The sequence below is a fragment of the Lynx canadensis genome, chromosome B4 (genome assembly GCF_007474595.2).
Source record: "Lynx canadensis isolate LIC74 chromosome B4, mLynCan4.pri.v2, whole genome shotgun sequence".
Lineage (NCBI taxonomy): Eukaryota > Metazoa > Chordata > Mammalia > Carnivora > Felidae > Lynx > Lynx canadensis.
In genome coordinates, this window is record NC_044309.1 from 97,626,948 (window position 1) to 97,699,036 (window position 72,089).

The 72,089-nt window shown below is 33.9% G+C and overlaps 1 protein-coding gene across 1 annotated transcript; it reads right to left on the bottom strand.

Moving 5' to 3' along the window:
- Positions 1-31,833: 31,833 nt before the first annotated feature.
- LOC115518762 (40S ribosomal protein S17-like) lies at positions 31,834-54,956 on the bottom strand. Its single transcript, XM_030322295.1, is given in 3 exon segments — positions 31,834-32,118; positions 32,120-32,307; positions 54,833-54,956. Coding segments are annotated over 3 exon segments (597 nt in total).
- Between the last annotated feature and the right edge of the window lie 17,133 nt (positions 54,957-72,089).

The following is a 72,089-nucleotide window of genomic DNA, read 5'->3' on the forward strand; positions in this document are numbered from 1 at the left end:
GCCTTTTACACAGATGTTAGCTAGAAAATAGATGGATGGATGTGACTACAGCTTACTGGGTTCACAATAAGAAAGGACAAAGATTTAAATTTAAAATGTTGAAACTAATGCAGAAGATGATTCATGCTGAAGATATTTTTGTGTGTGATTTGTGAGACTTCTAAATGGGTAGATTTCAACTCAAAATACAAAATGGGGTGATGTTAGTAGCTACCCTAGTGTGATCTCCCAATCGTCTGAATTGGAATTTCCTATGGAACTTATTACAAAGCAGATTCCTAGACAACACCTTATGATTCTAATCAGTGATTATGAATGAAGCACAAGAATTAGTCATATAAAGCAATTCCCTAGGGAATCATTGTGCACAATAAAAAGAACTACCAGTGTATACTGACCTTGATATGTGACAGAGGCAACACAATTATGAAAAGAGAATTCAAAGGCACGTGTAGTTTTAAATTTTATCATTTTGGAGACACCTGGGTGGCTCAGGAGGTTGAGCATCTGACTCTTAATTTTGGCTCAGGTCATGATCTCTCGGTTCATGAGATTGGGCCCTGCGTTAGCCTCTGTGCTAAGAGCACAGAGCCTGCTGGTTCTCTCTCAATCTCTCTCTCTCTCTCTCTCTCTCTCTCTCTCTCTCTCTCTCTCTCTCTCTCTCCCCCTCTCCTGCTCATGCTCTCTGTCTCAAAATAAACAAATAAACATTTAAAAAATTATAATTTTTAACCAGTCCCAGTTAAATACACCCTAATGTGAGAAAAATTAGGAAATGAAAAATATATGATAAAGAACAATATGGATAAAGACAATTATCTGAGTAATTTTAGCTATAATTTGAATAGCACAAATTGATATTCCTTTCTACAGAGGGAATAATTGGGCCAAGAATTTGAAGATATTTCCTAATTGCTACTGACTTCTTCAAGTGTCTAAGAGCTAAATGGCAAACATATCCCCTGGAAAAGAAGGCTCAAGTGTCTTGCTGAAACAATGAGATAAAACTACTTGTTAGGGAATTCAACTAGTACATCACTTCAGTATACAAATGCAAATATACGGCAAATAAATGCCTCTCCTCCTTCTTGTATAAATGGTGTTGCTCTTTAACTATAGCAATCCCACTCCTGCCCCTATGCTCAACCCAAGTTCTGACTGTGCCTCAAAATCCATGTCAGCAAGGCTCTCCTAATCTCCAAATTACAGCCGATTAAAAAATTTATCTCATGGAAAACAATTTTCTTATAGTTTAGGAACATGCATTAGATTTAAAAAAACACTAGTTAATCTTCCAAAGAATTTTACAGAACATATAGACACACATTAATTAATAAAGCTTTATTGGTTCAGCTTTTAAAAGTCAGATATAGATAACATCTTACTCTATGTAACAGCAGAAATTACCCTGTTTTTTATTATGGTCTTGGAAATAGAAATTCCCAGTTTCATAAGCAATTTACTTATATAAAAGTATGCAATCAAGGAAGTAAAGATGCTATCCAAAATATCGCTACTGCTTCAATTAGTTCCTAAGGAACTAATTCACTGAAAAAATATTATTCAGCAAAACTGAGCATAAAATTTATAATCTAATCAGTTTAAGGAACAGTCTTTGAAATTCAATTAACCTAGCAAGAACAAAGAATACTATGCATGATTGGAATCTACCTTTAAAACATTCAGATGTCTGTTGCCTTAAAATCAAACATTATTGGTGAGTTTATCTCTACCTCTGCTACCAAAAGAAGAGTTTACACACCGAAATAAACAAACTGCAATGCTTATTCTGAACTTTCTGTATCAATGAACAAGAAAATGAAGTGCAGCCAACCAATTAGTAATCATCTTTTCTCTTTTGAGGGACATTTTATTGATATCTGGCTTTCCAAATATTAGCATGTCACCTGCTAAGTAGTAGTTTCACCACAGTGAAACTACTGTGGAAATGAAATGATAGGGGATGATTTTTACACCCTGTTTTTGTGTCTTGTTTAACTACTAGCATAATCTGTGCATCTCTAAAGGCATTAGAAACAGAAAACATGAAATCTAATGAAAAGGAGAAAGAGATTATTTTAAGTATTTTGACCCTTCAGTACATAAAATCTCTGAAAACAAAAAAAAAAACTGTACTTCATGATAATATGCTATATCCCAGATCACGTTTTTGCCCCTCATTATTTCATTCATAATCTTTCATCATTTACAATTACATTATGATTACTCATTCTCTAATACTAGTCTCTTAATTTCTTGGGAATATAGACCAAAATGTGGTCATTTGACATCCTCTGAAACTAAAGCATATTTTATATGTATCAGGAAATTACTAAAATTTTGAAGGAATAATAAAAATCATTTGGCAAGAGTTCTGAATATTAACATGACACATGGTATCTTTTGAAAACCAGAGATTATCTTCTCACAAAAATGTCTTCCCTCTCCAAGCTTTATAAACCAGAACAATATTCTGGGATTAGGAGTAGAGAGTTGTTAACTCATACTGCTTATGTTTCATACTGCTTATATTTCAACCAAAAGACAAGTAACCTTTATTCAAACTATACTCTACATAGATTGTATTGAATTTATTTAAATCTGGAACAGCTACACTTAATAACAGACTTTCAATTGCTTTCCATTCACTGTAGAACTGGAAGGAATTAAAGGATGAATCTTTTTAATTAAAAACAAATACTACTTAAGTAATGTAGCTTATTTACTTCATAAACATACTTTAAGGCTTAGTATTTGTCAATTACTAAGAATAGGAGACAAGAATTACACTAAAATAAAATAAATTTAGAAAAAATCTTGGATACATAATATATTTTTTACTATCCATGATGTAAACCACTGGTGTTATCTATGTGTCACAACAAGTACTTGTTATGAGCTCCAAAAGTAACCTTGAGTTCTTTGAACTAAAGATACAAACAACAGAAAAGAGAAAAATACATTTAAATTGATGGTAATTGATTTGAGCTTTGCAGTCTATCCTATGGTAGTTTGTAATGTGCACTGTTTTTTTTTTTTTCCATTCTATCACTATAAGCCTTTTATTAATATGTATAGCCAACAATTACTATACCTAAAAATAACTATGTCGGATTTTCTAATCTGAATTTCTTTTCACACCAGTTCATATTTATATCATTTAAAATGTTTACAATGCTTTTGTCTTTTGGAGGTATCTAGCCATTCTTCGGGCTAGTATTTGCCACCTTTCCAATCTTACCTGTCACACATTAAAATTACAGAAAAGAATAGAAACTATAGTGATAAAAGAAATCAGCCATGCATTTCCCAAGATAATCTAGAGCAGAAAAGATGTGTGCCTAAGGGAGAATATCTTATTTTAGAAAATTCACTTGTGATACAACACCACTTCCAGATACTCTTTTTCCTCTCATAGATTACGATCAAAGACTGAGAAACAGAAATAATTAAGTGTATGTACATGTATTCTACTGAAAGAATAATTCATAAAGAGACAGTTTACCTTCAAAGAGAAAAATGTATCAAGGTCTAAAATGACCACTTCATCATGAGAGAGTGAAAATAAATAATATGCCAAACTTGTCAAGATGAGAGACACACAAGTCTTTCATTTCTTTATTTGGGGATATACATTTATTTGGAGGGACTTTTTAAAATAGACATGCACAAACCTCTGCTGTATCTCTGTAATAGGTATAAAAAGGCAAGTGAAGGACTTGAAAGACTGAAAAGAGATCCTATTTTTGAAAAATGGAGAGAATATTTCTTAATTATACCATACTTTGAAGCAATAACTGTCACACATTATATAAAATCTAACTAAGTGTATCTCTTTATACAGAGAAACACCATCATATGAGGGACTTAAAAGTTATTATCTATTATTAAGTAATATAAATCTATAAAAAAGCAGCAAAAATTGCTAATAGAGTCAATGCAATGTACGATATCTTAACTAATATTGCCTTAGGGATCCCTGGGGCTTGCAAGGCTCTAAAAATTTATACTTTCTTTTTTGTTTTCATTTGCTCTCTGATTTTCAAAGAAATCTATAGTATATGAAGAATTCTAGAATTTGAAGCTAGCAAAGCTATCAAAGGCAAGGAGTATCAAAGTTATGAGGTGAGTGCGATTTTTACGAATGCCATGAGATTTGGGGATTGTGATATTACTAACATGATTAACACTAGATAGAATGTTGTCAGATCAATATATCAGTTATATTTTCTGATATTTGCTAGAATTTCATAAAACTTAAATTAGAAGTATACATATATATGTAGTATAAGTATACACAGGCATAAAATAATAAAGTATACACAGTGAGAACAAAGTATATATACATTACATGTGTATAATGCATGCATTGCATACCAAATTAGTATACTAAAATAATAGTTATTCTTTCTATAGTTACACTTTCTATATATTAAATGAACAGAACTCTGTTACATCTTGATTAATTTATTTGATCAACTGTATGTACTTGAAATTTTTAAGACTGGCATATAAAACATTTCAAACCTGTTTAGATATATATCAAATAGAAAGGTACCTAACCTGTAATATTGTTCTGAGACACATTTGTTAAATGATAATATTTATTAGCAAAATATCTTTGTGAAGGAAATAATAATAGAGGTTAAGTGCTACATGCATTTATACCTTCCTCTATTACACCTAACATAGTGGCTGGCACACAACCAATGTACAATATGTATTTGGAGAACAAATTAAAGAATATAAATAATAATTCTACTAAGATTTTAAAAGAAGGATTTTGGATTTCAGGTCTGGCATATTAGGAGCTTGTAAGTCCTCACTCCTTACTAACAAGTAAAAAACTGAGATATCAACAAATATTCCTGGATCTGACAAAGACGTGAATTCACTGGGCAAACAACTCCTCCCAAAATTGGAGAGACAGGTGAATACAGGGAATAATAATTTACGAGAGCATAAATTCATGACCAGAAACTTCTCTGGGAACCAGTGCTGGGGTAGGAAAACCTAAGATGTAACTGACAAATACCTGGAGGCTCAGTGTGGACAAGTCTGAGGGTTGAAAACACCAGGGGAAACTAGTCATAGAGTGGTTCCACAATTTTGTGTTTTGCCTGCAAGAGTTGGACTAAGTTCTTACAATGAATATCATACAAAAAAGCCATCACCATTCCAGAAGAAGGAGGGGAAATTAACTGTTTGGAAATATGCCAGAGCATTCTGTTCTTCTTAACAAGACCTAACTTAAGAGAAACTTTTTTTTAAGTGTAATTGACCTAGCAGAATGGAAATATCCAATTCCAGCTAGCTTTAGCATTTCATGTTGAAGAAGGCAAGGGCAAAGGCAAATACCCAAATCTGGCCATATCTAGCCATCCTGTCCTTCTGAAGTGAGGAAGAGCAGGGGAAAGAGAATCACTTGTGAAGTTCACAGTCCAGCAGCAGAGGCTCACTAGAGACTGAGACTGTATCATAACACTGTAGAACAATTCCCTTCCTCCACACCTTACCACATAACTAAGGCCTGATTTCCTACAGTTCCTTTGATGCGGTACCTCATGTCCAGCTATCAAGAAAAAAATCATAAGACATATCAAGTGGCAAAAACACAATTTAAAGAGACACAGCAAGTATCAGAGCCAGATATGGCAAGATGTCGGAATTATCAGACCAGGAATTTAAAACAACTCTGACTAATATGCTAAAGTCTCTCATGGTAAAATAAACACCTTGCCAGAATAGATGGACAAAGTAAGGAGAGAGAGGAAATTCTAAGAAAAAAATGAAACATAAATGCTAGAGATTAAAAAAAATTAACAGAAATTAAGAATGCCATTTGATGTGCTCAATAATACACTGTGTCCATTGAGGGAAAGATCTCTGAGCTTGAAGGATATGTCAATACAAACATTCAAAAAAACAAAAAATAAAGGAAAAAAACATGCAAAAAGACAATAAAAATGGCTCAGAATATCCAAGAACTCTAACACAATTACAAAAGGTATAACATATGTGTAATGGGAACATTAGAAGAAAGAGAGAAAAGAATAAAAGAACTATCTGAAACAAGAACAGCTGAAAATTTCCTCAAATTAGTGCCATAAGGCATATCACAGTTCCTTAACGCTCAGAAAACACCTACCAAATAAATGCCAAAACAATAATAGGCATTTTATATGCAAACTAGGCATATTATATTTAAACTGCAGAAAATCAAAGATAAAGAAAAAATCTTGAAAGACACCATAAAGAAAAAATAAAATAAAATAGAACCTTGACTATAGAGGAACAAAGATAAGAATTACATCTGACCTTTCCTCAGAAACCATGCAAGCATGAAGAGAATGGACTGAAATATCTGAAGTATTGAAGAAGACCAAAATCTGTTATTCCATACCCTGCCAAATTATCTTTCAAAAGTGACAAATATTTTCCCATAAAAACAAAAATTGAGGAAATTTATGGCTAATAAGCCTGCCTTCCAAGAAATGTTAAAAATTCTTCAGAAACAATAAAAAGGATATAGGTCAGAAACTCAGATCTTTAAGACAGTTAAGACTGTATTTCAAAATACTTGAAAACTTTCTAAATATTATATAACTTCATCAATAATTTATTAAGGAAACTAAATACCACTTAGAACTCAAGTAGCAGTTAAAATATTTATAATAATGGTTCTTTAAAAGTAATTCGTATTTATGTTTATGTAAGAAAAAATCAACAAAGATTGAATATAACTGAGCTAAGTGATCAACTCTAGAACATCAAAAAAAAAAAGCAGATAATCAATATCAACTGAATAGGAAAAAAAAAAAGGCAAAAGACCTCACTGGAAGTTTAATAAAAGATGAAATTTAAATTTCCAATAATAAATCAAAAGATGCTTCATCTCATTTACTTCAGCTAAATGCAAATGAAAACTCAAGAAGACATCCTGACACCCCAACAGACTAGCAAAAAGTTTTAAAAAGCTTGATAACCCAAAGACGGTTTGGGTGTAGGTATGGATTACTTTTATTCTATCCATGCTGAAACAGAGGCATTAAATTCTTACCTCAGTGACAAGTGTCAGGGAATACATGACGATGGGCTGGTTCCCAAACTCACACTCTTGACCTCTGTGTTTGATTGCTTCCCAAGAACAGACAAAACATTTCTGAAAAGGAAAACATTTCAGTTACTCTCCCTCTAGACTTCCTGGAACTCTTGTATCTTTTATATCATACAGGTTGGCTTTAAATTAATATTAAACTGAAGGGGCGCCTGGGTGGCTCAGTTGGTTAAGTGTCCAACTTCAGCTCAGGTCACGATCTCATGGTTTGTGAGTTCGAGCTCCACATTGGGCTCTGTGCTGACAGCTGGGAGCCTGAAGGCTGCTTTGGATTCTGTGTCTCCCTCTCTCTCTGCCCCTCCCCTGCTCATGCTCTGTCTTTCGCTGCCTCAAAAATAAATAAGCATTAAAAACATGATTTAATTAATATTAAACTGCAAAAACAAAAGATTTTGCTCAATTTACTTTACTTATAATGAAGCCTCAAGGTCACATGGTTATTGGTTTTACCCAGAATTAAAGAATTCTACTTAACGAGTATTCCTGGGAATATATATGTTATTCCCATTCAAAATACTACCATAAAATGAGATTAGTTTACCTATTCTCAGAAGACCTGCCCTCCCATTCAAACAACTTTCCCTCCTCCCTTTCTCATTCCTTTTCCTTATCTCTTTCCTTTCATGATTTTGTTCACAAGGTATACTGTGCTACCCCAGACATTGTGCTTAATGCTGGAAATACAAAGGTGAATAAAAAATCATCCCTTTTTGGGTGAAGTTCACACTCTAGTATAAAGATTTCTTGGGGGGAAATTATAGATATGTTCGTATCCATTAATGCACAACCACTTCATAAACAAACAACAACTTGGCTTTCCTCATAGAGGTTATTCTTGATATCTGCTCTGAGAGACTTCAATATCTTCATCTGGTATTCCTAACTAACCATATATATAAAAACCATTACTTCGAGAATAATCAGTAATTAATGAACTAAGCATATGCTTTCAGTTAACTATATTCTCCTTTCAGATCACAATAAAGACAATCAACCTATAGTTACAATCAAATACAGAATTGTGGGAGGTTGTCAGATTTGATCAACTTTTTTGAAAATTTGAAGTAATAATTGCAATGTTATTTGTAGGCTCATAGGATTGCCAGTAATACATGAATTACATCAATTATCTCTAATAGGGAAGGCAGAGGAAGAAGCATGGAGTGGCTCAGAAATAATTTATATTGCATGAATAAACTATTCCTTTGGCTCACAACAACAGGGTTTATGATTATATAACCAGTTACAAAATGAGTTGAAAATAGGAATTGTCACTTACAGGAAGACTCCTTTATGCAAAACTTTTAAATTTTTCACAAGTTTAAAACTTATTTTTGACTGAAAAATACTCCTGGATTACTTGGATTTTGACCATGCATAAAAAGAGTTATCCAAAATAAATGTGGTAATATAATTTATATTTTAAGTTGAACATTTATTATGTGCTTATGAAACAGGTAAATTAATTTCTTACTCCTTATTGAATGTAAACTCTTTAACATTCTTTTGCTCAAATATGAAGATCAATCCTATAATAGTGCTTTATGTTATGCTGAGCGACCTTGTGGTCAGAGAAACTTCCCAATTTCCTTACTAACATTTCACATTTTTCTCTTTTCCCTCCTTTTTGTCAGAATAGAAGGATATGAATTTTAAATGAAACACTACTCATTTTGCTCCTACAATGTTCCAGGATATATCTAGAACATCAGGACTACTGGAGGCAAGAAAAAAGATAAGCCCGGGTGGCCAGGAAATCCCATAAGTAAAACACTTTTCTATCTTGTCATAATTTTAGCCAAGGTGCTTCTCACGTCCCAGGGGATTTCACCATACACTATTATTTAACTTCACTTTTCTTATTCCTTACTTCAGGGAAATCTCCTGAAAAAAATTAGATCTCTACATCCTTTTTTGCATTGGAACAACGGTTTTATTTTGAGGTAACACTTTATATTTAGTTTTAAACTCCTTGATATAATTTTAAACTGCCAAAATGTACAAAAATAATACAAGAAACTCTCATAAATTCTTTACGCAGAACTTCCATTTGGATTTTTCCTCATTTTCTTTAATGCTGTATAAAATATTCCCTGTGGGTGTTGTTTTTCTTTCAACACTTTATTTTACTCCACTCTCTTCTTCCTTGTGTGGTTTCTGTCAAGTCCACAATCATTTTTATCTATCTTCCTTGTACTTAAATTTCCTCCCAAACCTGGCTTCATTCAAAATTTTCTCTGTCTTTGGTTTTCTTCTGTTTAAGATAAACCAAGATTTGGGGGTTGAAGAGAAGAGACAATATTTGCCCTGTTTGGTGTTCTCTGAGCATCCTAGATTTGTGGTTTGGTGTCTCTCAGTAATTTTGGAAAGTTCTTGACCACTATTAATTCAAGTTTTTTTTTTCTTCTGTTTTTTTTCTCTTTCTTTCCTTTACTGAAGAACATCATAACATCATAAACATCTTTTTTTTTGGTTATTTTTTATTGTTTTTTACTTCCAGTGTTTTATTTTGATGCTTCTTAAATTTGTCATCTGTTCTGACAGGTTTACTTTTTCCATTAAAACTGTTAGCAAATTAATCATAGTTATTTTAAATTCTCTAATAATTTCAAAATCTGTGCCATGTCTTATTTTGCTTCTGATGACTGTTTTGTTTTTTTTCAGACTGGGCTTTTTTATTTTTGTCTTGTGTTTCGGCCTACTTTGTCATTTTTTGTTGAAAGGCAAACATGTATCAGTTGATAGGAATGGAGGCAAAAATACCTGTTATGTGAAGATGTATGTTAATGTCATTAGGAGTGGGCTCCATTAATACTTGCTGCACCTATGGATAGATGCTAGAGGCTTAAAATTATTCTATTGTCCATGTTTATGTCTCTCCTCTTGATTTTGTGTTTCCCTAAGTACCTTCATCAGAGGCAGTCAATACCTTGCTACTTTTCTACCTGTAATCCACTATTTTGGATTACAAATGTTGTGTTGTGTTGGTGTTACAAATGTGTTTGTTGTGGTTGGTGGTAAGGGAATAGAGGACATTCTATAGCCTGCTGATTAAATCTCTATCTTTTACACAGTAAGTCTTATGGCTGAGAAGACTCTGGGTTTTATTTCAGTAATTACTCTTCCCCACCCCCTGCCACATTCAAAAGGGATTTTTTCCTGTAAATCAAATGAATGTGATGGGTCCTCCTTAAAACTCTAGCCTCCAGGAATTTCTTACCCTCATGTTCATCCACAATGAGCCTCCAGTAATTTACCAAAAATACCATTTCCTCTGAGATTCTACTGGTTTGTGGCTTCTGCTGCAATTAAGCAGATCTTGGCTATAGCTCCTTGGATTTGAATGTCTCTCCAGACAACTTTCAAACTGTCTACATGTCACAAATGAAACTAAAAGTATCATCAGCAAAATTTATCTATTACTTATAGAGCTACTGATAATTTTCTAACTCCTTTATCCCCTCTATAGAATTTTTGTGTTATTGTTTTGGGAGGAAATCATTTATCTTCTTTGCATTTATTCATTTACATAGTCATTGATTTTTATGTCAGTGTGATAACTGTTTTTCTCTTTCATTTAATAAAATATAACTCAGTAAATATTTACTTTGGCCTTCAAGTTGTTCCAGATTGGCCAGTGTGAACCCTGTCATGCTGATTCCTGAAACCTTCTGTCAAGTCTCCATGATTCTTGAGACTTCATTTTTTTTTTTTTTTTTTTTGGACACATGATGTCCGTAGCTCAGCTTTTATTCCCCTGTCCTAGTGTAGGAATCATCTGTTACTTCAAGGAACTATAGTTTCTTTTAGTGGAGACTGGTATTTAAAAACTAAGATCTGGACCCAAATTGCTCAATTTTGCTCCTCTCCAGGTCCATATTTATAACAGATGTTACCTTTTGGTACTGAAACAGTAGGATCTTATGGAACAGTCTGGTTTGATGGAAATATTATTAATTTTTACAGATATGTAAGCTATATGGGAGTAAAAATTTATAAAAATTCACAGAACTATATCTTTAATTTATATACATTTTATTACATGTGACTTATACCTAAAAGAATAAATCCTGCAAACAAATATTGACTCTAATTAGTGTATTTGTTGCAGAAATATGGGTTAAAAACGCTGAAAATTATTTATGTATATTCTATTATTTAACAAGTTGAATATATTGAAGATAATTCGAGCTAGGTATTTCACTACTGAGGAAAAACTATAATGGTAGTAGGACAACTGAAGAGTAAAATGCAAAAGAATGAGGTTGAGCCTCAACCTCATACTATATAAAAAATTAACTCAAAATGTATTAAAGACTGGGGCATCTGGGTGGCTTAGTCGGTTAAGCAGCCAACTCTTAATTTCGGCTCAGGTCATGCTCTCACAGTTCCTGAGATCAAGTTCTGCATCAGGCTCCGTGCTGACAAAGCACAGCCTACTTGGGATTCTCTCTTTCTCTCTCTCTCTCTTTCTCTCTCTGCCCCTCCCCCACTTGCATGTGAATGCTCTCTCTCTCTCAAAAAAAAAAAACAAAAACTTCAAAAAAAAATTTTCTCTCTCTGCCCCTCCCCCATTTGTATGTGCAGGTTCTCTCTCTCTGAAAAGAAAAATCTTTTTAAAGAAATGAATGTATTATAGACTTAAATAGCTGAAACTAGAAAAGTCTTAGAAGAAAAAAAATAGGCATAAATCTCTATGCCATTACATTAGGCAAAGTGTTCCTAGCTATATCGAAAAGCACAAACAAAAATAACAGAAGGATAAATCACACTCATCAAAAATTAAAATGTTTCTGCTTCAAAAAATAAAATAAAATGACAATAAAAAGAAAATTAAAGAAAAAAACAATAAAAATAGGAGAAAACATTTACAAACTATATAGCTGATAAGGGACTTGATTCCAGAATATATAAAAACATTCACGATTCAACTATAAAAAGGTAACTAATCAACTGAAAATATTGACAAAGTATTTCAATAGATATTTCTCTCTAAAGAGAGTATAAATATGGCCAATAAGTACACAAAAAGATTCTAAAATCATAAATCAATAGGGAAATGAAAATTTTAACCACAAAGAGATATTATTTCACATAACATTATGATGCTAAAATAAAAAGGACAGATAATATGTTCATGAGGAGGTGGAAAAATCTGAACTTCATTCACTGCTGGTAGGAATGTTAAATGGTACAGCCACAATGGAAAATAGACTGGCAGTTCCTCAAAATGTTAAATGTAGAGTTTCCATATAATCCAGCAATTCCAAACTCTAGATACATTTTGAAGAGAAATGAACATATATTTCCACAAAACTAATGCATGAATGATCACAGCACCGTTATTATTTATATCTGAAAAGCGGAGACACCTAAATATTCATCACCAGATAAATGGAAAAACAAAATGTGGTAAACCCATACATTTGGAAGTTTAGTGATGAAAAGTTTAGTGATGGAGCACTTACACATACTACAGCATGTGTGTACTTTTAAATGTTTGGCAAAGTGAAAGAGGACATTTACAAAGGACCACATATTGTATGACTGCACTTAACTGAAATATCCGGAAGAGGTATATCCAGAGACAGAAAGTAGATTATGTGTTGCCAGGTGCCTGTGGGTGAGAGGGTATGGCTGCTATTCGGTATGAAGTTTCCTTTCAGGGTGAAGATGTTCAAAATTACACTTTATGGGTAATTACCAACTCTAAGACTATAGTTGGAACCACAGAATTGTATACGTTAAAGGATGGTTTTATTGTATGTGAATTATATTTCAATAAAAACACAATAAAAAATTGCACTGAGTCTTAAATTGATTTGTTTAGAATTGACATCTTCACAATACCAAATCTTCCCATCCCTGAACATGTATAGCATGCTATTTATTTAGTCTTCATTAATATCTCACAACTCGTTCATTGTTTTTGGTGCAGAAGACATGCAATCTGTTGTAGTTTCTTCCTAAATGTTATTTTATCTTAGGTATTTTTAAGTGTTTTTTTTTATTTCTAATTTTCTTTGACTAGTATATAGAATTACAATTGATTGTTGTTTAATTGCTTATCATTCAACTATGCTAATTTGCATATAAGCTTTAGTAGTGGCTTTACTTTTCGTAGAACTTTCTACAAAAACAATTATGTCCAAAAAAAGAAAAAAAAACACAAATATGTACAAACTTAGGGACACTTTTGCTACTTATTTTCCAATCTTTAAGCTTTTTTTTCTTTCTTTTTGCCTCAATGCATACTCACATTAGTTACAAAGGCAGACAGACACAACAGACTTTAGATAAACAGGTGGGTAGGTAGATACACAGTAGATAGATAGAAAAACTTGATTTATGCAAGTCATGTTATTTTCTCTGGAAGGAAGTTAATTAATTTTCCCCACCCTTCCTGTTATTAGACCAAATTCTAGCTCATGTCTTTCTGATATCTTGGTTTATGATACCTTGATTTAAGTTATCCTCTACTAAATAACAATAAAGTTGAGCCAGTGAAATATGAAAAATAAAGAGATTAAATGTGATCAGTCCCATAGAAAGTATAATTGAGTTCCTCTTTCTTATTTCCCTAATTTAATATTATATATTCTCATTTACAAATAATTCAGCCAAAATTTTAGTAACTAAAATCCTGTTTAACTTCAACTATGAAGGGGAAGATTTAGAGTCTACAAAGCAGGCTGAGTGATTAAAACTTTATGGCCTACATTGCTTTAGAGTGGAAATTTGCAATCTACTTTTTGGTCAAGTCATTAAGTAATATGATTCACTTTTTTAAAAAACAGAAATATTCCAACCGGTGATGATATTATTCCAACTGGTAATAACTAAAACTCAGTTGCATACAGACCCCCAAAAAAATAGGCTGTCATATAATATGACTGTCTGAATATTTCAAATAATCAAAAACTTTGAGCATAGAACCTACCAAGAAAAGTGTTTCAAATACTACAATGTTTGATGTATGCACAGAAATTAATGAGATAAGAGTTCATACTATTAAAGATATTTTGGCACATTAGAAATCCACCTAAGATTCAAAAAAATATTAAAATCTGAGTACAATTATTTAAAATAAGCATATAACTTTGCTGTTCTCATACTGAATTTATCAATTTGTTTTGACATTGGGTTGACACAGCCTTGGGCTGTTTTCTTACTTTTTCTTGTAAAATAGACAATGCTGCAGTAGAGAATACAGCGGGTATTTTCATTTTACACACAAAGGTATAGTATTTTACATACTTCGATGCATTTCCCTCCTACAATTTATACATGCCTACAATCTACCCCAAGATAACTTTATTATAAACCAAGAGGTTAAAATGTAATTGGGTGCTGGGTGTTTACAGGATATGCCCACAGCAACTTTGATGACAATTTCATTTGTTAAGAATGACTTAGGATTTAGTAAATCTAAGATAAAGATATTTTGAATCTGTATCCTCTAACATCATTCCATATTTCAGCAAACCCTTACTGCTACAAATAAAATGCAACTAGCTATGAAATATAGAAACCTACTTAATCTTAGAAATCTGCTGTCTTTTCTTCATTTAGTCTTTCAGAATCCTTAACTAATTTTACATTATCGTCATTTATTTCTCGAAAAATAACCCATATTTATATCATAGTCTTTACCAGTAACTTGTTACTTTTCTACATAAAAAGGTTTCTTGACTGTCACCTCAAACTCACTGTATGCAAAATTTAACTCCTCCATATCATCCTCCAACATGCATTTGCTTTCCAGCTAACCCAATTCTGTCAATAAGGCTTTTCCAGATGACTTTCTAGATTTCCTGTCTAGAAAACTTGATCATACTTGATATATCCTTCTTTCATAAAAAGGATTTTTATGTTATTTGTGTCACTCAATCCTAATTTTTTCTTTAAAATAAGCTCGAAGTTGATCCTTCACCATGACTACCAAAGGTTCCAAGAACATAACCATCGTTGCCTTCTACATAAATAACTGCAAAACCTGAAGTTTAATTCCTTTCTTCTATTTTAGACATATTAACAAACTATTTCATCTACTATTCTACCAGCCTGTCTGGAAATTTATTTATTTATTTATTTATTTATTTATTTATTTATTTATTTATTTATTTAAGTTTGTTTATTTTAATGTTTTAAAATGTTCATTTTTTATTCTATTTTTTTTTTAAATTTACATCCAAGTTAGTTAGCATATAGTGCAACAATGATTTCAGAAGTAGACTGCTTAATTTCCCATACCCATTTAGCCCATCCCTCTTCCCACAACCCTTCCAGTAACCCTCTGTTTGTTCTCCATATTTAAGAGTCTCTTATGTTTTGTCCCCCTCCCTGTTTTTATATTATTTTTCCTTCCCTTCTCTGGAAAATAATTTTTAAAAAACTCTACAAAACGTTAAATAAGTATTGATTAAGTATTTCTTCTCTGGCACATTTTAGGAAGCCATCTAATATTTTTATTAAAACTTTAAGTAATTGCAAATTCTGTTTAATTCATTGTGAAGCCCTGTCTTAGAGCTCTATTTAAATTTATCCATGAAGTCAAAATACTATCACTATTTGATAAAACCTTACTCTATTAAAATATATAAATAACCTCTTCATTAATTATAGATACTTTTGCATCCTATATTCCTAAAGGAGAACTCATGGGGAAAAAGAAAATCGTCCTGAGTTTTTCATAATCCTAATAGTTACCTCTGACCAGTTTGAGTGAATATAAGACACTGGTTTAATTTTCCTTGCTCGAATATCATAAATATGTTATTGCACTATCTTATGGTGTTAAGTATCATACAAAAGTCTGATTACAAACTGATTTATTTTCCTTATATATTGTATAACCTGTCTGCCTAAGTGCCCAAATAAATTTTTCTTTCTCTTTCCACTCAAAGCCAATACTTCACTAGCATATACCAATCTGTGGGTCACCCTATGTTGACTTTCTCATATATGAACTGAAAATACTGTGTTTTTAGTTTTTGTTTTTCAATTTTTTTTAATTACATTTCTTGTTAAATTGTTTGGTTTCATGTATGGGGATTCCTATTTTAGCTATGTTAGCTTGCTCTAGCCTATCTTCTACATCTAATGCTTTTGTTCAAATTCATTTGATTTATTTCATTTATTTAAAAAGTGTAAATATCATTTTTCATATCTCATATGGCATTATTCATGCTTATTTCTGTATTGTGTGTTTCTTCCAATTCAGTCTTTATTTTTGAGATGACTTTTTAAAAATTTTCTAATTAATTCATGTTGCATATTTTTCATACATTTTCTCAACTTTATTTTTCATTTCTGATTTAGGATATTCTTTTAGACCTTCTATTATTTTTGGATTAATTTTAGCTCAGTTCAAAATATTAGGCTATCTTTCTAAGTTTTTGGGTGTGATTTTTTATTACACCTTTAGTTTTTCAGGGATGTAATTCTGCTTTATTCTTTTGTTTCTCTATACTAATTTCTATGGAATTCAACCACAATACTTTAGTGGTGGCTCATTTTTAAGACAGATTAGTGTTTTTGTATTTTTTAGAAGATAATTATAGGCCTTCGTATTATTGCTAACTCTTATTGCTCTAGAGCTGATTTTCTTGTTTTGTTCAGAAAGTGATGAAACCTACGTTTGCATGCATTCTGAGGTATCAGGCCCCTTTTTTCTGTCCTTTTTCTCAGTCCTGCTCCTTTTGATCATGCTCCCCACACTTTCTCCTCAATGTAGGGTCTTTTCTGTGATGTGAATGTTGGTGTTTTGATGTCATAGAGCTCAGACCGCATCAATCTTTTCTTTTTAGAATCTCCTCTCATTCTTGCATATAATTAGGTCTCAAATTCCCTCTCAGTTTTAAATGCTCTGCTCAGTTTGAACTGGGATACTGGACAGTGAATATCTTTGGCCACTAGGGGCTTTCTCAGGTCCAAGGGTGGTCAGAGCCAAGTTGCTTCCCCTCTGCCTTCCCTCTTGAAGTTTTTGATTCCACATGGGTCTTGGCAAGTTTGACTATACACTTATATTTTAGAGTCCATGAAACCATTATGTCATTTGATTTTATGTAATTTTCATGGAACTTTCGGTTTGGCTATCTAAACTTATCTGTTGTTTTGTTTTGTCTTGTTTAATTAGGAAACTGGAGGAGATTCACAAACTATCCAACCATTGTTCCATCTTTCCAGAATTCCAACCTGACCTATTTTTTATAGTAAATTCTCAGAGACAATGGACTATTTGTATGTTGCCATCTTTTTATTGCTTTTGGAAACAATAAACTTGAAATTTTATTTATAGTGTAGATGATAGTAATTAACTTAGGCTATTTTTATCACCTAATAATAATACAAATAGAATTTCAAGATTCTATGCATATAAAACTGCCAAAAATATTTAAAGGAGGAATTCTTTATGTTTTTAATTTTGACATTTAATGTGTGACTTCCTGCAAATCTAACTTAATTTCCAAAACCTATAATGTATACATGTATACAAAAATGCTCAGTTTAACTCTAAAATTAGCACAAATTATTATTAAAAATACATCATTCAGGATGCATAAAGTAGTGGCTAAGGCAAATGTTACTATTCAGAAATACCTTTAAGAGTCAAATGCATGCCTTCCTTCAAATGATATAATCTCCAAAAATCTTTTCATATATGATTATCTTAAGTTTGTACTAGTCTTAATTTGAACTAGTCTTCTTAATATACATTCATGCCACTACATATACATTCATATTCACACATTAAGTTAAAGCTACTCAATTCACTGCAAAGAAATATCTGGTTTCTTAAAGTATTATCATCCAACCCAAATAATTATTAGTTATTTAGTGGAACATTTCCCTGCCTCTACTCTACTCTGCCAATCTATATTCTATTCTCAAAACAGCAGCATTAAGAGATCTTTTTTTAAAAAATTGTAAGTCAAAACATGTCACTCCTTTTCTCAAAACCATTAAGTACCTTCCATTTTGCTCAAAGTAAAGCAAAAGTCACCTCTCTAGCCCAAATTGTAGTACAAGATCTGGTCTCTCTTCCTCTTTCTAATCTCATCTTTTATCACTCTGCCACCAGGGCCAGCTTCATGGATGTGCAACCTATGCTATCACATGAAGCCTTTTGCTAAAATGGACCCCATGTTTTGTTTAATTCTCCCTCATCATCATCTTTGAATTTCCAATAATATTTTTAAAATTTTACTGTATGTAAATTACATAGTTGGTCCTGCTGGCCACTTTGGCATTTCTTGAATATGCCAGTCATCCCCATCTTACAAACTGTGTTAGTTGTTCCTGTTTCCTGGAATATTAATCCCCCCAGAAATGATGACCTTTCTCATCTCTTCACAATTTTTGCTCAAATGTCAGACCTAATCTGAAGACCATTAAAAACTACAGCCACTCCACCAGCATCGACCACACTAAATTTCAGATTTCTTGTTACCATACTTTACACTTTCTAGTTTCTATAATTCCTACTGACTTACAATTTTCTTATTTATTGTGGGTTTGTTTTTATTTGTTTGTTTTTGCTTTGCTTTGTTTTGTTAATCTCTTCACTAGCTTGTCTGTATACTGCACAAAAGGAGGATCTTTTTTTTTTTTTTTAAATGACATAGCACAACCACCTAGGAGAGTGATTGGTGAGTACATGCTCAGTAAATCTTTGTCAACTAAATGAATTAATTCAGTCCTCTTAACTAGGATTTAGCCTTTGTGGTTTTCCTCATACATAACATATACCCACAAATACATCCTATATTATTGCAAAAATTTGTTACTGTTTGGGTCCCAATATCCCAAATGGTATTTTCTTGATCAAAAGAATGATACCTAGCTAGAAATTAAAGCATTATTTTTCTGAGAAAAACATTGATCTGATTTTTATTAAGAACTTTGCAATATGCTCATTAAGCTTTGTAATCTCTCATAAATTAAAATCAGAAGACAAGAGATCTAAAACAGACCCATTACATTAATGCTCATGTAACAATGTGAAAAAATCACCCTTTCATGAGGCCCTAATTTCCGTATTTGTGATGTGAGAATCAGTACAATATAAAGAGTATAATGGACATCTACAGAGCCAGTTGCCTCGGCTGTATTCCGTTGTATCATTCTAGCTGTGGAATGTTGAGATTACCTCATTAACTGTAAAGGGGATAATAATAGAACTTCCTCAGACAGTCGAAGTTGTGAAGACAAAATGAATTTATCAACATAACATACTCTGAACAGGCATATACCAAACACATACTAAGGAAGAACATACCACTATATAAATTTGCTAATATTATATATAAAATGCGAATATCATTGTTCGTGTGCTGTGTACTTCTTTGGTCTTGTGAAACTCAAAGATAATACAGTGAAAAAGTCAAATTGAAAATCAGAAAGAACTATATAAAAATATATTACATTGATTCAGCTTAATGATTTACCGTGAGATTTCCATCCCTAGGAATCTACACTGAATATAATGCCATTTCTGGTATATAATCAATCCTCTTCTTTAACAAACCTCATTTTTATCTCTTATAATCAACTTAAATAAAACCCAATAGTTCTTGAGAAAACATAATTTGGGATATAAAAGGAAGTCTTTACTATATTTTACCTGCTCTATGTCCATCATGCGTATCTCTAAGATGACAGGTGCATCTTGTGGATTGTTGTCTGGAGATTAGAAGGTTAAGAAATTATCAAGCCTATATGATTCATTTGAAGTGTATGGTAATAGACATGGTCTCTCTGAGAAACATGAGTGAGGGAAAGGAGACTACTGTTTGGGGTTGAGATTTGTAAATAAATATGCTTTACAGATAACATTTGGCTCCATGTTTATGGAGCAATGCCATTTCTTAGAATAAATAAGGCTAGCATATAGAAGGGCCAGAGGAGTATGTGTTAGGATTGTTAATGAAAAGAGTCGTTTTAGTTATGGTTATACAATGATTTTTATTAATACAGTTTATGCAATTCAATCACATGCTTTCTTTGGATCTAGAGACTAATACTTTTTTTTTTTCACCAGATCAGAGTCCTTTGAGAACACTGACTGAAAATTGAGCACAGAATTAGGAGAAAAACTACTCCATTTACTCTTTCAACAAAAACATCTTTTGTGGTTCCGGAAGACTATGTAGGCTGCTACGTTAAGTAACAGAGCAAAGAGCCAAAATGAAATTTTATCAAGAGCTCACATTTCCAAAATCGGTTGGATAATCTGGCAAGCATAAGAGTACTAGAGAAATCTGATTCCAACCCTAAGTCCAGCTCAATTCACAGCTATGGGAGAGTCGATATCTGATTGATCGTTAGCAGATAGCTACTTGGAAATTAAGATGTGAAAATGTTCAGATGCACTTGAATAGATCCAGATTTCACAACCGAAGAACTAATCAAGCAGAAATTAAAAGTGCAAATAAAACCAGAACAAATGATACAATTCGTTGATGGTACCAAGACAGCATCCCCCTGGAGACCAAAGAATATACATTTCCCTTAAATATGACACTACACAAGGAATGGTTGACATACAGCCTAGTTTTAACATAATTTTGTCTTTGCCATAAACTAGGTAAATATCATTGGAAAGCTTATTTCATTTTTTCAGATTTCAGTTAATCTACAAAATGGTGATTTTTCTTTTTTTAAGGTTATTTAGTTTGCGGGAGAGAAGTGGGCGTGGGGGAGGAGAGGCAGAGAGAGAGGAGAGAGAGAATCCCAAGCAGGCTCCATGCTCAGCCTGATGCAGGGCTCAATCTCAGCACTACGGTGAGATCACAACCTTAGTAGCTAACAAGAGCTGGATGCTTAACTGACTAAGCCACCCAGATGCCCCTGGTGATTTTTCTTCTATATATGACTAAAGATCTCATTCTAAACCTGTCATAAGGAATTTTATTTTGGAAAAATTAACAAGTTGTTGAGAAAGAAAAATATCGAAGTGATTCTGTAAAAAAACGAGTTAATATATATATACACAAAATTTTTAAAAAGTAACATATTTTGACAAGAAGAAAATTTTGCAACTGCCTGAGAGTAATTGTCAATAAACCAATCAGATGAGCCTCCCCCCTCATTAAAAAAATGTATCAAATAGTTAAAGTAACAAAACAAAACAAAAAACCAATATTCTAATTGTTGGAAGATACATACAGAGATTGGCATAAATAAAGAGTGCAAGAAGGGATTTTCATTACTGTAGTCAAGGCTTGGTGCCACAAACACCAAAGGAATAATTCCACTCAAAAATCATCCTGCCCAAGACACCATGACTATATGTTCTATGTGGGAGTTTGAGGCAAAAGCCTTGTACTAATTGTCTACCCTGTACTCTCTGGGACAGGAAAAAAAAAAGCTACCACGTGAGCATTGGCTAGAGCAGAAAACAGTTTAAGGATCCCAGATCCCAGTAGGTCTCAGAAGATACATATAAAATATAGCATAGTATGATTTAGCCTGATTTATAATCATAGAAATTTAGAGAGGAAAAGGTCATTGCAGGATGCTATGCTTTACTTTAAATGATTAACCTACTTATGGGAAATTGTTTCAGACCAGAAAAATCTCATTTATTATAAATACTGAATCTTGGAAATGCCACTTATTAATTCGATGATATAAATGAGTCATATGTAATATCAGGCTGAATATTTAAATAAATCATTTCAGGATGATTATCCATTATGACTTACTGGTGAACTTTCTTATTATGAAAGAAGCTAACTAAAGACATAATCATTGAAGTATTAATCCAACATGATAATCATTCAATAGATGGGATAGAAAGATAATTGATGAGAGAGAAGCCATTTACCATTAACTATAGTGCAGTTTCATGGCACTTTTGACCTCTTTTGTGATTTTTTTTAAAGATTTTATATTTTACTTAAACTCAGGTACCTAAATACTACTATGTGGATTATGACAGTTTAGAGGTTTATAAAATCCCTTAATAGTTTATATGGCTACCCAAAAGGGCTTTGGGGCCAAGATGTACTTTAGGTTGACATTCTGTGTAGTCATTTATATTATAATGAAATGGGTGTACAAAGTATGTAGAAAACCAGAAAAAAATAGATTTTTTTTAGAATAACATCCTTTTATTTCTTCTTATGCCCTTACCCTTTCAGGTTACCCAGCTTGTCACAGCAATAAATAGCTTCTACCTCCTGCTATGCCATGCTCAGTGGGCGCTTAGTAAGGTCAGAAAACTAAACAAACAAGAACAAAAGAATAAAAAGGGAACATTTTTATAAAAAGGCAGAAATATTAGGAAGAAATGGAAAGACAGATATGGTTAGTTTATGGTAGTATTTTGCAAAGCATGCTTCATGTAACATTTATTCTATAAAATACTTTTATCTTGAGAAGCCATGGAAAAGAGTACCATGTTCAAATATGTGTGGAAAATCTGCATACACTAACAGTTTCTAAGGCATATTTGCATACCCAATGCTCTAACTCAGAAAGAGAAGGAACTTATTCAACTTTGCTTAGCTATTTATTCCTCAAATGTGTTTGATCATAGAAGTCTTTCTATCTACCCATTCCAATTGAGCATCTTCTCACATCAGAGTTCTGCAAATCAGTTTGGGAAGACATGGTTTGGGTTACAGTCAAGTGTTGATTGTTCCCTTCCAAAATAAAAATTAAAAGGGTTATTTATATATTCAAAAATAAATATTTTATGTTTGGTTTCTCATGTATATATTCTTTACTTAGAAAATTAAAAGTGGGAAACAACTCTGTGAGTTCATCTCAGTCAAACTGGGGCTCCTGACAGTCTATGAGGTGGATACTACATGAATCCTTTCACAAAAATTAAAAAATAATTGTAAGACACTGAAAGACACTATTTCCAAGAGCTCCTGGGTGGCTCAGTGGGTTAAGCACCTGAATCTTAGTTGTGTCTCAGGTCATGATTTCAGTTTGGTTTGTGAGATAGAGCCCCAAGTGGTCGGGTTCTGAGCTGACAGCACATAGACTTGGGATTCTCTCCCCACCCTCCCGTCCCTCCTCCACTCAGGCTCGCTCTAAATAAATGAATGAATGAATGAATGAATGAATGAATAAATAAATAAATAAATAAATAAAACTTAAAAAAAAAAGACACCATTTCTTTTTTCTCTACCAAATATACTTCCAAGTGTGGTACAGCTATGATCCATTGCTCCCACCTTCTTCAAGTATCTCACTGATCTTATGACCTAGAGAAGGAAGCATGGCTCACTTAGAAAATGAAGATGACAGAAGGATTTTCCACTGCTAAAGCCAAGTATCTGTGAATTTAATCAGTCATCCCTATCAACAGTGTGAGGCAGTGTTCTGACACTCTTATCAATTTTTCAGAGCAGTTGTGAACCAGTGTGACCTCAAGTCATAAATTTCAGATCTCATTTGGAATAAGATGACAAGGGTTTTTCTCATCATATAGAAATAAGAAGAGCAACCTAGCAACCTGATTTCTAAACAAAGGAAGTCTTGAATTTTTTAGAGATGTTCTCTCTTAATTCAGATATGTGGTCTGTTTTCAAAAGGGGGTACAATGATTTTGGTGTGCAATGCATAATACTAAAGGGTTGTTAATACCATCTTATTCACATGAGAAGTCTCCATGTCTGGGATAGTCTTGATGGCAAGAAGCTAAAAGCATAGTCCATGCAGTTACAGTCTAATAGAAAAGATAGGTAAATTAAATACATAGTTACAATAAAATTAGTTAAATGGAAATAGGTATATTGCACAGAGTATAAGAAAGAGTCTGAGGATGAAAGACCTTTGAGCTGCTTCTAAAAATTTATTTAAAAACTAACAATGAGAGAGATAAGAGACCATAGTTTGTTCTGTAAGACAACTATTAAGCATATCATCCAAGATACAAAGGGAATGGAAGTGGAAGAGGTCAAGGAAGACACAATAGTCTTAGCTGTGTGAATGGGTTAACTGTGGTACTGCAATATAATGCTGAGAACACAAAAGTAGGTTTAAAGGAGAGGATACTGAGATTTTTATAGATTATTTTGTTCTGGAAGCATCCATTAAATGTCCAAATAGTAAAGGAGGAGCAGAAGCGAAGCCTGCCTTAATATTCAGCATATAGGAGATAACTAAAAATGGAGACAATAAGGTAACCCATATGAGCAATGGATTGGGAAAAACTCAGAGAGAACACTTTAATTTGAAGGGAACCATAGGGAATATTACATCTAATTACATATTACTTTAATATGAGATATTATATTAATGTTTTATTTCCCTATATATAATATCTTTTAAGTATGTTTAGACTTAAAAATTATCTATTTGTAGAAAAAACCTACTTTTTGAATAGTTTATTGGTATTACTATTGTGTCCACAACTATGAATATAACAAAATTCCTACCCTTTTACTTGCTATTCATTATGAACAAAGAAATTACAATTTTTGAATCATAAAAAGTCCTCCATTTAAAGTGACATTTTATGCAGAATGTTTGGTGAATTATACTGAATTGTTGCTCTCATATTAGTACGATTTCTTCCGTGTTCTTAATCAGGATAAATTCTCTTCCATGTCCCAGGGCTACTGAGCTGTAGAATTAAATCCAGATGACACTATTTATCTTAGGAGGGCAATATGACATAACTGAGATTACCATGGACTCTGATATTTGAAAAACTCAAATTCAAATGATGAGCAACTTAACTTTCAGAGATAGAAAACATACTTAAGTCACTTATACTTAACTGCACGTGTGAGCAAAACTTAAATATAGAACTCAAAGACTTTTACAAAGGTAACACACAATTGCAGAGACAGAACTCTATATCAGATTCTATAAATTTCTCTCATTCTCCTTTCTCATTAATACCCTCAGAATTTCTTAATTTTCTGACCTTTATAACCATTGACAAGTATTGTTCATTCTTGAAATTCATGTAAATGGATTTATATATTTTCATTTGTGTTTGCTTCTTTTGCTCAATATAATATCTATTAACTATATTATTCTGGATATGAGAATTTAATTCTTTTTTATAGGTGTGTAATATTCTATTATTTGAATAGAACATCTCATCCATTTTCCTGTAGAAAGATTTTCGAGTTGTTTCTAGTTTGGAAATATGAATAAAACTATTGCAAACACTCATTGTATATGATTTTGAGAACCTATATATTCATGTCTTTGGGGTATATAGTAGCAGTGGATTTGCTGAGTCATAATGCAGGCATACGTTTAGTTTTAGTAAATACAGTTTCCCGAAGTCGTCTAGCCAAATTAAACAACCACCAACAATGAATGAAAGGTCCAGATCCTTCACATCCTTGTCAATAATTAATACTGGAAATCTATTTCATTTTAGCTATCCTGGTAGGTGTAATGTGGCATATAAGAGTTAATTTATATTTACCTGCCGATAGATGCTGTTGAATATGTTCCACAGGCTTTTTGGAGATTTGGATATTCTCTTTTATCGATTTCTATTCATCTTTCTTTCTCCTAGGATATCTTGATTTCTCCCTCATTCCTGAAGAGTATTTTCCCTGGATATAGGATTGTGACTGACAGTTCTTTTATTTCTGGCCTTCATGGTTTTTATGGGAAACCTACTATCATGAGAATTATTTTTGCCTGATAGGTAAAATATTGTTTCTCATTCAGAACTTTCAAGATTTTTCTTTGCCATTAGTTTTCAGAAGTTTGACTATGATGTCTCTTGGTGCTGATATTGTTAGGTTTATCTTATATGAGATTTGCTCAGCTTCTCTCTTTTGCCAAATTGGAGGATTTTTTGGCCATTATTTCTTCAAGTACTCTTTTAGCCTTATCCTATTTTTTTAAATTCAATCCTTGGGGCGCCTGGGTGGCGCAGTCGGTTAAGCGTCCGACTTCAGCCAGGTCACGATCTCGCGGTCCGTGAGTTCGAGCCCCGCGTCGGGCTCTGGGCTGATGGCTCGGAGCCTGGAGCCTGTTTCTGATTCTGTGTCTCCCTCTCTCTCTGCCCCTCCCCCGTTCATGCTCTGTCTCTCTCTGTCCCAAAAATAAATAAACGTTGAAAAAAAAATTAAAAAAAAAAATTCAATCCTCAATTCTGGTGGTGCCTGTATTTCTATCCATTTTTTTTCAGTCTATTTTCTCTCTGTTGTTCCCATTGATAATTTTTATTCTGCTATTGAGGCTCTTCACTGAGTTACTCATTTTAGTTACTGTTTATTTCAGTTCTATAATTTCCATTTGGTTCTTCTTTATAGCTTCAATTTCTTTGCAACGAATTTCTATTTCCTTGCCATAACTTTCTATTTCATTTGCTTCAAATATGTTCATAATTGCTCATTTAAACGTTGTTGTGATGATTGCTTTAAAGTCTTTGTCGGATAATTCCAACATCTCTGTTATTTTAGTGTTGGCATCTATTGACCATCTTTTTTTTTTTTTTTTTTGAGAGAGAGAGAGAGAAAGAGAGACAGAGAGAGGGAGAAAGAGGGGGAGAGAGAGAGAGAGAGAGAGAGAGAGAGAGAGAGAGAGAGAGAGAGAGAATCTTAAGCAGGCTCCACATCTAGTGTAGCCCAACACGGGGCTCGATCTCACAACCATGAAACCATGACCTGAGTCAAAATCAAGAGTCTGACACTTAACTGACTGAACCACCCAGGCACCCCTTGCTTGTCTTATTTATTCAGATTGAGATCTTTCCGATTCTTGGTAGAGTTAACAGTTTGATACAGAAACCTAGACATTTTGAGATTATGAAACTCTGGATCTCATTTAAACCAGTTTTAGCTGGCTTGTTCTGACACTGCTCTAGCAAGGAAAGGGCAAAGTAACACATCATTACGGCCAGAAGAGAGTACAAGTCCAGGTTCCCCAGTTAAGTTCTGTTGATAACCCATGGTCAAGAGTTAGTCATTACTGTGAGATGGTAGTTCTCAGTCCCTACTAGGCCTGTACTAATATCTCCCGATCTGGGTGAAGTAAGGTCTGCCTTTTTTTCTGCATCTTACATGCCTTCCATTTACACAACGTTAGGGAGGATGTTCTTGTTGCTGCTGCTGAGTGTGAGTTTGACTCTCCAAGAGCCCTCCCCTAATGCTTTCCCAGGAGGAGCAGAGGAGGAACAATGCTTCATTACTCCAGGCTTGCCATATAGTCTCCATTAATAATACCATATGGGGTCCTTGTTACCTAGGAGAACCTAGAAGAAATGAATGCTTTGGGTCCTGACTCAGGTTTCTCTGACACCACTCTTCCGTGGTATGGGTGAGGAGTTTGTGCACGTTGCTACAACCTAGAGACAGTAAAAATCCAGGCTCCCCACTCTGCTTTTGCTGGCTGGGTTGGAGGTGGTGCCATGGTTTATTCTACAATAGAGTACTCATTATATAAAAGTTTCTGTCTTGCTACATAGCCATTTTCCTGGTCTTCTGGTTGGAAAGAGCAGGAATTTGTTGGAACTTTTATTTTTGCCTGCACGTCTTGTTATTTCTAGGTTTCTGTATTTTCCAATTCCAAATTTGGGATATATGAGACAAAAAGAAAACCCAGGAAACTCATCATCGTGTCATTCTCAGATCCCAAGGTCCCTAGCCTATCTGTCTTTCTTCCTTCACCTTTCAGAATGTTCTTTATTATTAGTAGTATTTGTAGATAATGTATTTCTAGAGTTTTAATTGTTCTTAGGCAGGGAATAGAAGTAGACATGTAAATATGACAACCCTGTCTTCCGAGAAGCAATTCTGTGTGTGTGTTTGTATGTATGTATGTATGTATGTATGTATGTATGTATGTATGTGTATCCCTGCCAGTAAAAATGTTATTTTCTTACAGCATGGAGTATATACTACATTTTATTGGGTTATTTACCCTACATTGTACAATTAGTGCAATAGCTCACCTACATGAAACTATTTACACATTTGTCAATCATTGATACATTTCTTAATCCTCCTCTAAGAACAGTTGTCTCCAATGAAGGTGTATTAGTTCTAACATACTGAGATTTTTTATATTTTAAAATAAATATATGATTTAATTCAATGTATCACAGATTTTTGACAACTATTGACATGTTAACTGATAAAAATAAATCTAATGATATTAAATATGCATTGCTTTTTCAGGGTTAAAGGTTACTTTTGTCATGATGTATTTTTCTTTCAAACACTGGTAAATTATATTTGTGTATACTTTATTTAGGATTTTATTCCCCTGGGATTTTTAAATTTGGATATTTTTATGTACTTGATGACTGCCTTAAAATAAGTTGAAAAGTTGTAAAACTTTTCTTATGTTCTCAAATAATTCAAATAACATGAGAATTGAGATTTCTTATTATTTGTTGTGTGTGTATAGATAGCTGCATCTCTCTTCTAGGTGCAATATAACAGCATACCCATTTTGCCACTTCTCTTTTCCAACAAGTATCCACTTATAACCATGGAAGTGGCCCTGGTTCCTAGTCTTGAAAGAGAATGGCTGTATTTGATGGGAAGATAATTGATCATGTTTACTGAGACATATAAAATGAACTCCTCAATCTCTTGCAGGCATGTTTGTCTCTGTAATTGAGGCAACCTCCAAGCTTCCAGATACCAATCCCCAATTTTCCTTTCTTGATTTATTTAACTTTATGGTCACTTCCATCCTGACTTCCTAATTTTTTGAGGTCTATTTGTATCATATGTCCAGATCGCCATAAACTGCATGGCCAGAGCAGATTGTGAAGAGTAGCACTCTATTTTTGAAGAAATACGTAACACAGTGACTCAGAATAAAACTGATAGAACCCTAAAGTAAGAAAAATCTGTATGTCAGTTTTACTCCATCAATTTCTGATGTCTTTTCTTGCTGGCACTCTGAAAATCAAGTCAGACTTGGGATTGCAATTCAGAGATCAGAAGTCAGAGGTAACAAAAACAAGAGTAGAGTGGTCCACCCACATAGTCAACCTCTCAGCAGAGAAACACTTGACTGACTTATAGGAAAAGAAAAAAAGGCAACAACAATAACAACAACAACAAACTTCTCAACAATGTATAGTTTTGGCGAATTGCTATAAATCTTCCTTAAGGGGGAAAAAAACAGCCTATTTTGATTGCTTGTTTTTGCTGTCATTATTTTGAAAATCCCAGCCTTTAGGTCTCATTAAAAGACCTGTCAAATGGACTCAGGCCAAGAATATCAACTCAGTTATGGTCTGTCTTTCAGCATAAGCTAAAGTTCCCTAATCCTTGTTCAGTTACTCGTCTTCTGGTCAGAAAGTTTCTACAGGCTCTTTGAGGTAGAAAGCCACATTACTAAATTCCTCCAAGGAACTCAGATGCTGACTTTGAAACTGCATATCGGAGAATGATCCATGACTGTCAGGAGTCCCTTCTGAAGGTTAATGTTACAGGTGTTGATACCTGCTGCCACCAGTTTGCTTACTGAGTGGTTAAGGGTCTTCCATCTCTGAAGAGTCTTTTAGAGTCAAATTCTCATCCATTGTTCTGCTTTCCATTAAAGCATGAACATAACTTCCATGACTCCCATTGTCTAACTGATGGAGAAGCTGCTATAAACAAAGTTGCCTTACTTGTTCCTAATGTCACGTTTGCCTGGTCAAGTCAGTTTGATCATTCTTCCATGTAGGTGCTATAAATGTAGTTTGAGGACATAGTTACCTTGACCCAATGTCATATGAAATAAGTATAAGGCTGATCCTTTATCTGTTACCCAAATTATGTTTAGAAGAAAACTCGATCCATATCACTTTTAAGAACCTCCTATATTTAAATACCATGATTGTTTCTTTAAAATTAATTAACCAGAACACAGCAGTACTTTTTAGACAAATGGCAGCAGTGATGTTTTTCTGTAGAAAGTTAAGCCTTTTTTAGTATGCACTAAATAATCAAGTGCCACTGTGGTTACTCTGATTGAAAAACAGTAACCAAACCCTGTAACATCCATTTTAATGAGACTTGCTGGGTTTGTGAGTTATCTGTGTCACTTTCCCCTTCTTTCAGAAATATGTTATGGAAGGACAGATACATTTCTGCAGTTTGACCACTGGTTATATGAATACACACACAACAGAAGCTAGTTTTCAACTACACTCCCCCCCCCCCACTAAACCCCCCACACCCAGTTCTCTCCTGAGAATTGTATCTTGAAGTTGTTTAGTTGAAAACTTAAATGATAAAGGGACTGGAAATGGTATTTAGAATTCTGTAAGGGTATAAGAAATTGAGGGCAGGCCCCTGAGAATAGTCTGTGGTGACATACGAACACAATTATGGTCTCAAACTGACCGCTGAGAATCCATGAACCAAGGAGGAGGCTGTAAAAAGAATTGGTGCCCTTTTGCTGAGAGAACCTTGGTTCCTCTGCTGCATTTCACAGACAGCTCAATAGAACAAAGAAAGACAAACATGCACACTGAATGTGTAACCAGTTCAGAGGAAGAAAGGTTAATTAATAGCAGAGATGGTAAGGTTACACTGAAATCCAAGAATAAGACCTTCTTAAGGACACCACTGAAAAGCAGAGCATGAAAGGATCATAAAGGGCAACGGGCACACATAGAGGAGAAAAAGTTAGGTTTTGTTACGTCGCACAGTCTAAATTTTTAAAGAGCTCCTAAGATGTGACCATGAAAATGTACAAATATATCTTGAACCCCAGGGTTCACAGCTTCTCTATAGGATTGTATTAGAGAATTAGAAATGAAAACTTTCTGTTAAAACGTAATTTTATCAGCTGCTTCCTGTTCAATGGGTTTTGAGTATTTGTGGCTAATATCATTATTTTTCTTTTCTGAATTGTCAGTTCAAAGTGTGCTTACTTATCTATTATCACATTACTATTTTCTTATCTATTCATCTGAGGCATTTAACTAAACACATTTAAATTAAACATAGTTTAATTTATTTTAATATTTTGATCCATAGCTATTTATTTTATTTGTGGTTTTCTTATACTGAGAAGTTGTGGTATTTTATGATGAAAATCTACTGACACTCTTCTTTGGGAGTTCTTACATTACTTTTAAACTCAGAAAAACTCAGAAAATTCCCCTGCCCTGAATATTTTATACTATCTTCATAATATAAACATATATTACATATATTATAAACACATCAGATAAATATGTATCTTTCTAACAGCTGGACTAGTAGAGTTAGAACCTTATTATGATATAATTAGAAAATCATCTTAAATTTGTTTATGTTTATTTCTGTCTTACTTTGAAAATAGATTTTATTTTTAAGACAGTTTATTCACATCCTCAGATTTTCTTATGAAACAAGTGCAAAGAGATAGAGGAAAATGATACAGGAAACAATATTGCCCATTTTAGTAAGAATGTTCAAAAAGTACCTATCGAGTAACATATTAATAATATAGTAGAATTCTTGAGGGCAATAATTTCTTCAAAGCCATTATAAAGCACTGCATCTTTTAAAATTATGCATGTAACAAAAATAACAGAAAGAAACATGGCATCTTCACTGCTAAGCAACAGCCTAAGAATAGGAAATTGTCAAAATTATATTTTTTTCTATATAACATATACATGAAATGTGTACAGCGAAATCCCCTAAAATAGCTATAATGTATAATATGTAAATATTATAGGTGGAAATTATTTTAGAATAATAGGGGACTCTATTCCAATTTCTCGTTATTGTTGTTATTGTCCAAGGTTTACTGAAGATATTACCGCACAGCTGAAAGATTCAAACGACTCCATGGAGGGTTTTGAAATTCATCCCAACTGGAGGCTGAGTGACCTGCAGTTTGGACAGAATGGCAAAGCCCGAGGGTTTCAACATTTCCTTAGTGTCAGGATCTACTTCAGTGATCTCCTGATCCAGGGCCGAGACCTCAGGACCATAATTATCTCTCCTTTCCCGCTCCTCCTCCTGCAGCTTGACTGAGATACCTCTCACGGGGCCTCTCTGCAACGGCCTCATCAGGTGTGTGACACAGCCTGCGCCCTTGCTGAGAAGCTTCTCGCCGGGTGGAAATAATGGCGATCTCCTCACACGTGTGCTGGTTGGCGCGGCAGTTACTGCCCGGGAGTGTGCAGTACCTCTCTCTCAGTGATGACCGGGCCACCTTCTTCGCAGTTTTAGAGCAAACGCAGCCATGTTGGCAGGGCCTCGTAAAAGGAAAGTGGTTACGAGGGGTTTGGAATAGATGGTAAAATACTGAAATGTTTTAAAAGTCACGAAAGGGTCAGCACAAGCATGTTTCACTTCATACAGATACTGGAGTAGGATGTGGTATGTTTGGACAAGAACAGAGCTGTTCCGATGTAACTGTTCTTGGCGTTCTTACATGATTCTCTTCTTAATAATTGTGGAAGAAACACTTTAATTAAAAGAGTAACATGTGTGACAGCAAAAATATTATTTGAGAACTAAATCAAGGCTTTGGATTGAACCATGCTGACTGACTAAATAGTTATTAAATCATCAATAAGAATTCTAAATATACTACAACATAAAATAATGATGATAATGATAAAAATATCCAGCATGCAGCAAGCACTGCACTGAGAATTTGAGATACACTTATGTCACTTAATCTCCACAAAAAAAAAACTATAAAGAAACTACCAACAATACCTCCCATACCTTTTTATTTAGATTTTTTTGTTGTTTGGAATAAAAAATGTTAAATAGACAGATATAATAATATGGGAAAATCAGTGTATGGATCTAATTCTGTCTGGCTTTACTATCATGTACAGGTATATATCACTTCTAAAAATATTTTAAGTTTCTTTTTCACACAAATGGTAAGTTATATTTTTAAAAAGTAACAAAATAATCACATAATTAAGGAGAGTAGTACCTGTGTGAGGGAGGAGGCAAGAATGGGGTACAGGGAGACACAGAGAGTTAATATTATCTGCAGTCTTCTTCTTAAGTTTGATGGTAGTTTCATGGGTGTTTGTTCTATACTTACTGCCAAAATGTGACAATTATTATTTACATATATATATGTACACACACACACACATTTATTATTTACATACACACACACACACACACACACACACACACACATATATATATATATATATATATATATATATATATATATATATATAATAAAACCATTTCCAAAGTAGCTACAAAATTTTCTTAATTTAAAAAGCCATTTGGGGTGCCCGGGTGGCTCAGTTGGTTAAAAGTGTTCGACTTCGCCTCAGGTCATGATCTCACAGTTCATGAGTTCAAGCTCCGCGTCGGGCACTGTGCTGACAGCTGGGAGCCTGGAGCCTGTTTCGGATTCTGTGTCTCCCTCTCTCTCTGCCCCTCCTCCTCTTGCACTCTGTCTGTCTCTCTCAAAATAAAATAAACATTAAAAAGTAAATAAATAAAAATAAAAATCCATTTAGATAATATAAAGTATATTATCTTTATATTGGGCCAACTGGGCCCACCTAGAACTTTGTGTTCAAAATTCTATATAGAGAGAGAGCAAATGAGATAAATAATATTCTTTTCAGAAAGCTGGCTTAGTCAGGATTATTCATGACCTTATTGGAATATATCATGTCATGATGAACAAACCCCATAGAAAGTGTATGATTTAACACATAACAGTTTTTATTCTTACTTTACACAATGCAAAAAATGCTTTGCCTATAACATCTTACTTTCTCTATGAGAATTTAGTTTTAAAATATTTATTGAATTGACAGAAAACACAACTAATGTTCCCTTCACTAGCTTTCAAATGGATTATTTTGTCATGCAAGCACACAGACACACACATGCACACACACACTCATAAATGACAGCACTGTCTAAACAAAGGACAAAAGGAGATACTGGTGTAGAAGGGAAATGTAATTGATATATTACATCATAGTGGACTTACTCCATAACTTTTGCTAACTAGTTCTGGAGACAAATATAGTATGTAGTGAAATATACAACATTGGTCTTATAGGAAAACCCTTTTCTAAATGAAATACTCACATAAACATTCAAGTATGATAAAATATTTAGCTCTTTATCTTCAATATCTTTTAGTGACCTTTCAAAGCTCATGACTATAAATTTTATTATATTAAATATAAATGTACATTAGAGGATAATTTCTAGAAAACAAAAAAGTCCTTACATTAGCTAGATTCATCTCAGATATTTATGTCTGTAATTTTAAACATAAAGCACACTGATTTTTTTAGAGATCCTAAATTAAACTCATTGGTAATTAGTTAAATGTGAAGTGAAGCAAACAATTTATAAATATAACTTTACTAAAGAAGTTGAAATTCCCTACTAGATAAATAAGAACTTTACAAGTTATTTTCTATGCACATCTTAGCATAATTATGAAATGCGACATGTATTCATATTAAAATAAATTTTCAGAAGGTCTTCAAGAAAACAGAATAATTTAACAGTATATTGTGATTTTATGTTTATTACCATTAATTCCTTGCTACATTTATGATGCTGAAGGAAAGCAAAATTGTAATCTCAATAAAAGTACTGAACTCTGAATATCAGCTTTAGATTTATGTGCTAATTGAAAAACAGAATCCCCCTTTCCATGGTTTGCACTTTCTACTGACGTGTGTCACAGGCAGGGTTTTCACAGACAACTCAGAGAACATTTAGTCAGTGATTGAAAATTTCACGTTTCATGTACTTGCATCTTGAGAATTTTCAGATTCTGAGATAGAAGCTCCTTCATAATGTTTGATAATATCTCTAAAAATACTTATGTTATAAAATCATTAATCATCTGCATGTAATGAAATCTTTTACTTTCTTTTATCCTCTTTGTATCAGGAAATTTTGTGGCCCATAATTTCTAAATTTCTATGTAATCAATATATGTATTTAGCTTTAACTGCCATTTTCCCATTTTCAGTTTGCTCTTTCAAACTTATAAAACAGAGGTTTACACATGTCTGTAATTGCAATGAAAATGTGCGTACTTTTTTTTCTCTAAGATTTTTTTTATCTTCATTTTACACTTCTTTTTACACTTCATTAAGTAAAACCGACTTTTCCCATAGAATCTCACTGTTGGGTGGTATCCACAAGCTATATTTACTATCTAAATTTAATTTTAAGTTAATTAAAATTAAATGGAAGTTAAAATTTTCTTCAGTGCACTAGGCACATTTTAAGTGCTCAAAAAGAACACACAACTTGTGGCTACCATATTGGAAAGAACAGAAACATTTCACAGGTATGTTAAAACAACAAAAACAGGGAAAGATGCTAATAAATGTATATATATATATATATATATATATATATACACATATATATATACATATATATATGTATATATATATATATGTATGTGTGTGAGCATGTGCGTGTGCGTGTGTGTGTGTGTGTGTTTCTTTTGGATTCTTCTGAGGGAATTAGGATTCTGTGTATCTCTTGAAATTTTGAGACTATGCCAGCAGGAGTAAAGTAATGTCAATGTCTAGAAAGGTTGGAATTGTCATAATTAACCAAAGGCACCCATAGGGAGATTAGAGAAACAAGAGTCCTTGAAGGACCACAGACCTTTAAGTGCCTAAGTATCAAGATGCTTCAGTCCCTGTCATTCAAGTGAATTAAGCATATTCAAAAGATTTGAATGGCATAGGGAAATAAAGGGGAATTTTTTAAAACAATTTCTTTTTTTTTAAGTTTATTTATTTTGAGAGAGAGACAGAGAGAGAGAGAGAGAGAGAAAGAGAGAGAATGAGCAGGGAAGGGGCAGAGAGAGAGAGGAAGAGAGAGAATCCCAAGCAGGCTCCCTACTGTCAGCACAGAGCCCAATGCGGAGATCGAACCCACAAATTGCGAGATCATGACCTGAGGAAACCAAGAGTCTGACACTTAACCAACTGAACCACACAGGTGCTCCGGGGAATTTATTTTTTAATACATATTGGTTTTATATTCTGCCTGACAACTTTCTCCATTGGCCACTAACATGCAAAGGAACCTTCTCTGCCCTCTGTCCCAGGAAACAAAGAAACCCAGAATTCAAGAATACAGAAATAGAGCTCCCTCCTACAAATGGAAGGTGGAACAGAGTAACATTTTATACATTTTGTTGTGCTATGGGAGAAAAAAAAATAAGAGTAGACAGTTAATTTCTCAGTAGATTATTCTGCCACTTGAAATTCTTAATAAATCACTCTGCCAGGTTATATAGTAATTTTTGTGTTAACCCTCCATTGCATGCATATCAGGTGTGTGCTTAGTAGACGGCAGGAAAAATGGAAGGCAAAGTGAGTCTTGTTCAATGAAATACATATTAACAGACATCCCCCTGCGCAGGGAATGAATAAATTAAATGAGGCATTCATAAAAGATTATAAGCAGTGAGATTTTACTCAGAGCTAATATATTATCCATAGTCGCACAAAATAGGTCCTCAATTTTATATTTACATTAGCACACCCATTTGTGGTTCTGTGTTCTCAGAATATAACCTTCTACATACATTAAAGGAATTTTTTTTCCTCTGTAATTTTTGTAGTGTTTGTTCTTCATAACTCTCACCCCCTTTCACTCATGTATTACAGGAAAGTCCTAGTACATCAATGGGTTAACTGAGCTATATTACATACAATATGTTAAATCAATCTTTTTCTTTTTCTTTTTAATTTTGACGACAATAGACAACAAGTCTATTCACATTCTAAAACAATGATGAAGCTGCCAGAGTTCCACCCCAAACCTGTTGTGGACTCCACCTACTTGTTCAGAGGGTAGCCAAAGTAGCGTTTCAACTTTACTTCCCACCAATTCAGCCATATAGGCAGAACGGAGAACTTTGGAGGGAGAAAATGAATCTGTTAGGTGCTGAGGTGTGGCTCACCAAAATAACTGAATGGAGCTCATTTTCAGAGAGATGGGATTTTTACCAAAGAGAGAGCTGTCATTGATCATTTCTGGTTAGATGTCTCAAAAGCTGCAGAAACTCTTAGGCCCACCCCAGAAATGCACTGGTAGGAGAATATGCTTGAGAAATTGACATTTGCCCTCAGTAGTTTGGTAATATACATCCACTCAGAGCTTCGTGCCTGCTTCCTTTCTGAGGAATTTTGAAGGCCGGTGGTTTACTGAATGAAGCTCAACCAGTATGGTGAGGAGAGAGGAGAACGAAGTAGGCCCAGGTGTACAAGTTTCTAGGACTTAACCTAGTGGCACTGTCAAGCTGGGATATGTTTGGTGGAGTATGTATACCTTAAGGAGGGTAGTGCTTCGAAAAATGATGCCAGTTGAAACAGAATGCTGATGGACAAGTATTAGCATTCATCCTTTGCCTACACAAAAGGATCTCCTCAGACTGGTGAGGCCTCCCATGAAATCATTTTACAATACAGTGTAAATTCTAAGACACAACAAAACAGCAAGAATCTACCACATTCCACACACTTTAGGAAATCTAACTTAGGAAATGTTTTTCTAGATTATTTGATATAGAAGAGCTTGAACAATTTTTTCAAATAAAAATTCGTTTCATATTAAAATAACAAAACATCATGATTATAAACGTAAGCATTAAATCAGTGACTTTAAGGACTATTTCCTGAATATACAACCAGCTTTTTCCCCCCATTTTCTCACTGATTTTAAGGCTGTGCATACACATAATAAGAATACAAAAATTATCCCAATAAGCAGGCAAAAAGGGATTGTCATTCAAAATGCTTAAAATTTTGGAAATAAGCATGGAAGTTCTTTGGTTTAAATTCAGTTATCTAGATTATTGACTATATTGTCCAATTCACACTTTAATGTTTAAAGCATACTCCCAGTTTTCTTTTTAATTAAATGTTATATTTTTTCTCGATTAGCAATTCTGATAATGTGTAAGTTTAAAGTTCTTTAACATTTATAGTGCTATTTCTGTAGTGTTTATCTTTAGTTAAATTTTCATCATCAAATTAAACACCTATTTTATAAAATAAATAATTTAATTTTTGTTGTTCTTAGTGTTTAGGAACCGTGCATGTTTTAAACATCTTGAAAAATGTGAAAACCGTGGGGTTTTTTCTAAGTTACTCAATACTTACATAGTTTATTGTCTGGTGTTTATATGTAATACATAAACTCCCTGAATTAAACACAATTTACAGCTATTTAAAGAGTATTAGCAAGAGACAATATACATATAAGAAGAAGCAACAACAGACCCAGAGAACATTAGTTTATCGATAGCTGAAGTTTTCAGGAAGCAGAAATGTCAATCCAACTTAAAATAGCTTTACAGGTCTCTGTAGTATCTATAAAGCAATGGAGATTTGGTCTGTGACATTTCAGAATATTTCCAGGTTCAGCAGTCATGCACTGTGACAAGGCTTCCTGGTGTAACTAATAATACAATGACTGTGGTTGGTCTCTAGCATCTGTAGGGAATCATTCCTACATTCAGATTTACTATAAGGCCTGTTGTGTTCTGAAGTATTATTTAGGAGTAACTCAATGTATATCTACTATTACTTGAAATTTTATTTTTAGAGTTCATTGAGCTAAACTACAGGAGGGGAATGGGATGTGATTTCCTAACAGAAAATCTTAGATTTGTCACTATTGTAGAATAAATTGTTTAAATTAAATGTTACTCTTGAAAAGCAATAAATAGACCAAAGTTACTTGTCAAGTCAAAAGAGTTTGAAAACAATTTTCCTAGACAAGGTTTGTTGCTGTAAGTATTTATGAAAAAAATATATGGTGATTTAATGTATTGGGAAAATGAAAGCAAGGAAGAGAAGGAGTGTTGCAAGTTAACATAAGGCAACCATGAGGGACCTCTTTATTTGGAAAGTTCTATTTGAATAAAGGATTAAAGTTGATGAGGGAGCTAGCCTGTGGATATGTGACAGAGGAACATCATGGGCAGAGACAAGAGCAAGTGCAAAGGCCCTGTGGTAAAAGCCTAATTGGCAAGCTCAACATTCAGAAGGAAGCCACTGGGGCTTTCTTTGGTGGACATCAAAGAAGTAAAGAAAAGAGGTAGAAATTTCCAGGATATTCTAAATACACTTTTTTGTGCTAAATGACATAGAGTGGGGGGCATTGTAAATTTTTGAGAAGAGAAGGGATGTGATCTAAGTATGTTTTATGAAACATCATGCAGGCTTCTATATTAAAAACATGCACTAGAGGAGCATATAATGGAATCAGGGAGCTCTTTTGTTATAATCCAGACTTGGAACAAAAAGACAATACTGGAAGGGTAAAAAAATGTCTAATTCTATATGCTATATATTTTAAAGTTAATGTAGTTAATCCAAATGAATGGATTTGATGAGGTGTGTGAGAAAAAGAGAGAAGACAAAGAAGACAGCTGGGTTTTTGGCCTATGCAAATAGGATAGAGCTGCCTTGCATTGTGTGGAACACTTATGCAAATAGGATAGAGCTGCCTTGCAGTGTGTGGAAGACTGAGACCAGAGAAGGTTGGGATGGGGTAACTGGTGTCAAAGGAGACCAAGCTTAAGATGTTTCTTAGATGTCTAAATGGATATTTTAAATAGACCATTGGGTAGACAAATACTGCATTCACGGTAGATGCAAATATAAAAGCCTTGAGCACATAGGCTGCATAAGATTATCATGGGAGTTAGTATAGAGCATAAAGACCAATGGGCCTTGGGTCTCTCCACCTTTAAGAGACAGAGGATATGAGGGATCAGCAAAGGGGACTGAGAAGAAGTGGCCAGTGATTGAAGAGGAAAAAAAAACAATGGTGGAGAGTGGCCTGGAAACCTCCTGGTGAGGGACTTACCAATCGATTCAGTCCAAAAGTATTGCAATTTGATGAGAATTGAGGAATAACATTGGGTTTAGTGCCATGGGGGTATTGACAAGGTGATTTTCAGTGCTCTGGATACAGAATAATCTCATTGGAGTGGGTTTAAGGAAAAATCAGAGAATAAGGATCAGAGAACAGAAGTATTAATACTACAACATGGAAATATTGTAGAACATGCAATAATTCTAAGCTCTTTACATATACAAGTTCGCTAAGTCCTCATAGAAATTCCTGAGACAGGGACACTTATCTCTCTCCACTTAGGACAAAACAGTAACTTAAAATTTGCAAAGTAAGGAGTGAAAGGGTTAGACACAAATGAGGTTTATGTTATGACAGATTTCAAATATATAACCTGACTCTTATCTCATATTCTGGGAGAACAGAAAAGAGAAACTACTGAGAAAATGCCATCTGAGTGCAGTTTTTTGGGGTTTTATTTGAGTTCAGTTTTAAAGAACAAAAGTGGTTGAATATGCCAAGTATAGATAGTGATGAGACAGAAAAGAATAATAAAAAGTTTTTTATAGGCATAATTTTTGCTGCAATCTTTATTTTTTTGTTTTGCCCAATTTTCTTTAGTTCTGTTTAAATTTCCTATAGATTTCTGACTCTGTGCTTACAAAAACTTACACAGCCTGTGCTACGAAGAGTGTAAAAAAAGGGGGAAAAAAGGTCAGGAAGTATTTGATTATACTGAGAAATAGAAGTCTCATGGAAAATAAGCTAAAAATAAGGCTATTTAAAAAATTATGATGGATTAAAAACAGAAAATTTTAACTCTCCTATGTCAAATATTTATTAAATTACTTGTTTTGTGTATTTAATATTTTAAAAATTTAATATTAACACTGGTACAACTATGACCCTGAAATAAGTAAAAGATCTATAAAAGTATATGTCCTGGAGTTTCACATTCACATGCAGCATATATCATACTGCAAATATGTAGAACAACTTTGTGTCTAGGAATTTACATATCAAATTTTTTTAATGTTTATTTATTTTTGAGAGACAGAGAGACACAGAGTGTGAGCAGGGGAGGGGGCAGAGAGTGGGGGAGACACAAAATCGAAAGCAGGCTCCAGGCTCCAAGCTGTCAGCACAGAGCCCGATGCCGGGCTTGAACTCACAAACTGTGACATCATGACCTGAGCCGAAGTCGGTAGCCTAACCAACTGAGCCACCCAGGCACCCCATACTCATCAAATTTTATTTTGAAGAATAATACATTTTAAAGCTAATCTATTTGTTAAAACTACACTCTGTTGACCAAACTGAAGCTCCTTTGGTAAATTTTTACATCTTCTAAGTACGTGAGCATTTTAAGAATTCTCTTTAATTATACAGTTCCTTTATTGTTAATTAGCAGTGACTTGCCACTCATGCCTTATAATCATGTTTTTAAATGACCATTCTCTTTATATTGAGAAAATTAAATTGGAAATATTTGTTTCCTTCTTATTTTGTTAATTTTCCTATGTGTCTGTATTTTTCCTTACAGGATATTGCATAAACATCAGATCTAATACTTAAGAAATCCTACTTTAAAATGAATAATTTAGGGGCGCCTGGGTGGCGCAGTCGGTTAAGCGTCTGACTTCAGCCAGGTCACGATCTCGTGGTCCGTGAGTTCGAGCCCCGCGTCGGGCTCTGGGCTGATGGCTCAGAGCCTGGAGCCTGTTTCCGATTCTGTGTCTCCCTCTCTCTCTGCCCCTCCCCCGTTCATGCTCTGTCTCTCTCTGTCCCAAAAATAAATAAATGTTGAAAAAAAATTAAAAAAAAAAATGAATAATTTATTTTGAATGTCAGACAGTTACAACTGAATTCTTAAAGATAAAATTTAAAGCAAGATTTCATTTATTTCTACTAGGATAATTTAAAATTATTGGGTTGCACCTAGAAGTAATGATTGTCCATTTGATGGAAGATAGTTAAATGATACATAAACTGAAAGCCTCACTCAGTTTGGTCTAAACTAGCTGTCCTGCTGAGTCACCCAGTGCTCCACTTGGGACACCTGCTCCTCTCACAGGGAGGAGCTTAGGTGTCATAGGGAGGAGTTTACATATGTAACCAGCTCTTGCTGGTTTTTGAAGCACTTAATCATTTCTCTCCTATGCCTCCTTGTTCAAATCTTCATTACCGGAAAGGCCCAATTCTACAGTCATCTCCTGCTTCAGATATCCCTGATATTTTGCTCTCAAAAAATTTTCCAATTTCCTACACCAAATTGAACTTTAATTGTACATCATCTCTCAGGGGACATACTACTTTCTACATTTTATTTTAGTTATTTATGTGCATGCCTTTGCTGCTCTTAACTTCATGTTTTACTGGTGTCATTTTTCACTGTCCGTTCCATTACACCATGGTTTCCAAATCAGGATTTATTTCAACCCATCTCCTGGTCACTTAAATTACATCTTGATTAAATTTTCAGTGAAGGGTCATGGAGGTGATTTTTTTCAAAGTCCTTGAATATCTAGAATATCCTTTTTGTTGACATCACGTATGAAAGGAGAACCATAGAAAAGCTAATGATATCTATCTCTTAACATATTTTAGTGAAAATTCATAATTAATCCTTGTATCCTAAATAGTGACCAATACAGCAACTGTGTCTTTTATTTTGTACAGTCAACTTTTAAACATGATGATTCCATTGATGAATGGCATGATTATTTCCCATCTAGGATATATTTCTGAGCTCTTCACTTATATGTCCAAATGCCCATTTAACAGCTTTCCGTGTAATACCTGTCACAAGAAGTTTCACCAACACTACTCTTTCATGACCTTCCTGTCCTGGGTAGTGGCACCATCTCCACACAGTCTCTCTAAGATATAAACATGGAAGCCAGTTTGGACATTCCTCTCCTCTATCGTAGTTCAAAAATATATTTTAAATATAACAAATATATACATTTATCCTTTGTTGTTTTTACTGCAATAATCTTTTAACCAGCCTCTTTAATTCTTTTCCTATAAAGATTTAAAATGTTCTTGAAGAGTCTTTTAGAAACAGCTTTAGGTGATGTAACGTACCTGCATAAAACTCTTAATAGCTTTTCATTGTATTTTAAAGTCCTGTTTTAAGTTACCTTAAGGTATGAATATTACTGTACTACCTTAATGTTTAAGAAATATCCCATTATTTATAAAAATAAAATGGAAATAAATGTGACTATTAACACCACCACTAAAAGCACTCTTTTTTCCTCTTCTCTCAGTATGCTCAGGCCTTTGTAAAGCAAATGCTAGGAGGAGAGATGTGGTGAAGGCATAGTTTGCTTTAGGCCCTAAAATTTAAATATTGAAACTTTGAACAAAAAAAAGTGTAACTAAGGAGATCACAAGCCTAAACATCTTTTTTGGAAATTGCAAAAGTGGGGCAATGCTAATATTAAAAGTAATCCTAATCCTTTCTTGTTATATTATAGCCATTAAAACTTATACACACATACAAACTTTAACATATTCAAAAATATTTATATAAGTAGTATATGAAATCTTTCATGGAGTACTAACATCTTTTCATTACCTATTATTCTCCTCTTACTTTCTATGCTTCAAGCACATTGACCTTCTTTTATTTCTTAAAGTACACCAAAGTGTTTAATACAAATAGGACTAAAGCTCTTTTATCTGTCACCATGAATGAAAGTGATCTTAGCAAAAGCCAGTGTTTTCCAGTTTATATTCAAAAATGTATAAATGACAAACCTTATTAAAGTAAATAATTGGATTCATTCCACTAACTTAAGCATAAAGTACTCCACAATTATTTTTATTAAATATAGGAAATGCATCAAATACAAAGAAATCGTTCCCTAAATTCACACTTTATTCATTAGAAAACCTGAATAAGTAGAAATAGGAAATGTTGTAAAAGAGGTATTTTCAAATGTTGATTAAATACTTTAATCTATATATTTGTGCATGCTTACATTAAAAAAAAGAGAACATTTAGAAAATAATACAGTTGTTATTATAAATTGAGACCCTACGGGGCACGCAGGTGACTCTTGGTTAAGCATCAGACTCTGGATTTTGACTCAGGTCATGATTTTGTGGGACCCAAGGAATTTAACAAAAATCCCCTACCCCTGGACAAGCAGAGCAAGACTAACTCCATTTTGTGCTACACCCACCATCTCATGTATAACCCCCACATGACCTGCTTATTGCTTAAGACACTCCCCCACCCTAGTCAAGCCGCTGAGCACACCCTTACTGGAAACCAGCTCAAATAGGAATGCAGAAGCCCGAACCGCCAAAGAATGTAAGCCCTGCCTTTTGCCCCCCAAACTTGCACACCAATTCTGACCAGAATGATAGGCTAGTTCAAACAGTTACTATAGGGTAAATTGTAATTCAATTGGCCACCTGCATGTGGACTGGCATGACTATGCAACTTTCTGTGTGTGTTACAATCTCATTGGCCACTGGCCCCTATAAAACTGCTACGCCTTTTAACCTAGGGGTCCAAGTCCCTGCTCCGCTGTGTCGGGTATACTTGGGCCCAAGCTCGAGCTTGCAAATAAACCCTCGTGTGTTTGCATTGGTATCAGCTCCTTGGTGGTCTCTCGGATTCGAAATCGGGGGCATTACAATTTCAGTTCCTGGGATCAGCCCTGTCCATGCTGACAACAATGAGCCTGCTTGGGATTCTCTCTCTCCCTCTCTCTCTGCCCCTCCCCCACTTGCACACATGTTCTTTCTCTCTCTCAAAATAAATAAATTTTAAAAAAATAAAATAAACTGGGGTGCCTGGGTGGCTCACGTAGTTAAGCCTAGAAATTCGGCTCAGGTCAATGTCTCACAGTTCCTGAGTTTGAGCCCCCATCTGACTCTGCGCTAACAGCTCAGAGCCTGGAGACTGCTTCAGATTTGGTCTCCCTCACTCTCTGCCCCTCCCTCACTTGTGCACATGCACACGTATGCTCTCTCTCTCCAAGATAAGTAAACATTAAAAAATAAGAAAATAAAATAAAATAAAATAAAATAAAATAAGGCCCTAATCTAAAATCAAAGATACTTGTTTTTAAGACTGCTAATCTTTAAAAAAAAAATCAGATTTAATAATTAGTATCCACCTTTGCAGACATAAAGTTGTTTAAAACTTCTACAGAGTACTGAAGAATGAGTTTATTCTGCCATGGCACCATTAGTAAATGAACTACATCCTTACCATATACTATTCATTATAATCTTTGAACAAAGAACTGAAGGAAGAAAGGGAGTGAGTCATGTCAAAAATTGTGGGAGGATTATTGGATGGGGGAAAAAAGTGTTCTGATTTGGACATGTAAAATTTGTGATGCTTTTTATATTCGAAGTTTTTATGACTATATACCGGAGTAAAAGTTGGTTTGTATTTATTATATCATTTAATTTTCATAACAATCCCATAAATTTAGAATTATTATTGTTCTCGATTTTTAGAGGAAGAAGCTAGGGTACAGAGAAGTAATTCTTCAAAGTCATGCATCCAGCATATAGCAAAGCGGCCTAAGGACTTAGGTCTGTGGCCCTCTAAACCCAGGTGTTAATCTGAGCAGTATATTCTCTTTAACTGCATTGTATTCAAATACTCAAATCTAAAAGACAATGATGCATTTTTAGGCGTGTGTAAAAACTGAAGAAACTCTTTGCTATTCTAATCAGGATTTCCTAGAAAGCTTATCAAATGCACACAGAAATAGTTTTGTACTCCTGAAAAATTTTAAACTGCTTAACAGTTGAAAATTTCAAAGTAGAGCATTACAACACTTTTCCCCACCATTTTACAAATGAGCTGACTTTTCCTAGCATATTTGCCCCCAAATAATTGTTGTCATAAAATTGTAGCATATACAAAGTTATGTATGGCTTGGTCTTCTTATGCAATAACTCCAGTGCTAAATAAATGTAACCATAGTCTAATACACTATGACTTTATAAGCACTGGAATAAATTTTTGCAAAATACACCATATGTTTATATCGCCAAAGGCAAAGCTCTCTGATAGAAATAGTGAAGCCAAAGGGGATGGATGGCAGGGATAATTGCAGACTGATTTCTCAACTAACATTGAGTAATTTTAAAAAGATAATTAATACAAAACTGCATTAAACAAAAAAGGATTTGACTATTTTAACTAATTTTGTTGCTCAAGAGAAATCACAGGGTTTGGCCCTTCAAATGAAGTTAAACAGACCAATACTGAATAACTGTCAGTCCCGTTTATTGCAATTTGTCTACAGTGCACATTTTTGTAGAAAGAGCCCAAAGATACTTGCCTGATGTTAACACAATTTCTGGTGTACTGAGTTCTGGTTTATGCATTTACTTTAATTTAATTGGTTGGCATAGGTGCTGCCAAAAATTGTTCTATTTTATACACAAAATGCAGTTAATATGAACATTGAAAGGAGAGGGAAGTTATTTTTTATATAAGGACATATTACTCCATCATGCAAAATTGGTTTCAATATAAGAACAGGGGATTCTGGGAAAAAGAGACAGTAGCATCATATTTAATCTTTTCGAACATCCTTATAAAAGCAGATGGAACAATTAAATAGTAAAGCAAAATGGATGGACTGCATTTACGACAAAATTATGTTACAAGATATTTCTGCAAACCCAAAATACAATGAGAGGGGAGAAAACATGATAGCTATAAGCCCCATGTTGTCTTTGTACCAGTGGAGCATAGGACAAATCAGATGTCTTAAGATTTGAGGACAGGCTATTCACCAGGGGCCAATTTGAAAACAGCTAAAACTAGGAGGTGTTTTGCCTAATCCACAAGTAGTCCATGCAAAAGTCTGTAGGAAGGTCTGAAGCGGATAGAGTACAGCCCCTCTTAATTCTTGAAACTGAATAACCATGGTTCCCTTCCTTGGAATTTGTCTCTTACAGTTCCACACTAAGAGAGGAAAAAAACAAAACAAAACAAAACTTACTAAGATTTGAATTACTGAATTAAAACTTATCAGGACAATGGGAATATATATGAAAAAAGAAAAAGTCTAGATAAAAGAGGGAGAGGGGAACTGAATCAGAAGAATCTCATAGTTTTAAATATTAATTGAAAAAAACACAGATGTGAGAGCTCTGTGAAGTTAGAAAACCTATTCTGAAACAAGCTTACTTCCAAAAATTCAGAAAACTTGTAAAAATTCAGATTTTCATATGAAAATCAGCCTTGGATGTGTAACTATCTATATAGAACTAGGATTAAATGAAGAGAGAATATAGAATATGATTGTTAATCAGACAACAAAGAGAAATAAAAGGCATCCAAATAGGCAAGGAAGAAGTCAAACCTCCATTATTTACAGACGACATCATACTCTATGTAGAAATCCCAAAAGACTCCACCGAAACATAACTAGAACTAATACATGAATTCAGCAAAGTGGCAGGATATAATGTGCAGGTATCTGTTGCATTTCTATACACCAATAATGAAGAACAAGAAAAAGAAATCAAGGAATCGATCCCATTTGCAATTGCACCAAAAACAATAAGATACCTAAGAATAAATGTAACTACAGAGGTAAAAGATCTGTACTCTGAAAATCATAGGACACTTATGAAAGGAATTTAAAAGGACGCAAAGAAATGGAAAAGCATTCCATGTCCATGGATTGGAAGAAGAAACATTGTTAGAATGTCTATACTACCAAAGCAATCTACACATTTAATGCAATCCCTATCAAAATACCACCAACATTTTTCACAGAACTAGAATAAACAATACTAAAAATATGTATGGAACTACAAAAGACCCAGAATAGCCAAAGCAATTCTGAAAAAGAAAAACAAAACTGGAGGCATTACGATTCCAGACTTCAAGCTATATTATAAAGCTGCAGTCATCAAAACATATGGTACTGGCCCAAGAGCAGACACATAGATCAATGGAACAGAACAGAGAACCCAGAAATGAACCCACCACTATAAGGTCAACTAATCTTTCACGAAGCAGAAAAGAATATCCAATGGAAAAAAGATAGTCTCTTCAATAAATGGTGGTGGGAAAACTGTATGGCAACCTGCAGAAGAATGAAACTGGACCACTTTCTTACACCATACACACAAATAAATTCACAATGGATGGAAGACCTAAATGCGAGACAGGAAACCATCAAAATCCTAAAGGAGAACACATGTAGCAGCCTCTTTGACCTGTCTGTGGCAACTTCTTACTAGACACCTCATCAAAGACAAGGGAAACAAAAGCAAAAATGGACTGTTGGGACTTCATCAAAATAAAAAGCTTCTGCAAAGCAAAGGAAACAATCAACAAAACTGAAAGACAACCTATAGAATGGGAGAAGATATTTGCACATGAAATATCTGATAAAGGATATGTCCAAAATTTAAAGAACTTATCAAACTCAATATTCAAAAACAAAAACAAAAACAAAAACAAATAACCCAGTGAAGAAGTGGGCAGAATACATGAATAGATTTTTTTCCAAAGAAGATGTCCAGATAGCTAACAGACACATGTAAAGATGCTCTACATCACTCATCATCAGGGGAATACAAATCAAAACTATGATGAGATACCACCTCACACCTGTCAGAATGGCTAAAATCAACAACATAAGAAACAACAGAAGATGTTGGTGAGGATGTGGAAAAAGGGGAAACCTCTTACACTACTGATGGGAATGCAAACTGGTGCAGCCACTCTGGAGAACAGTATGGAGGTTCCTCAAAAAATGAAAACTGAAACTACCCTACAATCCAGCAATTGCATTATTAGGTATTTACACAAAAGAGACAAAAACACAGATTTGAAGGGGTAGAGGCACCACAATATTTATAGCAGCATTATCAACAATAGACAAACTATGGAGAGAGCCCAAATGTTCATCGACTGATGAATGGATAAAGAAGATGTGTGTATGTGTGTGTGTGTGTACATAAACACAATAGAATATTACTCAGCCATCAAAAGGAATGAAATCTTGCCATTTGCAGTGTTGTGGATAGAACCAGAATGTATTATACTAAGCAAGATAAGTCAATCAGAGAAATACAAACACCAAATGATTTCACTCGGATGTGGAATTCAAGAAGCAAAACAGATGAATATATCAGGCAGAGAGAAGAGGAGAGAGGGAAACAAACAACAAGAGACTCTTGACCATAGAGAACAAATTGAGGGTTTATGGAAGGAGGAAGGTGGGAAATGGGTTAGATGGGTGATGGATATTAAAGAGGCCACTAATTGTGATGAGTACTGGGTGTTATATGTAAAGGATGAATCACTGAATTCCATTTCTGAAACTAATATTGCATTATATGTTAACTAGCTAAAATTTAAATTAAAAATTTGAAAAGAATGCATTTGCTATATGCTTGGACAAAGTAGATATAGTAAAGTTAGAACTGAGGACAAATAAAAATGTGCTTGCAAATCTTTCAATTTTGGGAGTATTTGCATTGTTACAAGGAAACTAACCTGGGTGTGACATGGGATAAGTCAAATGACTAGGTAATTTTATCACCCGCCTTTCTAACTGAATACAGAATTCTGAAGGTGAAAGAAAAGAAGTATACACATAAAGTAAAAGAGGTTAAATAGTCCTGCAGGCCTAAAGCTGAACTGGAAATCAGAATGAACTCATTAGGCATTTGATCCATCTATTGATCAATTAGTTGTTCTATCAGTGTTTGCTTTCTTCTAAGTTGCAGCCACAAAATTATATTAAAAAAATCAGGTAAAAAGAACACTGCCAGAATTCAGATTGTAAACTGAAAAGATATTTTCCCACTAAAGACAATGAGAGCTTCTTGGAGAAATGACTGATTCCAGGTCTGAGGCTGGAAATGCACAAAATGAACCTGGAATAACTTGTCACTGCAAAGACCACTAAGATCACACTAGAATGAGATACGATTCAATGTGAAGACGGCTATAACTAGAAAGGACAATTTGAGTTTCAAATGGATTGAATTTATACTAAAAGACTGAAACCCATCAAATGAGCTTATACATGAGTTTCTAATGATACTTTGACAACAATCTAATAATAACTTACTTTCAGGGGATGAGGAAGAACAAATTAAATATCTGAAAATATATAATATAAAAAACTGAGCATTTGTCTTGTTTTTTTCCACATAAAGTGCTAATTTCATTAATACTTTATTATTAACTGATAAGTAAAATGAGAATATTAATATTTTATTAATACAACAAATAAAAACACTATTAATTCTTAACAGATGAGGAAAAATAAAATTTTATATAAGTACCCCTGGCAATAACTAAAAAAGAAATGTTAAGATTCAGTTATCAATGAATTAATGGATGTAGGCATTAAGCATAAAAAGAGAGACAAATTAGAAATAACCAAAATCATGTGTGATCTTGCCAAAAAAATCTAACCTAACTCTACTTTCTTCCAAGTCGCAAAAAATACAGAGAGCAGTGGGATGTATGACTTGCAAAATGAGCATATAATCAGCAAATCTAAACATGGGAAATTTGCTATTTAAATGGCTTATGTTTTTCAACTTGATATGTTGCAAGGACAAGAAGACAGAGTTTGCACCTGTAAATTAAAAGGCTTAAGAGACACACCAAATTTTTAGAAAATAGGGTAGTATTAAACCATGTTGTCTAGAGATGCATAATTTGATAATGAAAAAATAATCCTAAAAAGGAAGGATTGTGTTTGTTCTTTGAGGATTGTGTTTGAGATCTGGCACATGGGAAGGGCTTTCAATCTACAGAATATCTATAATTTATAAAACATACAGTATATGTAGTATATATAAAATATCTGTATATCTATAATTTTGTAAAACAAAATGGCCTTTTATATTTAGTTGTGTCCCATGATTTTATGCATTATAACAAATGATTTTTACATCAATAAATATGTATCTAAAAGGTATTTTTAAATGTTATGTAGCAACAAATTAAATGGTTATAACACAATTATTTTACTGTAATTAAATTTATTTTTAGACAGAGTATTTATTTTTAAATATTATAAACTATGCTATAATGACCACAGCTAAAAAATTTCTATTTGCTTTTCTTTCTTCTTTTCTTTCTTTTCTTTTCTCTTTCTTTCTCTCTTTATGATTTTTGGGCTAAATGATGTGGGGAAAAAAGGACTTGGTATGTATTAATACATTGTTCCTCCAGAAATTTGCTAATTTATACTTTATGTTCTCTCCTATTTTCTCCAATTTGCCAATTGCTTAAAAAGTTTAAATTTTTCATAATTTAAAAAAATTTCATAATTCTCTTCCTGTTTACACGTTTAATATAGCCTCATTGTTAAAAAATTGAAAACAAAGGAAATTTTTCAATTAAATTTTAAAACCAGATATTTGGGATGGGTTACTGAGACACTTCTCTGAACCCTTATCATCATCACAGAACATTATGACTCATGTCAATCTACGGTTATCTGATGTTCTAAACGAAATGTTCCTGTTATTTGATTATTAGGGTAAAACTTGATTTTTTAAAAAATTTTATTGTGGAAGGAACACTTAACATGAGATCTATCTTCTTAACAAAATTTTAAGGGTACCTAATACTACTGTTGACTATAGGTACCAGTTAATAAACAGTTTCCTAAAGCTTAATCACCTTGCTTGACTGAAGCACTATGCTGGTTGATTAGTAACCCCACTTCCTGTTTCCCCAGCCACTGGCAAACACTATTCCACTCCTGGATTCTATAAATTTGACTAATTTAGATACTTCATATAAGTGGAACCATGCAATATTTGTCTTTCTGTGACTGGCTTATTTGACTAAGCACAATGGCTTCAAGGTTCATCTATGTGTCATATAGTGCAGAATTTCCATCCTTTTGAAGACCCAATATATTTCCATTGTATGTATATACTATATGTTCTTTATCTATTCTATCTGACAGTGGTCGTGGAGATTGTGTCCACATTAAAGGCTGATTTCTATATTCTATTTTGTTAAATTTGTTTTTTAAATTTTGCCCATTTTCACAACAAGCATGTCATCTTTATCTTATTGATTTCAAGAATCCCTTATACATTTAGTATCCTTTAACTGCTTTGTAGAACTTCCAAATTATTGGCCTATAACTTAAAAAAAAATTTCCCCATAATTTCAGGATCCATGTCTATGTAACCAGTCTTAGGCTGTTGTATTATTCTGGTTTTCTCGTATGTTTACTACTGGGAATTAAATTATGTTTTTTTAATTTTTGTATCCAAAGATTAAAGCCTTTGTGAATTTATTTTTATGTATGGTGTGAGATGAGAAAAAATCATCCAAGTGAAAATAAAATTCTTCCAAATTTTACATCATTTACAAAATAAACTTGGAGTAGATATAGGAATATTTAGACATTAACAGTGAAGTAAATGATAGGTAGAAACATACTAATTGTTGGTAAGTCAAGATTTCAGCAAAGAAATTTTTGAGGACATACAGTTTTTACACTATGACAATAATAACTTAGTCTCCTGTCAATTCATTGATGGTATGGTAATATGAGTAACTTCCTTTCCATTAATTATAGAACAATTTTGTAATTTTGCAAGTATGTCCTTAATATGTGTATAAACAACTTGACCATATTAATTCTATCAATTCTCCCAATAACCTGGCTAATAAATTTTCCATTGATTATTATTTGACTAGCTGGTTAAACTGATATAACTTTTTTTTTTTTTTTTTTTTTTTTGGTACAGACAAATCTATGACTATGCTGGTAACAAGCACATGAGATCTGTTTGTTTATTATAAAAATCACAGTTCAGTTATTAACAAAATTCTACAGAATGTGATACATAACACGTAACATATGGATTGGACATCATTACAAATAGTTTCCTCTTATATATAACAAATGCTTATAAAAAACAGCTATGAAAGCTAAATATTACTTTTTAAACTTGAACAACAGACTGTCATTGCATCACATGTGTTCTGTTATGGAGGTCTTAAGTACCACAACATTTTCTAGCCACCTCACACATGTTCTTTAATTTTGTTCTTTTCCCCTTCACGGTTCACACGAAAAAAAATCAGATTAAGTCTAAGGATCATAGAACTGAAACTAGAGTTGCTTCATTCAGCATCCTTAATGAATTCCATCTTTGTCACAATTGCATTATTTTTATGACACATCTTTTTTTATGTCTAGTATCAGCACTTTTATTTTTCCATTTTCCAGTAATTTATATAAAATAAGGGAAAATTCAATAAAATATCCAGCTAATTGCACAAATCACAAACACTGTTATATAGAGAAAAATGATGACACTGCGGCAGTGGAAATCTTAGCTGACAGCATAACCAAGGTACAAAAGTGCAAACTTGCACACAAAACATGGCATAGGAGTGACAATATAGAATGTATCAATATATGAACTCTAAAACATCAAACATATAAAGGGGAAGATTCAGAGATAAAAATTCTACTTCAAGTGTGATGGCATATTAATTTTAAGAATATATTAAAAATTAAAAGATGTCTTTGAACACTATATAATTATCTACGAATTATTAAACTGTACTTGAGGAGAAAAATAAAACACATGCATCCTTTCTACCTTAATCTGCCTCACCTAATCTTTTCAATCTCAGTAAATTACATCATCATTCTTTGGTTGCTCAGACCAAAAGTCTTTGGTTGCTCAGACCAAAAACTTTGAAGTTATTTTTAATTCCTCATGCCCCACATCCAATATAATAGTAAGCCTAATTGTTTTGACATTAAAAATGTACCCAGAATCTGGCCATGTTTCACCATTTCTGTTGTTAGCCTCCTTTGTCCCAACAACTGTTTTCATTTGTGTTCATTGCATCTATCAAGCCATCCTTTGATTCCCTGACCTTGTTCTTACTTCCATACCACATAGGTCCAATGCTAACATAGCAGCTAGAGCTACCCTAGAACAAAAATCACATATTGTCACTTATCTGCCTAAAACTTTCCAGTGGCTTTCTACTCCATTCAGAGTAAAGTCCAAATTATTTACATATGGTCCATAATGCTATATACAGCCCTCTTCCCAACGTCTCTGACCATCTCATTCACCACCTTTCTGACTGCTCTAGAAACACTAGCGTCACTCCTAATACTTGAACATTCACCACCTTTCTGACTGCTCTAGAAACACTAGCGTCACTCCCAATACTTGAACACGCTTGGCTAGACGTCCAAATATGAACAAAAGTTTATTCAGCCTGGAGATATCTTTCCTCAGACACATGAATGGCTTTGCATTCTCCCTGTTTTCGGGGGCTTTTTAATACATATTTTTAAGTTTATTTATTTCTTTTGAGACATAGAGCACAAGTGGGGGAGGGGCAAAGAGATAAGCGGAGAGAGGGAAAGAACCCCAAGCAGGCTCAGCACTGTCAGCTCAGAGACCCGCTCTGGACTGGATCCCACAAACTGAGATCGAGACCTGAGGTGAGATCCAGACCTAGGCTGAAATCAACGGTCTGATGCTTAAGGGACTGAGCCACTCAGGCTCAGATTTTTATTAAAATGTCTACTTTTTAGTTATGCCTCCTAAATCAACCTATTTGAAACAGCAACGCCACTTCTCTTGACCCTCTTTCTCTCCTAGCATTACCAACATCTAATGTGCTTATTTTAATTAAAATTTATGTGGCTTTGGCCTGTTTCCTTACAAGAATCTAAACTCGATAGAAAGCTGGTATTTTCCCAGATCGCATTCTAGTGTCTAGACAGAGGGGAAAATATACTCTCCATAAACATTTATGGAATAAATCAAGTACTGTACATTTATCATTACAAATTATTCATTTGGCAGCTAATTTTGGAGTGTCAGGCCCCGTAGACACTGTGTTGTCACCTGACCTAGACCTCCGCACAGGTGCCCCCCTTTCTCAGCACACCCACACTCCTGCCCCTGCATCGCGCCCTTGCTTTCTCCTTACCTGGTGATGCGGCAGCACCTGTGGTCCAGGAAAGCCAGCAGATTTCTTTCTCACCTCCAGGGCTGCAGGCACACCTTATCCTCGGACATACTGAAATAAATTTCTTCGCCCAAGGTAGAGCCATTCTTGTCCCGCGTTCGACCTCAACAAACCGGAACTCAGTGATGCAAATGCACCCACTTGACCCCAAAGGAAGGATATCCAGTCAGCCAATCCGCAGACGCCCCACGCCAAGCCAACTCCGGTCCCTCTCACCCCAAACAAGAGACGGTGGAGCCCCAATCCCTCAGGTATTTTTTTTTCTTCCTTGTTCCTTATTCTTTGTGACAGAAAAGCTTCTTGCCTTCCGCCTCATATTGAGGGTCTCTGAAAGAAGACTATCTGCTTAGTGAAGTGTTAGATAAGATTTGTTTGGCTTTTATCGCCGAAATTGTCTTCTTTAATCTTCCTTCCTTCCTTTCTTTCTTTTTTTTTTCTTTTTTTTTTTTTTTAAGTTTTTGACCACGAGGAGTGGGATCCAAGGCTTCCTGCCAACTGGGGGAGGAGCTTACAGGAGAAACACCCGCAGCTGAACCCTTTTGAGTTCCTGGTTCTAGCACTTACCGAGGGCTCCTGGTAAATCACTGAGTACTGAGGGCTCGCGCGCCTGCGGCTCAGATCGAAACAAACTTTATTTAAAACTGCACGTGCATCTTGCTCCCAGAAAGGTTCTGGAGCCCTGGAAAGGTTCCTGGGGTTTATTGAAATTCTTAGAAAGGTTCTGGGTCTCGTAAGTTTCCAAGATTGTTAAAGCATCAAAATAGGAAATATGAATGATTAAATATACATGTAAAATACCTATACATAGAAAATAACAAAAGACGAATGAGAAAAACTAAGACTGAATGCTCTTTATCAGGTTAAGTATTCTTCTATTCCTAGTTTGAAAGTTTTTATCAGGAATGTTTCTTAGATATTGTCAAAAGTTTTTCTGTTTATTAAACTAATTTTTTTGTTTCATTTTTACTTTGTTATATGGTGAATTATATCAATTGACTTATGAATGTTAAATAAACCTTGTATTTCTGGGGTAAAACCAATCTGATAATAATTTATTATTTATATTGTTGGAATTAACTTGCTAAAAGTTTGTATGTAGTTTTGCATCTATGTTCATGAAGGATATTTTTCTGGAATTTGATTGAAATGCATTTGACTGACTTTGATGTCAAGATAATTCTGGCCCCATTATATAAATTGGGAGGTATTCCCTCCTCCTAAATTATCTATAAGAGTTTGTGTAGAATTGCCATTAATTCTTCTGCAAATATTTGATAGAATTTGATACTTAGCAAACTAGTCAGGGAGTTTTCTTTGAGGGCTAATATGTTCACTACAAATTCAATTTCTTTAAAAGACATAGGGCCATTCACATTTTCTGTAACTTCTACAGTGAGCTGTGGTAGTTGTGTCTTTAAAGAAATTTATTTAATCTAAGTTGTTGAATGTATTGGCTGAAAACACTAATATCCCCTTTATCATCCTTTCAATATCTGTAGAGTCTAGAGCAGTGTAACCCCTCTCATTCCAGGTGTTAATTTGTGTCTTTTTTTTTTTTTTTTCTTTCTTTCTTTCTTGATCATTCTGGCTGGATTTTATCAATTGTATTGATGATTCTAAGATCCACCATTTGATTTCATTTTTTTCTATTGTTTTTGTTTCCTGTTTCATTGATTTTCACTCTAGTCTTTATTATTTAACTTATTCTAATTCCTTTGGCTTTAATTTGATCTTTGGCTTATTTCTTAAGGTGGCAGCTAAAGTCATTTGAGACCTTTCTTCATTTCTTATATATACATTTAGTGCTATAAAAAAAAACAAGTACTGCCTTAGCTATGTTAAAAGATAAACTGAGGCACATTAAAATTTTCAAGAGTTCATTTGATGGAATGTCTATTCCATTGAGGCTGCACCAAACCAAAAGTGGTTAGACACACTCCTTGGGCAGGAGCTGGGGAAACGCTTTTTTTTTTTTAATTTTCTAATTTTTTTTAATGTTAATTATTTTTGAGAGAGAGAGAGAGTGGGGGAGGTGCAGAGAGAGAGGGAGACACAGAACTCAAGCAGGCACAGGCTCTGACCTGTCAGCACAGAGCCCCACGCGGGGCTCAAACTCACAGGTTCACAGCCCTTGAGATCATGAACTGAGCCCAAGTCAGCCACCCAACAGACTGAGCCACCCAGGCGCCCCTGAGAAAAGCTTTTATAGAGCAGATGCAGAATTAAAGCAAGGAAGTTATTTGGTGGGCTATAGCTTCAGTGGTTGGCTTGTTTAGGAAAGAATAGTTGGCCATTTGTGATTTGTTCTTAAAGTTTTGTGTTTTGGGATAGGAGTGTGTTTAAAGTACTTTACTCTGGCTTACTTCTGTTTGCTTACCAAGGCTACTAAGACATTAAAGCCACCTCAGCCTATTTACATAATTACTTTAACGCGTTAGCTACCACAGTTTTTGGTAAGTCTTTTTGTTTTAACTTCAGAATATTTTCTAAGGTCACTTTTGATTTCTTCTTTGACCTGTGGATTATTTAAAATTGACCTACTTAGGCTTTAAATGCCTGAGGAATTTCCAAACATCTGTGTATTTGGATATGTTGCTTTTATTTTTATGAAGTTTGAAATATTTTCTGTGTTCCCTAAGGATTTTTCTTTTCCACTTATGTATTACTTAGAAGTTATTTCCGTCCTTTGAAATGTGTTGAGATTCATTTTATGGGTTGGCATATGGTCTGTCTTGGTTAACACACTGTGTGGATTTGACGATTTTCATGCTGCAATTGTAGTACCTAGTGTTGTATAAATATCAATTAAGTCAATATGTTGATAGTGTTTTCTGGATAATTTATGTTGTTACCAACTTTTAAAATCTACTTGTTCTATTAAATCCTGAAAGATGGGTTTAAATGCCTATAACTATGATTGTAAAATTGTTTATTTTCCCTTTAGTTCTCTCAAATTCAGCTTCAAGTACATACTTACACATTCATTTACAGTTACTGTGTCTTCCTGGTGAGTTGACTGTTTAATGAGCATTACCATTTTTTTTAAATTTTTTTTATGTTTATTTATTTTTGAGAGAGAGAGAGAAAGACAGAGAGAGACAGAGCACAAGCAGGGAAGGGGCAGAGAGAGAGGAAGACACAGAAACTGAAGCAGGCTCCAGACTCTGAGCTGTCAGCACAGAGCCCGACGCAGGGCCCGAACTCACAAACCGTGACATCATGACCTGAGCTGAAGTCGGATGCTTAACCAACTGAGCCACCCAGGCGCCCCTAGCATTACTGTTTTTGACAGGTTTTTTTGTTTTTGTTTTGTTTTGTTTTGTTTTTCTTTCCTGGTGGGTCAGGTCACTTCTGTTACATCTCTCTTCAGTCTTGAGAACCTCCTTCAATATCTCTTGTGGTGCAAGTGTGCTAATGACCACTTCTGTTATCTTTATTTTGTCTGAAAATGTCTTTATTTTGCTTTTATTCTTAAAGAGTGTTTTCACAAAATATAAAGTAGTTGGTTATTTTTCTCTCAGTATTTTAAAATGTTCTTGGCCTCCATATTTTCTGATGAGAGGTCAGCAGCCATTCAAGTGATTGTTCCTCTGTATGCAATCTGTCATTTTTGTCTGGCTGCTTTTAAGATCATTTCCTTATATTGATTATTTTGTGCATAATGTGATTTTCTTCAGTGCATCTTGTTCATAGTTCACTGAACTTCTTGAACCAATACATTTATATCTGTATTTTTGGAAAAACTTTTGGCTTTTATATTTTCATATACTGAAATATATTTTCTATTCATTTTCTCTTTCTACCTTCCACTACTCCTCTTAAACATGGGTTATACATTGTCTTATATTCCCTTAAATTCTTTAGGTTTCAACCACACAGCTTGGAAGTGAGTTCAATCTACCTTGCTGCTAAAAGCTGTTAAAAAGGAAATTCATCTGATACCTTCCATGTTTTGACTCTCCTTTCAGAATCTTTCTATTCTGATGTACGTATCAGTGCCTACAGGTCATTTTCATTTTCTCCAAAGACTGTAGTTATCTGTGGGAAGACATGAAATAGTGGGTGCTTATTTAGTTTTACTGAAAATAGAAATCTTGTCAAATAATTTTTCAAACTTGTGCTAGTGTAATTAACATTGTGGTAGGGTCCCCTCCGTACGGAAAGGAAAAAAAAAAAAAAAAAAAACTCAAGACAACCTGGCTATACACATATGTGACAACGTCTCTCATGACCTTGTAACATGAGACCACTTAGTCAGACTACATGTTTGTGTGTTACCATATATGGGAGACAAAGAAGTAGAAAATATATTCCACGTGGCATTCAGGGCTCAGTTCTTTGGTACGAACCCAGCTGAGCAGTGTCAGCACAAATAAAGTTGCTTCCTGGAAAGAACAGCCTCTGTGTCACGACTCTCTATGCGAGAATCCTGGTACAATATGGGGAAATTATATTTTGCTAGAATCACTAAAAATCCCTAAGGAATAAACCCTTGTATCACACCATACAGAACACTTAGCTAAAAATGAGTATTCGTCCTGAAGAGAAATGCTAAAAACCTAAAATTTATGTACAGAAACAAAGCAGATAATTCATATGATGTTAAATTAGATAACATTCACTACTAAGAAGCAATACCATTAAAGAAAATATAATAACATTAATAGATACGTGGTAGCCAGTCTCCAAGAGGGTTCTGGTCATCTCTGGTACTTCCTGGTAGTCACACCCTTATGTAATACCTTTCACATTGTACTCAGGTTGGTATATTGGACCAATAGAGAGAGGTGATCAAATGCCATTTTCGGGATTAAGTTATAACAGATATTATAGTTTCCATCTCCATCTCATAGTTTCTTGCTCTCTTCATTTCCTGCTCTTGTTCTCTCTCTGTCCTGCTCCCTCCCTTCAGGAAATGGAGCTGCCTTGCCATAAGCAGCCCTGTGAAAGAATCCATGTAGGAGGAATTGGAGACAGTAACCATGAGAGTTAGGTTGAGAATACATTCTCCAGATGCAGTCAAACCCAACAGCTTTACTGTAATCTCATGAGAGATCCTGAGCCAGAACCATCTGTCTATCCACTCTTAGATTACTGATCCTTGCAACTATGTAAGATGGTTAAGTGTGGTTGATTTAAGCTGCTAAATCAGGAGAAGTCTGTTGTATAACAATAGATAACTAACAAATGAGATTTCATAAATAAAAAATTATGTTCTTTTAGAGACACTGCTAAGAAAATGAAAAGGCAAGCCACAAATTGTGAAAAATGATTCGCTTTAAATATATGTGACAGAAGTCTTTTAACTAGAATATAAAAGTCTCTTAGGACAAAAATCCAATTTTAAAAATGGACAAAAAAATTGGACACTTCACCAAAAAGATATTCAAATGGTCAGTAAGGACATGAAGAGATACTCACCATCATTAATCTTCAGGAAAGGAAAATAAAATCACAATGAGATACCACTCCTCACCCACTAAGATAGCTAAGTTTAAAAGGTTGACAAAACCATATGTGGAATAGGACATGGAACAACTGGAAAGGTCTTTTACTGCCAAGGAGAATTTAAATGGGCAAACACTTTGGAAGACTCTTTAGCAACTTCTTAAAAAGTCAAATATACACTTACCATATGGCCCAGCAATTTCTTTACTAGGTACTTACCTGAAGTAATTGAAAACACTTGTCTAAAAATACCTATATGTAAAAGAAATTAATAACTTTCTTCATAAAAGTATTCATACATTAGAATACTACTCATTAATATAAGAAATACACAATATGAATAATCTCAAAAACATGTTGAACAGAAGAAATCAGATGCGAAAGACTAAATAAATGCAAAAGATTTATAGGAAATCCTCGAATATGCAAAACACTCAATGGCAACAGAAAGCAGATCAGTAATTTTCTGGGTGGGTGAGGGAATGGGAAGATTGACTACTAAGGAATATGATAGAATGTTTTGGGATAATAGAATCATTGAGGTGCTAGCTCCATGGGAATATGTATTTGTGAAAATTCATTGAACTGGACACTTTATATCTGTTCATTTTATTGTATATAAATTATACCCTTATCAAGCTGACTTAAAAGGACAAACTCTTTTTTAGAGCACATGAAGCTATCCATTTTTATTTTTGTTTTTAAAATAGCTTCAAATACCTAGTTAAACACTTTTTCTATGCCTGTGTTCTTATTATTAAAGTTATGTTACAAAGGTCTAGGACATTTTTTCAGGCTTTTAACTTATATCTACAAATATTTGTCCACATTTAAATAAGACATAAAGATAAATATACCATGTTTTATTTGCATAAAAACTTTGTGTGGGGGAGGGGGAAGAGGGATAGAAGAGGTGAAAAAAGGAGACTAATAACATAAGAAGGAAAAGAGAAATAAAATAAGTAAATTGTTCTATGCTAAATTAGAGGTAAAGTTTATCCACCTTTATTTCAATCCAGAATTATTCAGAACTCAAATTATTGCTCATTTAAAGAAATACATAAATTATTTCTACATAGTGGTATGAAACCAAACTACAAAGTTAAATAGCACAATAATGCTAAGTTAACTATTTATATACTTTGTATTTTATTATTATCCTGTCAACTCCCTTCAGCATTTTCTGCTAGTTATTTACTTCCTGTTTGGGGAAGGAACACTAAGCTTGGATACTGGAGAACAAGATCTCTGCCACTTACTAGGTATAAGATGACGACTTTGGGCAAATACTTAGATCCTATGAATCTTCGTTTTAATCTTCTGTGAAATGGGAAGAAAGAAAGAGTCCATGTTTGAGGCTCCAATTAGGATGGTGATTAAATGGTCACAAATGTTCTCTCATTCTGAAGTTTAAGATTTTGTGGTTCAGGTTCAACTTACGTGTATTTTATACACACACAAACACACGTAAAATACACATGGAGAGATAATTTATATTGAATTTGTTTGATTTTCATTTTATATATAAAAATATGAAATAATTGTTCTTGATTTTGACAGTTTACATAGCTAATTCCATGCTGTGCTATTTCACTAAACTCCACATTGCTTTTTAAGTGTTCTGAGTGATTCATTTTCTCCCTCCATGAATCTTCAGGTGTAAGTAAGTTATAAAATATGAAGGGAAAAAACAATCTTCTAATAACCCTTCAACAATTACACAAACAGTTCTCAAAAGATAATTTATTGAATCCTTCTGCATAAATCCCTCATCTTCTATAAAAAATGGCATTAAAATAGAGGTTAGAATAACAAGTGCTGGCTAATTATTTGATTTCAAGTATACCAGATGTATTCCCTATACATTTTTAACGTGTTCTTTAGTTTCCTATTCTCGAGTCACTGGCAAAGGTGGCAATTGGCAAAGACAGCTGTCAAAATATACAGCTGTTTTTGTTTGTTTGCTTTTCATTTATTTTAGTTTTAGGTGGAATTTTGTAAACTCATCACATTTTGGTAAATTATTTTTCTATTCTACAAGAAAGCAAAAATGGAATTGAAGTTTCCAAAAGTCTCCAAAATCATGGTTGCCATCCAAGAAAATTAAAAGAAGCTGAGATATTTGGTGTTTATAAAAGCATTAGTTAGCAGAACTTGAAAATCAATATTTCAAAATTTCCATTCAAAGTCAAAGTGAATAATTTTATGTCATATTAGTCAGCATTGTTGTAAGTCCTTAAAAAATATATATCCATAAAGGATGTCAAGTGAGATACGGGGGAAAAACATATAGTCTGAAGAAGAGATTTTAAAAGATACAGACCCTATATACAGCCGTACATCAATATATATTGTACGTTTGCTCTATTTCTAGGATTTCTTTCCTTCTTTCATTTGTCTTTTTTTTCCCCATTACCTAGTGGTAGTCCACATAGCCACCATTGTAAATTAAAGTTCATATCTCTCATTGATGTGAAAGATGAAAGTGACTCATGATAGATAGCCATTAATACGCCATCTTTCCCAGATGATTTACTAATATGGTTCTTGCAAACTGCTGATAGGAATAGTCATGCATTTTAGATGTAGATCTTCCTTTGAAATTTTCATGTTGCACAAATGTCATCTAGAGAGGTCTGGCAAGTTTCAAAAAAAAAAAAAAAAAAAAGAAAAGAAAAGAAAAGAAATTCCATGACAATATTGACCAGTATTTTTTATAGATTGTTACTTTGTGTATAACAACTTTTTTGCCTTAATAGTTATGAATTGAATCTTAACTTCAGATTTCTTAATTTTAAATTCCAACCTCAACACCTTGACCTTGGACAAGACACATATACATTGTAAGACTAAGTTTCCCTATCTTGAGAGATACTATTAGGCTATATCTCATCTATTTTCTAGGAGATAGTAAGTGAATAATACCTACAGCACCAGGTATAATACCTTGAATAAATCAAGGATCAAAATTGTTAACCTGTTTTAGTCTGTTCAGGTTATTATAACAAAATACCATGGTCTGGGTAGCTTGTAAACAATAAACATTTATTTATCATAGTTCTGGAGGCTGGAAATCCAAGATCAGGGTGCCAGCATAGTCAAGTAAGAGCCCTCTTCCCAGTCACAGACTTGTCCCTGTATCCTCACATGCTGGAAAGGGCTAAGGAGCTCTTAGAATCTCTTTAGAGGGCCCCACCCTCCTGAGCTAATTGCCTCCTAAAAGCCCCACCTCCTGGAACAATCATACTATGAGGATTCCAATATGTAAATTGATAGGGAAACACAAACACTCACACATAGTATTTATATTACTGTTTTTATTCTTTTTTTGGTTGTTGTAATGTGTAATATATTATTTAGCAAATCACGAATTACAGAGAACACTTTAAGTAAACAATGGCTGTACTATTCAGTAGATGGTGTGTTTCTAAAATGTTCAAAATTAAGTTAATTGACATGTTTCTAATAAATTTGTCATGTAACTCCTAACAAAACATTTTTAACAAAACATTCTTAAATCAATCTATGTATAAAATATAAATAATACTATAGATTCTACAAAAATATTTTAAAGATTACAATAAAAGTACTTTTACTTAAGTGGGAATTTCTGAATTCAGTTAAATGTCAAGTATCTTTACTAATGAAAACCAATAGCTTCTAGAAATGGGAGAATTATGGTTCTAATCTTCATACAAAAAAGTGAGGAAAGGCAATTGAAGACAAATTAGAAAGGTGTCATGGAAACAGGCCAGAATAAGAGATATTTAAAGGCAGTTGAGTCACAATGTCACCAGGGTACTAATTATGAACTAGGCAGAATTCAAAACAGACTTGAAATTAGCTGGGATCAAAATCAGGACAAAGTCATTCTAGTCATTTTGTTCTTATATTTCTAAGTTTTTATTTAAATTCCAGTTAGTTAACATACAGTGTAATATTAAAGGGGTATAATATAGTGATTCAGTACTTCCATACATCACCTGGTGTTTATCCCAGAAGGGCACTCCTTAATTCCCATCATGTGTTTTAGCCATCTCTCCACCCATATCCTCTCTGGTAACCATTGGTGTGTTCTCTATAGTTAAGAGCGTGTTTCTTGGTTTACCTCCTTTATTTTCCAATGGTTAACTTGGTTTTTTTTCCTTAAAGTACACATATGAGTGAAATCATATGCTATTTTTTTCTCTGACTTATTTCGCTTAGCGTAATACTCTCTAGCTCCTTCCATGTCATTGGCAATGGCAAGATTTCATTTTTTTATGGTAAGTAATATTCCACTTTTCTTTATCCATTCATCAGTAGATGGAAACTTGGGCTGTTTTCATAATTTGTCTATTGTAGATAATGGTACTGTAAACATCAGGGTACAGGTATCCCTTTGAATTAGTACTTTTTAATTCTTTGGGTAAATACCTAGTAGTGCAATTGCTGGATCGTAGGGTGGTTCCATTTTTACCTTTTTGAGAAAACTCCATACTGTTTTCCAGAGTGGCTGCACCAACAGTTCAAGAGTGTTCCCCTTCTCCACATCCTTGCCAGCACATGTTGTTTCTTGTATTGTTGATTTTAGCCATTCTGACAAATGTGAGGTAATATCTCATTGTAGTTTTTATTTGCATTTGATGATTAGTGATGTTGAGCATCTTTTCATGTGTCTGTTGGCCATCTTGATGCCATCTTTGGAAAAATGCCTTCATATCTTCTGATCATTTTTAATTGGATTATTCATTTTTGAGTGATGACTTTTATAATTTCTTTATTTTTTTGATACTAACCCTTTATCAGATATGTCATTTGCAAATATCTTCTCCCATTCCATAGGTTGCCTTTTAGTTTTGTTGATTGTTTCCTTTGCTGTGCAGAAGCTTTTTATTTTGATGATGTCCCAATAGATGATTTTTGCTTTCTTTGCTACACCCACTGTGAAACAGGATGCTGCCTGTGGTCTCCACTATTATTTTTTATGGTTTCAAGTCTCACATTTATGTGTTTAATCCATTTTGAATTTATTTTTGTGTATGGTGTGAAAAAGGGATACAGTTTCATTCTCTTGCATGTTGCTGTCCAGCTTTCCCAACATCATTTGTTGAAGAGACTGTCTTTTTCCCATCAGAGATTCTTTCCTGCTTTGTCAAACATTAATTGACCATATAGTTGTAGGTTCATTTCTGGGTTATTCTATTCTCTCCTCTCCTCTCCTCTCCTCTCCTCTCCTCTCCTCTCCTCTCCTCTCCTCTCCTGGTTCCTTTAGGTATAAGTTTAGGTAGTTCATTTGAGATTTTTTTCTTGATGTAGGCATGTGTTGCTATACTCTTCCTTCTTAGGACAGCTTTTGCTATATCCCAAAGGTTTTGGACCATTGTGTTTTCATTTTTATATGTTTTTATGGTTTTTTTTAAATTTCTTCTTTGGTTTCCTGGCTGATCCAGTCATTGTTTAGTACCATGCTTAACCTCCATGTATTTATGGCCTTTCTAAATTTTTTCGTGTGGTTGATTTCAAGGTTCATAGTGTTGTGGTCAGAAAAAGTATATAATATGATTTAAATCTTTGTATTGTTGAAGCCTGTTTGGTTTGGGACCTAATTTGTGATCTATTCTGGAGACTGTTCCATGTCCACTTGAAAAGAATGTGTATTCTGATGTTTTAGGATGGAATGTTCAGAATATATCTATTAAGTCCGTCTAGTCCAGTGTGTCATTCAAAGCCATTGTTTCTGTGTTTATTTTCTGTTTAGATGATCTATCCACTGATGTAAGTGGGTGTTCAAGTCCCCTACTATTATTGTGCTAATATCAATTGATTCCTTTTTGTTTATTATTAATTATTTTATATATTTGGGTGCTTTCATGTTTCGTGCATAAATATTTACAATATTTTTGTTGGATTGTCCCCTTTATGACTATATAATGCCCTTCTTTGTCTCTTTACAGTCTTTGTTTTACATTATAGTTTGTCTGATATAAGTACTACCACTTCAGCTTTCTTTTGACATCTATTTTTGTGATGAATGTTTTCCATCCCTCACTTTTGGTTCTTTTTTTTTTTTTAATCCATTCTGACACTCTATGTCTTTTGATTGGAGCATTTAGTCCATTTATATTCAAAGTAATTATTGATAGATACATATTTATTGCCATTTTATTATGTGTGTTATCATTAATTCTGGAGATTTTCTCTGATCCTTTCTTGTCTTTGTCACTTTTGGTCTTTCCCTTGCACTTAAAGTGTCCTCTTTCATATTTCTTGCAGTGCTGGTTTAGTGGTCAGGAACTCCTTTAGTTTTTGGCTCTTTCTATTATGAATGATAGCCTTGCTGAATAGAGCATTATTCTTGGCTGCAGATTTTTCCCATTCAGCACTTTAAATATATCAAACATGGGGCGCCTGGGTGGCACAGTCGGTTAAGCGTCCGACTTCAGCCAGGTCATGATCTCGCGGTCCGTGAGTTCGAGCCCCGCGTCAGGCTCTGGGCTGATGGCTCAGAGCCTGGAGCCTGTTTCCGATTCTGTGTCTCCCTCTCTCTCTGCCCCTCCCCCGTTCATGCTCTGTCTCTCTCTGTCCCAGAAATAAATAAACGTTGAAAAAAAAAATTTTTTTTAAATAAATATATCAAACTTCTCCCTTCTGGCTTGCCACATTTCTTTTGAGAAATCTCCAGCTAGCATTATGGGTTTTCCCTTGTAAGTTAAGGACTGCTTTTGTCTTGCTGCTTTTAAGATATTTTCTTTATCACTGGTGCTTTTGCAAGTTCAATTACAATATATCTTGGTGTTGGCCTGTGTTTTTGTTTTTGTTTTGTTTTTGTTTTTGTTTTTGTTTTTTTTTGAATGATTTTTTTTTAAATGGGAGTTTTCTGTGCCTCCTGGACCTGAATGTCTGTTTTCTTCCCCAGAATAAAGAGGTTTTCTGCTATTATTGCTCCAAATAAATTTTCTGCTCTCTTTTCTCTCTCTTCTAGCACTCATATAATGCAAATGTTATTGTTTGATGGAGTCACTGATTTCCCCAAGTCTATTCTCATGTTCTATAATTCTTCTTTCTCTCTTTTGTTTAGCTCCATTATATTTTTTTTATTATGTTGCCTTATGTATCATTATTTCATTCATCTGCTTCTTGCAGTCTGCTATTCATTGCATCAGGCCTTTTCCAATCTCATCTATTATATTCCTCATTTTTTTTCTTTTTCTTTAATGTTTATGTATTTTTGAGAGAGAGACAGAGACAGAGACAGTGCGAGCAGAGGAGGGGCAGAGAGAGGGAAACAAAGAATCAGAAGCTGACTTCAGGCTCTGAGCTGTCAACACAGAGCCTGATGGGGGACTCCAACCCACAGATTATGAGATCATGACCTGAGCCAAAGTCAGACACTTAATCAACTGAGCCACCTAGGTGCCCATGTATTCTTCATTTCTTACTGATTCTTTTTTAACTCTTTTATCTGTGATTCTTTAAATGTATATACAGGTGAAAATAAAATAAGAATTGTGCTTATTAATTTTCTGTGAAAATTTCAATGTAAGTAGCATAGAATCCAAAGATTAACTTATACACATAATTATCAAATTTACCAAAAATGTTATTATCCTGCATTTATGCATTTATTACGGCAGTGTTATGTATTCAGTCTAAGTCCAGTAGCTATGGTGAAATCATTGCCACCTTCCTTTCAAAGATTCTCATGATAGTCTATATGGTTAAATTGAAAATCATTTAAAACTAGAAGACATCCTAAGGAAGAGATGCCATAATGAATTATAACATGAACTTCAAAGGGAGGTAAAAGAGTGCTCCTCACATCTATTTTCTTCTTCTGAAATCACAAATGAAACCTATATGGAGAAATAAGCTTCATAATATCTAAAGGCGGAGTTTTCATGTACCGCAAGATCCATTCCCTTGATGAAACAAGTTATTTAATGAATACCTCTTTATTTACTTTAATATCTTAAAGTGAGAGGTACGGGGTTGTTAGACATTGATTGCAGTAGATGCTATATTGGATATCAGACTATAGATTGCTATTTTAGAGTCTCTGATTAAATTTTCCAGGAGAATTGTCCTCTGGTTTTGACATTGCAGTGGGAAATCTGAGGCAAATCTAATTTTTCTTTTTTTATAGATAGAATTTTTTTCAGCCAAAATGTCTTTTAACATTGTTTTCCTTCATAGGTTTTTTCTTTCTTTTCTTTTTTTTTTTGCTTTTCTTTTTTTTAATAGCTTTACATTGGATTTCCCTAAAATGTTATAAAGGCTTTTCAGTCTACTTAGTTCAGTAATATTTTAGACTGGGAAGTATTTCTGATATTTGTTTTTGTTCTAGTCACTGTAGTTTCTTTCTCCGTACCACATGTACAGAGGGTGGCTATTGTTTCCCATATCCCACATTTACTAAAACTTTTGCAAATAATTTTTATGTTTTGTTTTTCCATTAAAATAAGATGGTAGAATTATGTGTACAACTGCTGTCTTTTTCATTCTGCATCAACATCTCCCACATCCTTCTTTCACATTTTATCCTCTACGTTAGATCCAATTATATCATTAGAACCAATTAAAGTTTATAGCTAATAAATATACTATTCCCTTTGCACACTGTCTCCACTCCCTTCCCTGCTCTGCCTCAATTGTATTCAGAATCTCACCTACTGCAGTAAGGCACTTGACTACTCTGACACTTATTTTAATTTCATAGCAGTTAAACTTAAGTGAGACCTTAATGCTTCCTGAAAATGTTGCCTTTTAACTCACATATCATTCTCAAAAAAAAAAAAAAAAAACAAAACTATTTTATACCTTTTCTATTGGCTCTCAGTTAATCAACATCTGATTTTCTCTGTTCCCCTTACTCTCTGCTTATGATCTTATTATTTACTCATTCGAAGAAATTAGAAGGGAATTCCCATATTAGTGCACCATTACTTCCACCAAACATCCTTAGTTGGTGACTATGTACAGCATCTTTTCTCCCATTGCTATGAATGAATTACCCGTATATTTCTCAATGGCCAGCCCTTCTACCTCTGCACTTGTTCTCATTATCTCTGGAGTATTAAAATTTTGCTTTTTACTGGTCCTCTCTTTTATGAATTATAAATATGCTCTCTACACCAGATCAAACATGATAAACATTTCCTACCTGGCAGAAAAATACACACACAATCGGCAAAACTCCCTAGACTCTATATGTGGTTTCAAAACAACATTGAAAAACTGTACCAGTCCACTCTCTACTTCCTTTTCACAGTCTAACTTGAACTTATTCCAATCTTGATATAGTCCCTTTCACTCTGAAAAAACAAACCATGTAAGGTGAACAATGATTTACAAATTACCAAATCCAGTGATCAATTCCAGATCGCCATTCTCTTCAACCTATGGGCAGTTGAACACTATCTATCTTAGAACACACTCTTCACATGAAGTTCAGAATACATATCTTTTGATTTTTTTGCTACATTACTGTCTATTTTTAGACCAATATTCTTACTGTTCTTAATTTCACCAGTCTTCCAATATTGGTATATCTCAGGGATCCATCCTTGGGGCTTTCATATGTACATTGAATCCCAAGTTTCTCATTTAGTCCCATGACTTTAAATATCATTTATGCATTATCTAATCCCAACAACATTTTTTATTCTCTTTCCTTACACTATAATGAAAGTTCTATAAGCACATGAACTTTATTTTTTTTTATCGTATCTCTAGTGCCTAGAGCAACGTCTGCATGTAGTTGAACAATTATATGAACGAATAAACGAGTTAGCTCAATGACACATTCTAAGCACTTGGAAGAAATAAATCTAATGTTGTTGTGCTTTTCCTCAGAAGAGTTTTTCTCACCAACTGTCTTTTTGTTCCCCTTGACACAATACAGACAAGTGCAGAATAACATATATTAACAAACTGTCTTCCTCCCTGTGACTCTTAATGTAACAATGTAATTGTGTATTACCAATTTATTCCTCCAATTGTTCAGTGCATTTTCAAGGACCCCTGTGGTCCCAGAAAGATAGGCCATAATGATACAGTTGTGCTAGCAACAATTATAGATCAGATGCCAGTGATTTTTGTTCATTCCCTTATTGACTGCTCAAACATTTTCTAAGGAGCAGAGACTGTATAAATATTAAGGGAGGGGAGAGTGATGAGAATGGAGTATGGGATACTAGATACCCCAAAAAGTTTGTCTCCACACTAACCTATGAAATGATAAAAAATAAAGAATTAAGTGGTATACAGCTGGAAAAGACAAGGCACACTATCTTTCTTCCATAAAGTATAATTATATGTTTAGAAAATAAAGGGTGGAAATAGATGTGACAAATTAATAGGTAATAAGTAAAGTCAGTAATATGTTTGATTTTAAACTAGTTAGACAAACATGTAGAAATGCACTCTAGTGATAAGTAGGAAATACATTAATTAAAATTAATAATTGACAATGCAAATATATGAAATGCCCAATAATGAACTTTTTCAGAATATGAAGAATACAAAAAAATCTTTAAAATAACTCTTAGAATAGATGGAAATGCATAATATGTTCTTGGATATGAGGATTAAATATTTTTTAGATGCCATTTTCCTAAATTAATATTCCAAATAATATAGCTTTATTTTTTTAACGAGGGAAACTGTTTCTAAAGTTGATAATAAAAGGGAAATATCCAAGAATGACTGGAAATTTATGTAAAAAAGGAGAATTAGGATAGTGGCAAAGGAAATATTTCAGATGGATATCAAATAATAAAGCTCTCATTAATAAAATAAATTATGGGTTCATGAGTCACCTGGTAGATCAATGGAATATAATAGCAAATCCAGAAATAAGTCTCCAAACAGTAGTTGATCTAATCTATCAAAATCAATGGTGAAAACATGGATTAGTAAAAAGATGACAGTAGGGAAATTGACTAGCTATTTTAGTTCATCTTGATTCCTATTGCATACTCTACTACAAAATTAATCTCATAAGGATCCCATTTAAAAATGTAAAAGTGAAAAAAAATTTAGAAGTGAATTTTAAAAAAGTGCTGAGAGAAATACAATTTTTCTTCCATGACTTCAGCCAGAATAGGCTTTTCTGAAGATTACACAGAATCTATAAACCATAAAAAACAAATATCAAAAATGTTTGCTTATTGCTAGAGAGGTATAAGGAAAATGCAGTGTTAAGGAAACCATGAGAGTGCACTATTTAGAAAATGCACTTTTCCAGTTTCTTATGGATATTAACACCAGATTGATGGTAGAAAGAAAAATGGGATGTGTTTTATTTAGACTCTGTCTCTCAGGAACAGGTTATCTTTGCACTCCAAAGACAAACGATTGCGAAGAAAAGGAGGTAGCTCCTAATGAAAGTGATTATGGCATTATTAGTGAGTATTCTTACATAGGACAAAATTCTCTCATCCTTTGTATAGGCATATATTCTACCTTATTCACAATATAATCTTTTCAACCACTAAGGGAATGTTTGCAAATCGTGGGCAGAACATGTTTAAGGACATTTGTCATAACTGTACATTATAAAATCATGATTAACACTTGAAATAAAGACATAGTTATGGTTGTTAACAAATATACTAACAGTAGGTGAACCACATTGGAGGAGATCAACTTTGGTCAAATTGGTAATGTAAAGAAGACTCTTAGATTTCTAGAGACGGGTGGGAATATTATCTTAGAAATTTTGTCACTAGTTATTAACATAGCAAATACAATTGCTATAGAGAGGAATCATCCATATGTTTTAATTGTG